Below are 60,948 nucleotides of genomic sequence, written 5' to 3'. Positions count from 1 at the left end.
ACATAACTCTCTTTTTACCTCTGGTCACAGCTGAGATCTCAATGTTCCTGTGATATTGTGATGCTGAAGGGCAAGATTACATCAGCTGAAGACATCCTGGGTCTTTGAGAACTGAGTAGGAAGGTTTTACCTGGGGAAGGACAAATTCCTTATCAGCTTAACTCATCCCACCTGTTTTTAAGAATGTCTTTGCTTAACTTACCTTCCTAATCAACATAAATTCCTCATCAGCATAAGATCCTCATGATCCTAGGATTATCTCCATACTCTTGAGACATCTGATACTTCCTCTGACTATAAGATCCTTGTCAATTTAGGATCATCACTGCCTTCTGAGTCATCTGTTACTCCCTATGAATCCAATAAATAGTGGCAAGCTCAGGATGCCTTTGACTTTGTGGCCCAGAGCAGCATTGATCAGGTCCAGAACCCAGCTTCTTCTCTAAATCCTGTCTCCTGTCTTTATTCAATTCACCTAGTGCTGGCATGGCTCACAGGAGACCAGAACCTACTGCAGGGGTTCTGGTAACATCCTTTCCCTGTTCCCTACAGATAAGCTCTTAAGTTAAAAAGCAACTAATACTTGTGCATTTTAATATAATAGACGTTACATCTAAACATTAAACACAAAAAATGATCACATTTCTTTTTTAAATTTGTTCCCACCTTTGAAAACAAAATATTTCAATTGGCTTTAATTCAATAAGTATTTTGTTATTATATGAGATACATTTGTATATTGGGTTATTCTATTTGGGGTAATTTACACTGCTTCTTCAACTTCTAAGATGTTCTATGATTATTATTAGTGAGGTTATACTATGTACACCTTTTTAAGAAATATTAATTTCACTGCAAGAGTAAAATCTAAGTTAACCTATATAAAACATTTCTTATGTTTTATATGCTTGTAATGCTAATTTTTATCTAACTTCATGGAATGTTAAATAAATACATTTATGTTACCCAAATGTAAAAGTTCTCTAAAATACAATACTTAGAACACTCCAAATTAAGTGGGCTAACAGGATAGGAAATATTTTGGCTCTTGCACTCCAAGGTCAGCCAGGACCCATGACATGATAGGTGCCCCAAAGGATCCTACTACTCTGATGAGTCACCCAACCTCCTGAACAGGGAGATTGTTGGATCCCAGAGAACAAGATTTAAAAAGATTACATTGCACTAAAAGGAGGATCACTAAAGAGAGCAATATCTTCCATGATATTCCCATCCAAGGAAATCTATATAGTTTGGCAAGGCACAGTGGTCATAAAAACACAGATAACTTTATTAAATATTTTCATTTCCCACAGTGATAACTAAACTATGAAGACTTTAAATTTCTTACAAACCAAACATGAAAAAACCTACATCCATAGAAACTCCAGTTGTTATGTTTGGATAATTATCTTCAAATAGAGGTCAATATTAAAGTTAAATGGCTTAGGCCAAATGCTAACTTGTCATGTTTTCAGAGCCAGTATTCAACAATATCCTACTTACAACTTCTGACTCCTGGGTATTAAACATATAAAATAAAGCGTAATTGTCAATAACTTGCTAATGTTCTTGGGCCATTGCCAGATGAACAAAGGAGTATTGTTCATAAAAAACAAAACAAAACGAAACAAACAAACAAACAAAAAACTCATGTTGTCTCATTATATCACTCAGTTTGAGACTTCTGACCGCTGGCTAGACAGGATAAATGCTCTTCCTTAGGCTAAAGCAGTTACAGAAGACAGATCAGCTGGCCTTCTACAAATTTAGAAATAAAGAACAAGTCTTTAGGGATACATTAGAAGAAATACAGATATGCTAAAAGGAGACAAGTAAAAAAATCATAATTTAAAAAATGACAAATGCATCTTCAGGACACAAGTCCAGTTTAAATGTTTTCTCTTCTTGAGGAACACAAGAATCTCAGACAATTCCTTTCACTTGTGAATAAACCACATTTTTAACCTATAAATTGGGCACTCCTCTTTGAAAACACCATCATCACAGTGTGGCTGAGCCTTTGTCTGCTACCTACCAAAAGGAAAGTATAAATTGGCAAATTTCAGATTTTTTTTTTTCAGTACTGGGGATCAAACTCGGGACCTTGTGCTCCGGAGGCAGGCATGGTGCCATTGAGCTGAATCTCCGACCCCCACACAGATTTTCATTGCTAAAAATACATAAAGATTCCCAGTTCCAAACTGTAGTGCACTTCTCTCTTACGAGGGCCTACACTCCCCTCTTGAGAATATACTAAACACTTTAGAGCTAACCTTTCTGGGCCTCTTATTGATACATCCTGAAAATCCTTTTTGTGTAAAGGAAGTCGGGAGAACACCAAACATTTCATGTTTAGGGATAGGTATCTTCTTCTAAGACCCAGTCTAGTAACAAGACTGTGTGAGAAGAGAAAGACCAGGGTGAGAGGACACTGAAAGGGAGAAATAATGTATACAATCAAAGTACATTCTTTGTGTTAAAACTTGCCTAATTGACACCTATTTTTTGTGAAACATATGTGAATGAATAAAAATATTTTGCAATGTTATGTATATAAAAATATCTGTTAATTAGTTTAATATTGTCATTCAACAATCTCTACAGAAAACATTATAGAACCCCACTCCCAATCATTTTTTGCTATGGAAAAACAGCCCAGTGCAAACAAATTTTTCTCAGTAGACTTAGATGAACACACACACACACACACACACACACACACATACACACTCAAAGTATCTACAAAGAGAAGACCAGGCACTTACTCCCCAAATTTCCACAATTTGGCTTCAGCACAGTCAGCTAAAGTGAGTCCAGCACAAAACAGTTATTAACAAAGTACTCATAAGTTTCTCTTCTTCCTCCATGACTGTGGTCTTTGACCCATTCTCTCCCTGAGTCAGCTCACTGACAAGAAGACCTTTTCTGGTCTAGGAGCCAAATTTGCCACCCTTACTCATTCCGTGTATCTTAACTTCTCCTATGGTTTATTTTTGGTACACACGGTGGAAAAATTAATACCAAATTAAAAGTCAATGCAATATAAACATGAAAAGTAAAATGCTGATGGAAAGAAAACATAAAAATTTATGTAAATGATAATATTGGCTGCTTTAAAAAAACTTGCAACATTAGGTACATGATATATGATTTTAGGATAAAAGTAGGTGTCACAATATGAATAATACATTTGCTAACATACAAGTTGTTTGACAACTCAACTTCCTTATAAACACGTTCACAAATCTCTGAAAATATGTATTTTAATATAAAATATAGTATCAAATTGAAAAACATCTTTTGTTACACAGAATATGGAGTATGCACTACAAAGTTAAAACAAATGTTGTGCAAAATCCCAACAATTAACAAAGACCCATTTTAAAAATTAAGGTTTTTAGTGGTCTATACCTCCCAATTCAAAGACAAAATAACTACACAGTAATTGTAGTGGAAAGTAAAAAGCACATTTCAGGGCTTGAGATTTAGCTTAGTGGTTCCACTGCCTGCCTCGAAAGTGCAAGGTCCTGAGTTCAATCCCAGTTACCAAAAAAAAAAATTTAAAAAAATGCACATTTCAGTTCACCATGTGTAATTAAAAAACACCATGGACTAACCACAAAGATATGCAAAAACACAAAATTATGTCAACTCAATATTTTTGTTAAACCCTATGATACGTAATCTAGATATTTGTGATTTACTGAAAACCACATAATGTATGTACCTTAGGATATCTCTATATAGGATTTCTATTTTCTGAGTAATTTCCAAAGAAGTTTTCTGTTTTTTTGAGGCAGGATCTCCCTTCGTAGTTCAGGCTGGCCCTTAACTTACCATGTAGCCCATGTTTGCGGTGATGATCTTGTGCAAAGAAATACTGACATCAAATGTGTTTGTATTTTTCTACAGGTCGCCACTACATGAGAATTTTCCACAGGATTTTAAAAATGAGATCACATATATAAAGCTTCTCCCAGTGAGACTTCTCTCATGAGTTTAACAATTTATGTGGACTAACACCTATCCCACTTTATATACTCATGGTTTCTCCCCAGTGACTTTTTCATATATTTCACAATTGTGTGTGCTGAAAGTTTTCAGTTTACATATGTATGATCAAAACCCAGTAAGAAGTCTTTCATGTCTTGACAATCACCATGTGTGATGAAAGCTTACCCACATTACTTATATACACAGGGCTTCTCACTAGTGTGAACTCTTTCATGTTTTTGGCAACTGCTTCTGCTGAAAGATTTCCCACACTGTGAGTCCTTTCATGTCTTGACAAGCACATGAGCTGAAAGCTTTCCCGCACTGCATTCATACATAGGAGTTCCTCCCCAGTGTGAGTACTTTCACGTAGTTGACAAAAATCTATGTGTGGTAAAAGCTTTCCCACATTGCTTACACACATAGGCTTTCTGCCCAGTATAAACACTTTCACGTGTTTGATAAATACTTTTTCTGGTGAAAGACTTCCCACATTGCTTACAGACCCAGGGTTTCTACCCAGTGTGAACTTTCATGTCGTAGACAGGAACGAAGTGTGCTGCAAGCTTCTGCACAATGCTTACATGCATAAGTTTTCTCCCCAAGGTGAACTCTTTCATGTATTTGCCAACCACTTTTTGTACTGAAAGCTTTCCTACATTGCTTACATTGATAGGGTTTATTCCATGTGAACTCTTTCATGTCTTTGACAATCACTTTTTGTCCTGAAAGCTTTCCCACATTGCTTACACATATAGGGTATGTCCCCAGTGTGAGCTCTTTTATGTATTTGAACATATTGATATGTGCTGATTTTCCACAGTGCTTGCTTTCATAGGCTTTCTTCCCAGTGTGAGTCCTTCCATGTCTTTGACAAGCACTATGTGTGCTGAAAGCTTTCCCACATTGCTTACACTTATAGGGTTTCTTCCCAGTACAGGCTCTTTCATGTGTTTTGCATTCACTGTCCAGTGAAAGCTTTCTCACATCGCTTAAACACACAGCGCTTTTCCCCACTGTGAAGCTTTTCATGTCTTTGACAAGCACCACGTGTGCTGAAAGCTTTTGTGCATTGCTTACACACATAGGGTTTCTCCCCACTATGAAGCTTTTCATGTCTTTGACAAGCACCACGTGTGCTGAAAGCTTTTGTGCATTGCTTACACACATAGGGTTTCTCCCCACTATGAAGCTTTTCATGTGTTCGACAATTACTGCTTGTGCTGAAAGCTTTCCCACATTGCTTACAGACATAGGGTTTGTCTCCAGTGTGAGATCTTTCATGTACTAAACAACATCTACGTGTGGTGAAAGCTTTCCCACACTGCTTACACACATAGGGCTTCTCCCCAGTGTGAACTTTTTCATGTAATCGACAATAACTGCTTGTGCTGAAAGCTTTCCCACATTGCTTACAGACATAGGGTTTGTCCCCAGTGTGAGCTCTTTCATGTATTTGAACATATCTACGTGTGCTGAAAGATTTCCCACATTGCTTACACATATAGGGTTTCTCCCCAGTGTGAATTTTTTCATGTGTTTGACAATAATTGCTTGTGCTGAAAGCTTTCCCACATTGCTTACAGACATAGGGTTTCTCCCCACTGTGAGCTTGTTCATGTATCTGAAGGTATGTATATGTGCTGAAAGCTTTCCCACATTGCTTACAGACATAGGGTTTGTCTCCAGTGTGAGCTCTTTCATGTACTAAACAACATCTACGTGTGGTGAAAGCTTTCCCACATTGCTTACACACATAGGGCTTCTCCCCAGTGTGAACTTTTTCATGTATTTGACAACGACTCTTGGTGCTGAAAGCTTTCCCACATTGCTTACAGACATAGGGTTTGTCCCCAGTGTGAGCTCTTTCATGTATTTGAACATATCTATGCGTGCTGAAAGATTTCCCACATTGCTTACACATATGTTTCTCCCCAGTGTGAATTTTTTCATGTGTTTGACAATAACTGCTTGTGCTGAAAGCTTTCCCACATTGCTTACAGACATAGGGTTTCTCCCCACTGTGAGCTCGTTCATGTATCTGAAGGTATGTATATGTGCTGAAAGCTTTCCCACATTGCTTACAGACAAAGGGTTTGTCTCCAGTGTGAGCTCTTTCATGTATGTGACAAGATCTACGTTTAGAGAAACCTTTCCCACATTGCTTACACACATAGGGTTTCTCCCCAGTGTGAATTCTTTCATGTGTTCGACAATAACTACTTGTGCTGAAGGCTTTCCCACAATGCTTACAAACATAGGGTTTCTCCCCGCTGTGAAACCTTTCATGGATTTGAACATATGCATATGTGCTGAAAGCTTTCCCACATTGCTTACATACATAGGGTTTCTCCCCAGTATGAACTTTTTCATGTGTTTGACAATTACCTCTTGTGCTGAAAGCTTTCCCACATTGCTTACAGACAAAGGGTTTGTCTCCAGTGTGAGCTCTTTCATGTATTTGACAAGATCTACGTTTAGAGAAACCTTTCCCACATTGCTTACACACGTAGGGTTTCTCCCCAGTGTGAATTCTTTCATGTGTTCGACAATAACTACTTGTGCTGAAGGCTTTCCCACAATGCTTACAAACATAGGGTTTCTCCCCACTGTGAAACCTTTCATGGATTTGAACATATGCATATGTGCTGAAAGCTTTCCCACATTGCTTACATACATAGGGTTTCTCCCCAGTATGAACTTTTTCATGTGTTTGACAATTACCACTTGTGCTGAAAGCTTTTCCACATTGCTTACATACAAAGGATTTCCCCCCACTGTCATTTTTCTCATGGATCTGAATATCACTGTCTGTGCTGGAAGCTTTCAAATTTTTCTTACATACAAAGGCCTTCTCTCTAAGATGAGTTCTTTCATTAAGATCACAGGAGATTTTCCCACATTGATCACATTCACAGGATTTCTCTCCACCTTTTGTCCTTGTATGCCTTTGAAAGGACTGGAAATCACTGAAGTTCCTTCTATGTTGATCACATTTATGCAAATTGTCTTTGGGTCCCAAGTATTTACATGGCTTCAGTGCAGCTGGAGCTATGACGGGCATACTTTGTGACAAATGACCAATCAGAGGCTCCCTACAAGCAAGGCTGTCAGCTGGTGTTGAACCAGCTTCTTTCCTGTGCACATTAGCAACTGGAGTCCAAATTAATGTTTTTTCATATTGATTCCAAGCTTTACATTGATAGCATTTCTCTGCTTCTTCGTTGCTGTAAAGAAAAAGTCACAATACAATGGGTCTCCATATTAATAATTTACCAGAAGAAATTCTGTTTGAGGTCTGCTAAGAAATTTAGACAATGAATTAACAGGATGTCTGGAAGGCAGTCTTCAAAACACAAGAGTGGTATTCACGTAGGAACTTTTAACTGGGTATATTTTCCAATACAGAAAGTTTAGCTTCATTTTGGGCAATTTGCACATAGGTGTATCACATACTGATCATTTTGATACCTTTTCTCCCATCGCTCTACCCCTTCTCTTCTTACCCTGTTTGTTTTTCCCCTCTCCAAAATACCAGCTTTTCCTTTTTCTATCACCTCTCCTTTAATTTACTCACTAATATTTTTTGGTTTGTCATACAAGAGAAACCATGTGATATTTCACATTTTATGCCTGAGTTATTTCACTTAACATGATGAAGATCCACCTATTTCTTTTAGCAAACATGATATTATTCATATTTTTGGCTAACTATATACCCATTGTCTGTTTTCAGTGCTAGGAATTAAACAGAGGTCTTAGAAAAAGACTGATTTTTTTTTTTTTTTGGTACCGGGTATTGAACTCAGCTCCTTGCACTTGCAAAGCAGGTGGCGGAACCACTGAGGTAAATCCCCAGCCCTTAGAGGTCTTAGAAAATAACTTCCAGCTTTTTAATTTCTTTTGAGACATATTCATTGATGATTAAGTGCTTTAATTAATCTGCTTTCCAGATACCGGAGTGACAAGAATGAACCATCACAATGAACATATCTACAATGTTCTTTATGTGTGCATCCATCCAGACATCAAACTGATTCCAGAGCTTAGCCAGTATAAATTGGCCTGCTTTGACTATGGGTATGCATATAGGTATGCATATATAAGTACAATATGATGATTTTCACTCTTTTGAGAATATACCCACGAGAGGTATGCTTGGATCAAACTGAAGTTCTGCTTTCAGCTTCTGAGACATCTGTGTACTGATTATCATAGTGGCTGTACTTAACATTCCACCAGCAACTTTGGAGAATGCCTTCTAAGAATTTTAAATCATTAATGGACCCAATTCTCTGCAGAATGTCTGGAAAAGACCTACCTCAACACTAGCATTCATCTGTACTTTCAATACTGCTTCAAAGTTAGCAATTTTTAGTCACTGAATGTCTTAAATGTATACATGAATAGGTATCTTGAAGATAGGTTCCTGTCAAAATTCCAAGTTTATTCTTTACATATACATCTATTTATAGGAGCCAGGGATTTAGCTTAGTGGTTTAGCCGCCTGCTGTGCAAGTGCAAGGACCCAAGTTCGATCCCCGGTACCAAAAAAACACCAAAAAAACAAAAAAAAAATCTATTTATAATACCTAAATGCAACTTCATACATTTTTACAGTTAGGCTGGGGATTTCGCTTAGTGGTTCCACTGCCTGCCTCCAAGCACAAGGTCCCTAATTCGATCCCTGGTACCAAAAAAAGTGAAGTTAATCTGGTGCTAAATGTCTCCAGTCCTAATGTTAAAAAAAAAATTTTTATGATTAAATTGTCAGATTATACATACTCAAGCTGTATACAACTTTGGAGAATATTTGTGACACTAAATTGCACTTGTGCTCATTTCCTTGATTGTCATGTTTCTACTCACACACAGAGTATTGAGGAACATTCTTTTTCCTTGTGAATGGAAATTACCTTAGATTTTTCCAGTAATTTCTGTATTCTTCAACTTCCTGATTACTCCACGTTCTTCCTGAGTTGTAGACATAGAAATAGAATGACTCGTTATAGTATTACATAAAAATTAAGATTCCAATTAGATTCATGATATAATGTAGTATATTCTTCAAAATATTTTCTCTGTCTAAAGAGACAGCACAGATGAGTAACAAGCAATATTCTGTGATTGTATAGATGAGAAAGAGATGTCATCCTTACCTATAGCAGCTATGTTCCTAAAAGTTTCTCCCATCACATCTCTGTAGAGCTTCTTTTGGGATGGATTCAGCAAAGCCCACTCCTCCATGGTGAAATTCACAGCCACATCCTCAAAGTTAATTGCATCCTAAACATCATAGAGAGATTTCTCAAAGGAAGGTTGAGACTCACAGCATAGGATCCCTCAACTCCTCTCATAAAAAATTGAATTCAGAGCTAGGTGTGGTGTGCATATGTGTATCCCCTGCACTCAGGAGGCTGAGGTAGGATTGCCATGAGTTCAACTCCAGTGTGGGCTCCACAGTGAGTTCAAGTCCAACCTGAACTACATAGTGAATCTCTGTCTCAATAAAACAAAACAAAAAATAAGCTGAATGGACATTGAATCATTCAAATATTAATATCAACTATTAATTCCATGTCTTCTCATCAATTTGAAACATATGCACATTTTTTTCAGATAATAATTGTAATGGAAGAGCAGAATAGGAACATCCAGAGAATACACTGTGCTATTATTCCTGGAGATAGATGTGAATCTTTTCAAATAAACTTGAAAAATTCTGAATCACATGACCAATGGAATGGATAAGATAATAGTTGGTTCGTGATTCACCTATCAGCACTTGTGAACAATAGTGAGAGAAAATAAAAAACCTCTAAAAATAGTTCTCTTGCAATTTCTATAAGTCAGGTATTAAAAATCCCAAGGGAGGAAACTAAAAGAACATTGTTCATAGAAACTCACATATGGGACACTTAGGAAAAGTCCCCACCGTGGGATAGTGTTCATCCGTAGGGCAAGAGAGATTGAGTCAGATCGTGTGTCAATCATTTGGATGTTCTCATCCATTGCTCAAGGCCCAGTGAAAAACCTTTCTGAATATTTCTAGGATATTCACATTGTTATTAGTGTTAAATCCCACCAACAATTTTGAAAATAAAATTTATTGTAAAATATTCAAACACTAAGTTACCGTTAAGAAACCACATAATAATTTATATCTGCGTTCATGTATAAAACATAAGACATCATTTGCACACTGGTCAACAATAAGCAAAGCAGCACAGGGCCAGAGATTTAGCTCAGAGGTTCCGCCACCTGCCTCGCAAGTGCAAGGACCTGAGTTCAATCCCTGGTACCAAAAAAAAAAAAAAAAAAAAAATAGCCATAGGCAAAGCAGCACAGTGGCAAACAGGAGGCCCCTAGAACCCGAACAAGCCATGCTCAAACTATATTGCCCATCAGGAGACATCAGGTTAGACAGAGAAAGAGAGAACAGGTATCAGAGCTGATCAATGACTACACATCTGGGTTATGGTCCCAATGCTGTGCCCATCTGGACAGGAGTGGTTTTTATGTTGACATATGGGAGGGCAATGAATCATCAAATTACCTAGGAAGGGGAAGGGCAAGGGATAAAGAGAAAAAAGACAATAGAGATTTGTGTAATTTCAAAGTATATGGGGCGCAGGGAGGTCAGTGCCTCAGAGTGGACAAAGAAGAGTCTAACCAAGTTATCCACTATTTATTGGGTACACACAATAATTGGAGGGAGTATAGGTTGACTTGGGGGGGTGGAGGTGATCTGAGGTCTGATCCTGTGCAGATGCAAATCTCATGCTGGTGAGAGCAAAAAGGAGAGCATTCCCAGCTCAGTAGGTGGGATGAGCTGAGCTGATGAGCAACTCCTCCCTCCCCAGGTAAAACCTTTCTCTTTTGTATTCTACTTGGTTCTCAAGAAACCAGGACGTCTCCTGGTGGTGTCATCTTGCCATTGAGACCCATAGCTTCACAGACCATTGAGGCATTAGCTGTGACCAGAGGCAAAACAGAGTTATGTTTCCACATGCCATATCCAGGTCAACATTGGGCCTTAAACAACTACAGTCATAATTTAATTTTGAAATGATTTTTCCCCAAAATTTATGTAGAAATGCTCCCAACAATAACATTGATGAGGGTAGATTTTATAGAAAGATATGCAAAATGATTCACAATTCTATCAATAATTCAACAAAATCTTCAGAATCTATATTAATCTGACATTATTCAATTTGTACCTTAAACAATGATTACAGTGATCAGATGAACCATTTCTCTATAAAGAACAGTCTTTGATACATATTCTACTAAACAGACCATCAAATTATATGAACCAAAACATGAACATGAAGAGAAATTCATTGATTCGCAACTATGTCTGAAGATGTCAAAACAACTCCATCAGTAATTGAGAGCTGAAGAAGAAAGAAAAATCTGCAATGGAACAGTTAAAATAAACAATATTGTGCTTCATGGGGATTGGTTGGATACTGGATAATACTTCATCTAATACATAGTGCAAAGTCTTCTCAAAATCACAAGAAATGTTCACGCAAATAGGTCATGTGTAGAGCAACAATAGAGAATTTAATTTCTAGGGGGAAAATAATTGAAATATGTTATGGACATGTACCAACTCCCTACAATGAATGCAGTCATTATGTACTTTAAACACATAGCAATAAAAGTAAAAAAAAAAAAAAGTTGCCCATCAACTGGAGACTGGATAAAGAAAATGTGGGTTTTTTTATAAAATGGAGTACAACTCAGCCATAAAAAATGAGAAATTAGAGACATTTATAGCTGAGTGGATGCACATTGAGGCAATACTCTTAAGTGAAATAAATAGGACACAGATGTGTAAATACTGAATAGTTTTGCTGGTGTGAGAAACTGAAAGTGTAAATAAGGACTAAATGTATTATAGGTCATGTGAAATAGGAAGGGGCAAAGAGGAAGGAAGTGGGAGGGCTAAGGGAAAGGATAGAAGGGAATGGGATTAATATGAGAAAATGGAAAAATAGGAACAAAATCTTTGTAAATAGGGAGGGCTGTAGGGGTTGAAGGGAGGGTTGGGCAAGGGTGAAAAACAAGAACCAAGAGAGACTATGTAAAGGTGCAAATTTCCAATGATGAATGTCATTATATTGTACACCTAAAATGTACCAATGATTACAATGAATAATCGATAATGTAAAATAGGAATAAAAGGTCCAAAGCGGTAGGGGTAGTGGGAGGCACAGGGGAAAGGAAAGAAGGGAAAGGAAAAAATGATGAGAAATGGAAAAAATGGAAATAAAGTCTTTGTAAATAGAGAAGGGTGGAGGGCATGAAGGGAGGGCTAGGAATGGGGAAAAAATAAGAACCAAGATGCATTATATAAAGGTACAATTCCCAATGAGAAATGTAATTGTGCTGTATACCTACAATGTACCAATAAAAGAATTTAATACAAAAAAAAAAAAAAGTGTTCAAAATGAAAATTTTATATGCAGGCTCTCACACCTATTCAAATGAAAGCTGACACCAAGAGCAGAAACACATTTAAAATCCTAAGAGGGCTAGGGATTTAGCTCATTGGTTCCACTGCCTGCCTTGCAATTGCAAGGTCCTGAGTTCAATCCCCAGTACCAAAAGAAAGAAAGAAAGAAAGAAAGAAAGAAAGAAAGAAAGAAAGAAAGAAAGAAAGAAAGAAAGAAAAAAGCCAATTAAGATCTTAAATTACAATGCTGTAAATTCAATGGGCCAGGGATTTAGCTCAGTGGTTCTGCAGTCTGCCTCCCAAGGGCAAGGACCTGAGTTTGATCCTTGTACCAAAACAACAACAACTAAAATCCTAAGAATTAGAGATTAAGGGCTAGGGATGTAGCTCTGTGACACAGCACCTGCCTGGCAAGCAGGAGGATCTGAGTTCAATTCCTGGTACAAAAACATGAAAAAGAAATAAGAGATTAACTCCTAAACTTTTAAGACACATGCTTCAAATACAAGGCTTGATTAAATATTAAGGATGTAAAAGCATGTGAATGTACAACATATTAATTATTTCAGGGAACAAGAAATGGGTGCTTCAAAAAAAATTAAAACAGACATGCCGAATCAGCCCGCTGCAGCAGAAAGGCAGGTCTGTGCACGCCCTACCGAGGTTCTGAGTCAGGCGGAAGACACCGAATCACCCACTGCAGACAGGCAGCCACCTGATTCCACATTACCAAGGTGCAGAGGACACCAGACCACCAGACCACCAGACCAAGGGACTGAGTCCCACTGTTCCCGGTCCAGAGGTAGGGGCTTCTGAGCCATTGTCCCATTGGTCCTGGTCCAGAGGAAGGGGCTTCCCAGCCACCATCACTCCTGCTGCTCCCAGCCCAGAGGAAAGGGCTTCTGGGCCACCTTTTGTCCCGCTGCTCCTGGCCCAGAGGAAGGGGCTTCCGGGCCATCATCCCTCCCACCACTCCCGGCCCAGAGGGAGGGGCTTCTGAGCCACCATCCCACTGCTCCTGGTCTAGAGGAAGGGGTTTCCCGGCCACCATCCCTCCCACTGCTCCCAGCCCACAGGAAAGGGCTTTTGGGTCACCATCCCTACCGCTGCTCCCCGCCCCTGTCTCACCTCACCCAGCTCAGAGGAGGTAATCCATGCAGGTGCTAACAGCTCCCCGCCCCAGTTGAAATGAGAAAACACATAAATAAGGCTCAAAACCAGACTTCCAGATCACCTACAGCAACCCCAAAGGGAAATGAGATGGAACACTCTGATACTCAACCACCTGGACCCACTGAACTGGCAACAAAAGGGGATCTGGAAAAAATGAAATCAGACAAAATTTCTCAGATAACAGGAGAAATTGGGCCCTTAGTGCAAGACATGATTAATAAATCTAGAGAGGAGCTCAGGAACATGATGGAAACCCAACATAAGAAACAAATGGAATCCATAAAACAGATGCAAATAGATTTCCAGGACATGAAAAACTCCATTGAAAGTCTACACAGCAGAATGAGCCAGTGTGAGGACAGAATTTCAGATATAGAAGATAAGATTGCAATTAGTGACCAGGAAAAGAAAAATTGCTTCAAAATTATAAGGGAACATGAGAAATCAATCCAGCAGCTGCTAGATGATGCAAAAAAGAATAACATAAGACTGATTGGGCTCAATGAAGAAACAGGAGAGAGTGCACATGACATAAAAAATCTCTTCACAGAAATAATGGCAGAAAACTTCCCAAGCAGGAGAAAAGAGCTTGACATACAGATAAGTGAGGCATATAGGACTCCAAATAGCCTTGCTCAAAAAAAATCTACACATAGGCATATAATTCTTAAGATTCCAGAAACACAACAGAAGAACAAAGTTCTCCAAGCAGTCAGAGAAAAGAAACAAATCACATGCAAAGGAAAGCCCATTAGAATCACAGAAGACTTCTCGACACAAACCATCAAGGGAAGAAGAGCTTGGAGTGACATATTCCAAGCCCTAAAAGAAAACAGCCTCCAACCCAGATTGATGTACCCTGAAAAACTATCTTTCAAAATGGATGGAGAAATAAGATACTTTCATGACAAAGAGCACCTTAGGAACTTCATGAATACCAAACCAGCACTCCAAAGAATTTTACACAATAGCCTAGGAACAGACATTGAGGATCACAACCCCAGGAAGCAAAGCAGAATGAACCCATCTGGCATGACAAGAAATTAAATGGAAAGGGGGGAGAACCCAACAAAAAGAAAAAGTCATGGCAATGACAAGTCAATATAAGTTTCAGTTATAACCATCAATGTTAATGGTCTCAATTCACCAATCAAAAGAAATACACTGGAAGAATGGGTCAAGAAGCAAAATCCAACAATATGCTGCATACAAGAAACACACTTAATTCAAAAGGAAACTCATAGACTGAAAGTTAAAGGGTGGAAAACAATACTCCATGCGATGGGAACCTGAAAAAAAAGCAGCAAGAGCTATCCTCTTGGCAGATCAAGTAGATTTCAAACCAACACTGATTAAGAGAGACGAAGAAGGACACTACATCCTTGTAAAGGGAAGAATCCAAGAGGAAGAGATGACAATCATAAATATCTATGCACCAAACACTAGTGCACCCAACTATATAAAACAAATACTAACAAACATGAAAAGCCATATATGCACTAATACAATTGTGGTGGGGGACCTCAAAACCCCACTGTCACAAATAGATAGATCAACTAGACTAAAAATAAGTAATGAAATACTAGAACTCAATCAAACTCTTGAACAAATGAACTTAACAGATGTTTACAGAGTCTTCCACCCCACAAAATCAGAATACACATTCTTCTCAGCTGCACATGGGTCATTCTCCAAAATAGACCACATACTCACACATAGAACATGTTTAAGTAAGTGCAAAGGAATTGAAGTTATCCCCTGTATATTATCAGACCATAGTGCAAGGAAATTGGAGATCCACGGCAAAAGAAACTCAAAAAATTTCATAAACATGTGAAAATTGAACAACACACTTCTGAATAACCAATGGGTCACAGAGGAAATTAAAGAAGAAATCAGACAGTTCCTTCAATTAAATGACAATGACAATACAACATATCAGAATCTATGGGACACAATGAAAGCAGTCTTACATGGGAAATTCATAGCAGTGAATACACATATTAGGAAAACAAAACAAGCCCAATTAAACAACCTGATGCTGAACCTCAAGCTTCTAGGAAAAGAAGAGCAGGACACTCCTAAAGCTCATACAAGGGAGGAAATTATAAAGATCAGAGGAGAAATCAATGCAATGGAGACTAAAGAGAATGATACAAAAAATCAATGAAGCCAAGAGTTGGTTCTTTGAAAGAATCAACAAAATTGACAAACCTTCAGCCAACCTTGTCAGAAAAAGGAAAGAAAAGGCCCAAATGCATGCAATTAGGAATGAAAAGGGTGAAACTACAACAGACCCAGCAGAAATCCAGAGGATCATCAATACCTACTTCCAGAACCTATACGCCAATAAGATGGACAACACAGAATGGACAGATTCCTAGATACATATGAATTACCAAAGTTGAATGAAGAAGACCTAAAAATTCTGAACAACCCAATATCAACCAATGAAACTGAAAATGTAATTAAAAACTTATCACCTAAGAAAAGCCGGGGCCCTGATGGCTTCACTGCTGAATTCTACAAGACATTTAGAGAGGAACTGCTGCCACTACTGTTTAAACTCTTCAATAAAATTCAAAGGGAAGCAATACTTCCAAATTCATTCCTGGAAGCAAGCATCACCTTGATCCCCAAAGCAGAGAAAGACCCAACGGAAAAAGAGAACTATAGGCCAATCTCACTAATGAACATAGATGCAAAAATCCTTAATAAGATACTGGCAAATAGAATGCAGAAGATCATCAAGAAGATCATGCACCCTGATCAAGTGGGATTCATCCCAGGGATGCAGGGATGGTTCAATATATGAAAATCAATTAATGTAATACACTATATCAATAGAGCCAAGGACAAAAATCATATGATTATCTCCATAGATGCAGAAAAAGCATTTGACAAAATCCAACATGCATTTAGGATAAAAACCCTATGAAAAATTGGAATAGATGGTCTCTATCTCAAACTGATAGAAGCCATCTATGAAAAACCAACAGCCAATATCATACTAAATGGTCAAAAACTGAAATCTTTCACACTAAAATCAGGAACAAGACAAGGATGTCCACTATCACCACTCTTGTTCAATATAGTTCTGGAAAATTAGCCATGGTAATTAGACAAGAGAAAGAAATAAAAGGAATAAAGATAGGAAATGAAGAAGTCAAACTGTCATTATTTTCAGATGACATGATACTCTATATAGAAGACCCCAAGAACTCCATTAAACGTCTTCTAGACTTAATAACCAAATTCAGTCAAGTAGCTGGTTACATGGTCAACTCACAAAAATCAATAGCTTTCCTCTACACCAATGACAGACTCACTGAGAGAGAAACAGGGCAAATAATTCCTTTCACAATAGCATCCAAATAACTGAAATACCTAGGTATCATCCTAATGAAAGAAATCAAAGACTTCTTCTCTGAAAACTATGGCACTCTGAAAAGAGAGATTGAACATGATATCAGAAAATGGACAGATATCCCCTGCTCCTGGGTAGGAAGGATTAATATAGTGAAAATGGCCATACTTCCAAAACTGCTATATAGATTTAATGCAATTCCAATTGAGATCCCAGCGCAGACTTCATAGACCTCGAGAAAACAATCCAAAAATTCATTTGGAGCAAGAAGAGACCCAGAATAGCAAAAGCAATTCTAGGTAACAGAGACATGGCAGGGGGTATCACAATCCTCAACCTGCAACTATACTACAAAGCTACTATGATAAAAACAGCATGGTACTGGCAAAGAAATAGGCTTGAGGACCAGTGGAACAGATTAGAAGATGCAGAAACAACACCAGACACACTCAGACATCTCATCTTCGACAAAGGAGCCAAACACCCTCACTGGAGGAAAGATAGCCTCCTCTTTAATAAATGGTGCTGGAAAAATTGGGTTTCAACTTGCCAAAGATTAAAACTAGACCTGTATCTCTCACCATGCACTAAACTAAAATCAAAATGGATTAAAGATCTAAATATTAAAATAGAAACTCTGAACCAGTTGGAACAGAGTTTAGGTAGAACCCTTGAAGACATCAGTGTAGGAAAAGATTTTATGAACAAAGCCTCAGTTGCCTGTGAACTAGCACAAACAATCAACAAATGGGATCACTTCTTATTAAAAAGCTTCTGCATAGCAAGAGAAACCACCAGCAGTGTGAAGAGACAAACCACAATGTGGGAAAAAATCTTCACCTGCTCTTCCTCAGACAAAGGTCTACTATCTCAAATCTATAAAGAACTTAAAAAGATCAGACCTCCCAAATTTAAAGACCCAATCCAAAAATGGGCATCTGAAATGAACAGACATTTCTCAGACAAAGAAGTAGAAATAGCAAATAAATACATGAAAAAATGTTCAACGTCACTGGTCATTAGAGAGATGCAAATGAAAACAATGCTGAGATTCCACTTCACTCCAGAAAGAATGGCTGCTATCATGAAATCAACCAATAACAAATGCTGGCAGGGCTGTGGGGAAAGAGGAACCCTGCTCCACTGCTGGTGGGAGTGTAGACTGGTGCAAGCACTGTGGAAATCAGTATGGAGATACCTCAAAGAACTAGGACTGGAAATCCCACTTGACCCTGCTATTCCACTGCTGGGGATCTTCCCCAAAGAATTAAAAGAATCATCCCACAGTGATATATGTGTGCCCATGTTCATAGCAGCACAGTTTGTAATAGCTAAAACTTGGAAACAGCCCAAATGCCCATCAACTGGAGACTGGATAAAGAAAATGTGGTTTTTTAATAAAATGGAGTACTACTCAGCCATAAAAAATGAGAAATTAGAGACATTTATAGCTAAGGGGATGCACATTGAGGCGATACTCTTAAGTGAAATAAATAGGACACACATGTGTAAATACCGAATAGTTTCTCTGGTGTGAGAAACTGAAAGTGTAAATAAGGACTCAATGTATAATAGGTCATGTGAAATAGGAAGAAAAGGGGCAAAGGGGAAGGAAGTGGAAGGGCTAGGGGAAAGGGTAGAAGGGAATGGGATTAATATGAGAAAATGGAGAAATAGGAACAAAATCTTTGTAAATAGGGAGGACTGGAGGGGTTGAAGGGAGGGCTGGGCAAGGGTGAAAAACAAGAACCAAGAGAGACTATGTAAAGGTGCAAATTTCCAATGATGAATGTCATTATATTGTACACCTAAAATGTACCAATGATTACAATGAATAATCGATAATGTAAAATAGGAATAAAAGGTCCAAAGCGGTAGGGGTAGTGGGAGGCACAGGGGAAAGGAAAGAAGGGAAAGGAAAAAATGATGAGAAATGGAAAAAATGGAAATAAAGTCTTTGTAAATAGGGAAGGGTAGAGGGCGTGAAGGGAGGGCTAGGAATGGGGAAAAAATAAGAACCAAGATGCATTATATAAAGGTACAATTCCCAATGAGAAATGTAATTGTGTTGTATACCTACAATGTACCAATAAAAGAATTTAATAAAAAAAAAGTAAAACAATGCATATACATATTGGAAAAGAACAAAGATCACAACATTAGAAATTTACAGAAATATTAGCAATATGAAAATTAAAATTGCTCAAACAGAACATTTCATTGCCCATTTTTATGTAAATTATAGACAATAGAGAATAAATTAATACAAGTATCATATTAAAGACATCATTGAATAATTAATGTAATCCATTACAATAAAATCTAGAGAATTAAAATCAGAAAATGGTGGCAGTGGATATAAACAAAACAGAAGATTAAAAAGTAATAAGCAGAGATTAAGATGAAACACATAAAAATGTCTTTACTTGCATATAACATCAAGATATATGCTGGAAATATTAAAGTACCAAGAAGAACCTAATGGGATTACTAAGGTGTTGTACCACACATTAGCTTAATATATAGTAATATGCCATGTAAATAGTTACTACTGTAAATAGTATCAGGTGTAAACATATGGATTGGTAATTATACACAAACTTAAATAAATTAAGCTCTTGTACATGTTGGCAAAACAATAAACCACATATTTATTTAATATTAGCTGAAAATTTCATATAAAATTTGTTATTTTGTATTTTTGTCATCTGCACACCAGCGTTTTCCTGATTTTATCAAAAACTCTAATTATCACTTGAAGATAATTAAAAATAACAGATTTAATCACATCAAAAATTTTTTTAAAACCATCTTGCAATATGCTAAGCTGAGAGGCAGTGGAATAAGGCAGTGAAGTGGCTGAAACATGAATTTTTCTACAATCCTATGGACAGTTAATTTGAGGCAAAGAAACCAGAAATAATCTATTTAGGATAATACCAACCTCAACTATTAACACACAACTGAAATCAGATAACTTTTTTTTTTTTTTTTGTACCGGGGATCGAACTTGGGTCCTTGTGCTTACAAGGCAAGTGGTGGACCCACTGAGCTAAATCCCTGGCCTGATAAAACATTTTGCATCAAGAAACTGTTAAGGTCTGAAGAACTTCCAGAAAACCCAACCTGTGATCACCTTGCGGGTAGCTACATGAAGTCAGAGAGATGTACTGGAAGGAACCACAGGTGGTTTCTTCACCTGCATCCTCAGTCTATAGATCTTTAGGCATATGTATGGCAAATGCAAACCAAGTAATTTGCTTCTAAATTTTTTTGCTTCTTCAGAGGTTATCAAGTCACCATTCCATTTTTAACTAAGAAAAGCATCCATTTCCTGTAAGTCCCTTCCTCCTAACAGCATATTCAGATACTGAACTCACCAATGAATGAATTCACTGATGAGGAGGCCTATACAAACCAATCAGCTTTCAAATGCAAGTGACATTTAGGAGACACTGGAGATATAAACCATAATACCTGGTCTGCTGCTGAGACAAAAACAGAGCATACAACACGGCAGTTTTGCACACAGAGAAAAATCACACAGTTGTCATGAATCTCCCATCAACCCTCCTGCTCACTGACCAGCACGGTGAGGAGTGAGGCTGCAGGCACTGAGCTGGCAAAGGCAGGGCTCTGCCCATTGTAAAGTCAACTCACTGGGACAGGACAGGATGCTTAGGTCCTGGCAGATGTCTCAGCCCAGCCCAGAGGGTTAGAAAGGACCAAATGTGTACCAGTGAGAGCTGACATACAGGAACAAAGATTCCTCAACTGATGATGAGAGGCCCAGATCCTGCCAAACCTGGTTCTCTCCACTTCTAACCAGAAGGTGCGCATGCAGCACAAATCTCAAACCTATTTTGGGCTATTTTGCCCTGCATAATCACCGTTTTCAGGATTGAGGAAGTCCAAGGACCTTCCCAAGCAGTCATAGTAGAATTCATAAAGGAAGTGAAGCAAACCCAAGCCAGGTTGGGAGCCTCTCAGCAACACACTGGTAGGTTCTGACCTGAGTGTCTGACAGAGAATTCTAGTCTCCGGCCAGTGTGTGTGACTGGACAGTTCATACAACAGCAGCTCTTCTTCACTGATGCAAGGCTGCTCCATTTTCTGCCCACTGAGCCAAGAGGGAGAAGAATAATACAATAGCTGCTTGAGATGAGCCCAGTGACAGACTGTAGACAAACCCTCTTGGCCCAGAATTTCTCCAAGGACTCTGACTTGACCCAACTGTTGGATCACTGCATTGAAGCAGGATTTGCTCCTAGCTTGACAGGGCTCCCAGTGTCTCCTTACTGGACTCATGGGCTCTTTTCTTTTCTGTTCTGTGAAAACAGGATCACTACTGTGCCAGTGCAGTTCCAGAGTCAATGTCACATGGAGAGAATCACTAAACCCAAAGAACAATCTGGGTCCAGTAAAGGCCTGAACACAGTGTAATAGAAGGAAAAGCCTAAAGTTGTCAGTGGGAGTAAAATTAACTGAGCCCCTTAGCTTCATGGCTCAGAGTTTCTCAATCATTTTCTAGACATTTTCAGTAAACTAAGTAGAGCCATGCCAAAAAGGAAATATAAATATTGACTAAATGAAGAAGCTGGTATAATAGGATGACAGTATTATTAAAGGAATCAAGATGAAAGAAAAGAAAATATTTCCTATGCCTCATTCGGGAAGTTACTTATTCCAAGATCACAGAGAAATCCAGACTCTGAAGGCTAATAGTACCAGAAGGGACAGAATAATATTTGCAATGTAGCCTCATCCTCAATTACTTCTCTGTGATGAAGCAGGAATAGCTAAGACCTTAAAAGACTGAATTCTTCAGAATATGCTCTTTCTCCACACAGACTGAAAGCTTTTCTCTTTCAACATATTAATTTTCACATAGTAAAGGTTTCACCTCGAGTCATGTGATGGTTAGACTTACTGTAGTATTTATTGGTGTGAAAGATTCCTACGATATTAGTATGTCACATGTCTGGGTGCATCTGAGTAAAGAAAAGGGACATGATCTCAGAGATTACCTCAGATCCAAAAATCCATCATTCAGGCTCTTTCCCCACTCAAGAATTTCCACTGGAATGTGGAAGAGCTGGTGCTGGAAGACTCAAGGAACTACAGACCAACAATCAAGGGCAATGGCAGATACCAGAGCTCCTCTCCAGAAAAGAAGAGACTTCTTTTCTGCCCTTTTTATTCCATCTTGGGTACAAGCTCACCCTTGCAGGGTGGCTTTTCCCTGTGTAGTTAGTATCCTACAAGCCAATCATCCACAGACAAACCCAAAACTTTATTAACTTATGGTGCTTCCTACCCATCAAGGAACATATCACAATTAATGATGACAAAAACCTAATTGAAGTCTCTCTTTATCTAAGCATTCCCTGCACAAACATTTTTATAAGTACAAATTCTAGCCCAATGAGCACTTGCAGGAGTTGAAACAGGAAAGCTAAGAAGCCAAAAAAGAAAAATTGAAATCAGGTGCAATAGTTGTAAACAAGAATGGTTGTTTTGCCTATTGGGATCCAAAACAGAATGAAGACACAATGGTGAAAATTTTGACCATAGCACAGCTCAAATGGAAACTTAACTGTACTTAACAATTCTTAATTGTACTGAACAACTTGCTAGATCTTACAGTGCTTTTCTAACATCTACTCAGAGATAAAGGTTTTCACATTCACCATGGTGATAGAGTATATTAAGAACTTAAGTTAGAGTTTGGCAACCTTTTGAGCTTTATTAATTCTGAGTACAGGAAAGTGCATGCATTTGCAGTCACTGCAGAAAGGAATGGATGAAGAGGTATGAGAAATCTCATAGTGCACAGGTCCTAGAAAACACATATTTGAATATGGTCCCATTTGATCCAGCTATTCCCCTGCTGGGTATCTTCCCAAAAGAATTAAAAGAATCATAACACAGTGATATATGCTCACCCAGCAGCACAGTTTGTAATAGCTAAAACTTGGAGACAGCCCAATTGCCCATCAACTGGGGACTGGATAAAGAAGATGTGGGTTTTTTAATAAAATGGAGTACTACTCAGCCATAAAGAATGAGAAACCAGAGACATTTATAGCTAAATGGATGCACATTGAGGCCGTACTCTTAAGTTAAATAAATAGGACACACATGAATAAATACTGAATAGTTTCTCTGGTATGAAAAGCTAAAAGTATAAATAAGGATCAAAATGTATAATTGATAATGTGAAACAGGAAGAAAAGGTCTAAAGGAGTAGGAGAAGTGGGAGGGGTAGGGGAAAGGAAAGAAGGGAAAAGAAAAAAAATATGAGAAAAGGAAAAAATGGAAACAAAGTCTTTGTAAATAGGGAAGGATGGAGGGGGTAAAAGGAGTGCAGGGAATGGGGAAAAAATAAGAACCAAGATATATCATGTAAAGGTACAAGATCCCAATGATGAATGTAAATGTATTGCATACCTAGAATGTACCAATAAACTTAATTTTAAAAAATATATATTTGAATGTATTTATAAAATTTAGCTTTAGCTCAGTGGCAACATGCCTGCCATGCAAGTGAAAGGTCCTGAGTTCCATTCCTGGTACTCCCCCAAAAATGTATTTGCTCAGAGTCCATCTTTACTTGATAATTTAGAATGTAGCAATTTGCATTTACTTAATATCTGTATTATTGTTATTCACTCCAGACATGAAACTTCCTATTGTATAGGAAATGTAAGGAGCTAAGAATGATGCTACACATTTGCAAACAGAGTTTCTAAAATATCTAAAGCAAGATCATCACAACAAAAATGACAAAAAGGGCAACTTAACATGAGTTTATACTGCCAGACAACCAGTATAAAAAAATTTTTTTTTGGTACTGGGGATCGAACTCAGGACCTTGCGCTTCCGGGGTAGATATGGTGGCACTAAGCTAAATCCCCAGCCAAACCTGTATAAAACTGTAAATATAGTTAAAATTTCAAAGAAATGCAAGTACTAGAAAGCATAATATCAGGGATGAATAAGATGAAATACTTAAATCACTAATAAATAAGATGTCCAAAGTTGCAAATTTTAACAACCTTCGAAAATGCATTGTACACATTATTTCAACTAATGTACTTAATCTTCAGACAATATATGAGATATATTGAGAATATTTATAAAATAGAGAACAAGTAGCTAACTCTTAAATTCACCTAGGATATATAAAATCTTTATATATCTTATGACAAAATATAAATTTTGTATTTGACAAATATAAATATTATACAGATTATAATAAGGAAAGGTCAGTATCACTCTCTTCCTTTCCCCCTGGAGAAAGGTTTGAATTACTTGAATATCCTTCCAGTCTACACATACGAAATCAATGTTTCCATCCAAGTTCAGTAGACACTCACTTTAACTGCAATGACTCTAGAGTTCATCAGCTCATCCTTTTTTTCATTTTCCATAACTTAAGGTGCTTCAATTTTTATGTGCAATTATTTAGAAGTGTGACTATTTGACATCCCAGCAAAAGATGTTTACTGACTGGTTTTTAAATGAATACAAATTTGACGATTAAAAAGACAGAGTATCCTAGTAAGCCTTCTGGCCAGAAATTCTTATGAAATTGAAGAATGCCAGAGTCATATTTCAGCAACAGTAGCGGTCATGACACTTAACTTGCTTTAGTTATGGATCCTTTGCTGTAAAATGATTGTCATATTCCTAATTATTAATACATACTTACATATGATGGAAGAAGGATACTGCCTGCTTTTTTCTTGGTCATGAACATGTGACAAAATACACAACATATTTAAAATGGAAAGCTCATGTATTTATACACTACTGTTATTAGGTGTTCCCAGCTTTGTAACACAAACATTCAGGATTCTTCATCTTTTTCTTTTTTTTTTAATGTAGCTCAGGTTGGCCTAGAACTCACTAGATATCCCAAGTAGCCCAGCTTGTACTTATCCTGCTGCATCTTCATCCCAAGTGCTGGCATTTCAGGCATGAGTCACCATGCCTAACCCTAACCCTAATGCAAAGGTGTTGTTAGCTGATTAACAGTAAAAATAGAAAAAAAATTCCTTCTATCAAAAGTGAAAGAATGTCCCTGTATTATGTAAATATAATAACACTGTAGGGAGGAATCTACATTTTCAAATGTACATTTAATTAGAAGTTTGAATTTCTTTAAATTTTTTGCAAACTGGAGCCAGGGATTTAGCTCAGTGGTGCTGCGCTTGCCTCTCAAGTGCAGGTCCTGAGTTCCATCCCCAATACAAAAAAAAAATGTTTTTACAAAAATGTAATACAAAAAACAATTTTTTTGCAAATATTTATAACCTCTGCCTTGAAAGCAGTCAACTAGATGTCCCAATCTATTTCCTCATTCACTCTATGCCCATATGTAGATTTGTTGAAGAAAATGTCTCCTCCCATGTCACTGTAATGCAAGGACATTATTTTTTTTTTTGGTACCAGGGATCGAACTCAGGACGTTGTGCTTGCTAGGCAGGTGGCAGAACCACTGAGCTAAATCCCTGGCCCTGCAAGGACATTATTGACATGCAGACATGATCTCACATAACATTATTGCAAATAATATTTTAAAAATCTTTAAAAGTCTGAAAAACTTCCAAAAAGATAATACATATAAATAAAGTTGAAGATGATAAGAATATTGGGAAGAAAATGTACAGACTTAGATGTGATGATGCAATATGCTAAGGATGCATTGAATTATATGCTTAATACAACTTTATCTATAATATCAATAAAACAATATGAACTTGAAAAACATATGAGACTCTCTTCTAAAAATCAAAAGACACACATATTTTTGAAATCCCAAACAAAAAAAGAGAAATGTTCTCTCAAATTATTTGCCAAATGCTATACAGCTACAGTCTCTAAAGCAGACAACACGTATATACACTAAGCTTAAAAAGTAATACCAGCAGATACATCTGCTTTAACCAAACTGAGATTTGATAAGGCTGGCAGTAAAAATCAAGAGTAATATATAATTTGTCAGTACTTTCTGGAAGTAAATTGCTCATTTTATATGTTCAGTAAAACTTCTTTTTGTATCACAAACTTGAAGCATATATTCTTGACAGATTCAAAAAAGCATATAAAATATGACCCTAAAATATGGAAGAAAGTATAAGAAAATGACTTGCTGATCTACAAATGAGAAAATCCTTTGAAATAAAATTTCAAAGCCACAGATTTTAAGGTGACTTTCAAAAGATACAAAAGATGATAGTAAGAATTTCTGTTAAGCAAAGAAAATTCTCAATGAAATCAAAAGGTAGGGAAAAAAATCACAAGAAGGTATATTGGTCTCTACAAGTGATAATGAAATACCTGGAAAAACAAGGACAAAAAAAAGCTCATCAGAAATATGAGAACATGACATAAACACATAATTTATAGGAGGTCTTACAGAGGAAAAGGAAAAAGAATGCCTAAAAACGAGAATAAAGGACAGAAAAAATGAAAAGAAGCAACCAAATTTCACTATGAATCTATGAAACTTGTCAAATTAGAAAAAGTCCAGGGCCTGGGATTTAGTGCAGTGGTGCCGCCACCTGTTTCACAAGCACAAGGTCCTGAATTTGATCCCCAGTACCAAAAAAAAAAAAAAGTCCAGTGCTGATGGTTATGAAAACAGAAACTAGAGAGCTGTAGTGTGGACAGTGGGTATGAGTCTAAATGATACACACTCTGTGCACCAACAAAGAGGCTCCTGAGCACCCACGGGATTTTCTCAAATCTGGTTCTGGGACAGCAAGTAAGAGCATGATCCTTGTTGCATGTATATCAGTGACAGAATTAGACAAGCCTGCCCTCCCATAACTGTGGAAATGTTATGCAGACAAACAAGGGAGACCCTGTGAGGAATTACATCTACATACAGCAGTGCAAATGAATCTGGAAAATAATACTGAGTGAATTAATTAAAACACAGTATGAACTGTGTAACACAGCACTTCAGCACTAAAAATGTATGTACAGGAGGTTGGGGTGTAGCTCATTGAGAGAGCACATGTACAGTGCTCATCAGTATCTAGGGTCTATACACAGGACAAAAAATGTACATGAAGCCATGGGATATACTCTAGCAGTGATGAGTAGGGACACAATGTGGAACAAAAACACACTTGCAACAGGTCTGTCAAGCACAGCACTAGTGATGCTTGGGGCCAAGATTTCCTTCTATTAAGAGCAATCCCATTTGTTATGTGACATTGTTCAACTACCTTGACCTCCTTCCCCAAGGTGCTACTAAATCTTTCCTATGCTCTAGGTCATAGTAACAAGGAAAAACCTGAGACACATTTTCTGAAGTGCTCAATCACTACTGCCTGAAAACCACTTACTTAGCCAGTGCAGCAGACACTTAAGCCTTTGAATAATAAGGGATGAGATGGCCAAAGACCCCACGACCTGCCAAATCTCTAACTCTGCACTCCACATCCAAGCTCAGTGACTCTCCACAAAGTATACTCTCTATCCTTGTACACTCTCTCCTTGTCCTCACCACTGGTACCCACATTTCAGATGTCACCAGTGTGAAAAGCCAAAACAGGCTCCACTACTTTATGCTGTATGATGACAGCTACAGGGAGATCCAGATAGACTAAAAGGCGCTCTGAACCGAAGCTGTGTCATAGGCCATTCCCAGTGACGTCTCCAGGATACACACATGGAAGGTCTGTCCTCAGGGTGTGGGGAAGCTAAGAGAATTCTGAAGGATTCATCCATTGTAGGCAATTGTAACTTATGAACCAAATCACAAAGGCTCATGGTTATCTCTTTTTCCAGAGAGAGATATAAATCATTGCAAAGGGGACAGCCTGGGAAATAGCACTTCTGGACAGACATGGCTTCAGCTCAGAAGTGGGATTACATGAGTGGGCAAACTGGCATAGAAAGGCAGATGTTTACCCAAGGTTAAAACAGTTACAAGGGTTTCCAAAATCAGCATAAATTAAAACTAGGAATAGAAGTATTTTCTCTTCAGCCTTGCACATGCTTGGTGTCTTGTGTTCAAATTATTCAGGCCTCTGTCTGAAAGTCTCTATCCTATCCTTTTGTTACTGTGATACAAGCTAGACAGTATAATCAGAGTGAGGCACCTCTTAATAATAATAATAATAACAACAACAACAACAACAAAACAACAACCATATTTTTTTTTTTTTTGGTACCAGGGATTGAACTTGGGACCTTGTGCTTGCGAGGCAGGCGACAGAACCACTGAGCTAAATCCCTGGCCCAAAACAACCATACTAAATCAAAGCAAAGAAACAAAAAAAACCCCTGCAAAATTCAGAGTACTGTTCCCTTTTTCAAATACTACTCATATTGTTTTCCTGATTTAGTTGCTCTGGGGAACCTAATTAACACAGTTCTCAAAAAGGGAAACAATCTGATCAGTATCATGTTCTACCAGGATTTTTTGAAGAGTTGAAATCGACACACTTATATTAGAAAGGAAATATATAATGATCAAACCAAAGGAAGTTGAAAACAAAATGTGTTGAAAATGTATAGAATATGGCTGATCAAGCAAACATTACTGCTAAGCCTTGGATCCTTTAAACCTGCTCAGCACACTGGCTTGAATGGTGTTTGGGGAAATATATGTAACATAATATAAAATGCATAATAATACTAAATATCTCTTGCACTTTACTGAATGCAGTGCACTGTACATCACTGCTTGTTCACCATTGGTTTCCTGTTGCTGACAGAGCAGTGATTCATTACTGCTGTCTACCATCCTGTGCTATACTGGACCATGTATCACTAGGGTGCAAAAAGAATAAAATAAAAAACTCAAAAGAAGATTTCCACTGGATAATTTTTCTTTTATTCTTCAGTACTGGTCATTTATCATGGAACTTAGCACATGTTAAAGAAGTTACCATTCAGTGGAGATAAATCTCAGAATTTTTTTTTTTTTGAGAGGTTCTCCCTTGGTAATTCAGCCTGGCCCTGAACTCATTATGTAGCCCAGGCTAGCCTTGAACTGGCTGAGGTCCTCCTGCTTCTGCTTCCTGAATGCTGGGATTACAGGCATGTGTCATCAAGTCCAGCCTCATCCCTGAATTTATATTTCATATTGAAAGAGGGTCTTGCTCCATTGTCCAGGCTGAGCTTGGTGTTGTAATACTCCTGTCTCAGACTCCCAAGTAAGTGAGTAAAGATGCAAACCACCATGCTTTGCTGATTTTTACTATACCCAAGCAGTGAAATCTTGCTAAAACATGATAAAGAACCTCAAACTGGCATAATGGAACATGCATGTATCCCAACAGTCACTGAGGTACAAACACCATCAAAAGATCATACCACCCTGGACAACATATTAAGACCCGATCTCAAAAATGTTTTTAAAAATTAAAAATTTTGGGCCAGGGATTTAGCCCAGTGGTACCGTGCCTGCCTCGAAAGTGCAAGGTCCTGAGTTTGATCTCGATACAAAAAAAAAAAATTTAAATTTTGGGGTACATAGCTCTGAGCAAAACTATAGAGTTCAGTTCCTGTACAATGAAGACAAGCACACCTTGAAATCTTCTGTATCCTGGGGAAATCACCTTTCCTTCTACTTCAGTAAGAGAGCCCATGCTATTTTTAAAGATACACCAAGGCCAGACAGTGTTCTAATTTCTGATTTTGCCTCATAAATGTTTAGATGAAATGATCAGTGATAACAAGACAAACGTATCTATTTTTAAATTCTCATTTCTTCAAGCCTGTGACTTTTTGCCAACGCACAGACCAAGCAAGCACACATTTCTTCCTTTGTGATTAACATAAGAACAATCTGACTTTCAGAGATCTATATTGTAGGTGGTACTATTGGTATGCTTCATCATTCCATTCTCTTCCACCTCCTTTCCACTCTCCTTTGATCTACTCTAAGCAGAAAACCCTTCTTTGTCTAGCCATTCATGTGCTTGCATAATTTCTTTTTGGGGCTTCTCCTCTACTCTAGTGCTCCTTTTAAAGTCAGCATCAGGCAGCATTTCTGAGTTTAAACAATGACTACCATCAGGCCAAGCTCTAGGGCCATTAATTCAGAGATTACACCCCTGTGCCTTTCCACTCATACACATATCACATATAAATGTCCATGCAAATGCCCCAATTCAAGGCTTTTCTGTGTGGGTTTAACAGGCAGCCCCTTCTGGAAGTTGTCCTTAGTAGGTATACTTTCCTGTCCTTGATAATACTTTAACATCCCCCCATTCTTCTCAGAATTGTAAAATGTAGGGCAGTCCTTACTTAAACAGTCTAATTGTGAGTAGGGGGTTCACCTAAATAATTAAGATTATAAATTTCTTTTGCCTTGCTCTATATGGAACCCAGGACTTTATTCACTAGGTGTTTGGCGAGTGCTCCCCCAGTGAAGCACATCGACACATTACTATAAATTCTCCGGACCTCTGTCAACACCTATTATGAGTATGGAAATGTGAGGACATATTGAAAATTTATGAGATAGCTATAAATATTAAAAAGCCCAAAATTAAATAAATAAATAAATAAATAAGCATAAGTCTGAGGAGTTATGGCTTTGAGACCCTGCATCACAGATATTTATAAACTTCTGATCCTCCAGATCTGCTACTGGCAGGAATGAGACAAGGGACCCAGCTCACAACAGCCGAACCCTGCTCCAATCCACATCTGAGTCAGGGTCTCCCCAAGCCCCTTCCTCTCCCCAGATTGCTGGCGGTCTAAGGGCAGCAGGGAGTTTCCAAGACGGCATTGTGGGCTGGCGGTGTCACAGTGAGAACAGAGCTCTGGGGATCTAGAAGTAGTCTTGCCCCAGCAATGGCCAAAAGGGACAGAGAATGAGTCATTGCCAGTCCAGGAGGACCTCAGAGTCTGAAGCGAAGAGCAGAGACTCTAGCCACCATAGCGGGTTCTGACCACTTCTAACAGGATCGCACCCCAATTGCCCCCCATTTCAGGGCTCCCATCCCACAGCGTTACCATTGCGTGGCTTTTGGGACTCCCAGGGTCTTTCCTAGGTAGACTGCAGCTAGCAGAAGCAACAGAAGGCGGAAATGCAAGCATTGTGTTCAGTACAGGCAGTTTGGTACCACGAAACCGGAAGAACCCGCCTACCTTGGCCCACCTGATTGGACAGTTCACACAGCCCGCCCCTTCATCACTGATTGGCCTTCGGACCCCAATAAGGAGAGAAACAAACCCCTACCTGCAGGAGCAGATCCCAAATCAAAGAATGTAGTGCAGAGACTTCCCGAACAGGCAGTTTTCTACAATGTTGGCCTCACCACCCTGAGGGATACTTGGCATTTAAGGGCTTTACTTCTGGCTTTTCAGTGCTGTTCCTCTTGTGAGACCTAAAGTTTGGCTCCATTTTACAGTGAGGTGGCCTAAGACATAAATTCTAGTTCCTAGAAAAACCACAAGATGTACTTTGTCCACCTGCTTGTGATAGTGTTCAGCCGTCCCTTGGCAACAGATACCCCAATGTCCCAGGTGTAACCGTTTGCAGCTTGGGTGCGCAAGGCACAACCAATCAGGTTTAATTGCCAATCTAGAACCTTGCTGTAACTACTATAAAAACCCCTGCTGATTTGGAGTCAGGGCTCTCAATCTTGACCCGCTGCGTCAGTGACGGTTGGGAGTCCCTGCTCGGGCTTGAATAAACGACCCTCATGTGTTTACATCGGAATCGGCTCCTTGGTGGTCTTTGGGGACCTCGAAATCTGGGCACAACACTCTTTTTTAAAGGATTCAGCGGACACTTCCTGAAAATGGGTTGCACATGTCTTGAGAACGCCCAAGGGCCAGGGATTTAGCTTAGTGGCGTCCCCCCTGCCTGGCAAGTGCAAGGTCCTGAGTTCAATTACCAATATATATATATATATATATATATAAAGGTCCAGGGTCAATGTTCGACGGAAGAATCAATCCCATGATGTCAGAAAACCTCCTGAGTCCAGCCCAGGCCTCCTGGACACAATGGAATAGTGAGGGCAAGCTATTTGGGAAGTATGTTTGGGAGTGAGGCAGCAGGCTTTATTGTCAAGATTTTCTCACTGTCTATGTCCATCTAGTCATTTTCAGCCAAGAAAATGAATACATGCCCCCAAAAGGAGCACAGTTATTGTGCAAATGAAGAAATTTGAGTTGAATGATAGCAATAATCTGCGAAAGAGTAAAGATGAAAGAAAAGCAAACATTTCGACTCTTCCAGATAAGTTTATTATCCAGGCTTATAGAAAAACCTGAATTCTGAAAGTAAGCATATTGCCAAGCATGAGGGTCAGAATGATTGGTGAAATGAAACCCCACTGCACATCCTCTCAAACATTTCCTTGTGATGAGGCAATGAAACCTAAGGACTTCAGATTCTAAGCTCACCATGCCCTGTGGGTCCCTTCTCACAAACTGAAACTCTGCCTCTTCAGGACTTTACTATTCCTCGAAGGAGTATATTACCTGGACCTATGTGGTATTTTTTTTTTTTTTTTTCGGTACTGGGGATTGAACTCTGGTCCTTGCACTCGCGCAACCTGGACCTATGTGATACACTTGTTAACAACTTACTTGGCTTGAGGATATTAGCAAACCACTTCTAGGTGTGTCTGGCGGAATCACGTGAGTTTGACCTGAGGGACCTAATCTGAGGGAACTAATCTGATCCCTGGATCCTTCCTCTCGAGGCTCCTTCTACACTGTCTGATTATTTCTTCTTCTTCTTCTTCTTCTTCTTCTTCTTCTTCTTCTTCTTCTTCTTCTTCTTCTTCTTCTTCTTCTTCTTCCTCCTCCTCCTCCTCCTCCTCCTCCTCCTCCTCCTCCTCCTCCTCCTCCTCCTCTTCCTCTCCTTCTCCTTCTCCTTCTCCTTCTTCTCCTCCTCCTCCTCCTCCTCTTCTTCTTCTGGGATCCAACTCAGGCTCTTGAACTTGCAAGGCAGGCGTGGTAGTCTGACTTCTTATGTCATTAAAAATTTATCTTTTTCTCTTCATTTCTATTTGCCAACATATTTTCACATTGTAATCAGTGAAATCCAGACTACCATCTTTGAAACAATGAGACAAATAAGCCTATTTTAAGTTCTGTATGCCAGGTATATTGTACCTGTCACTAAGTAAACAAGTAAGTAAACAAATAAATACCTAATACAGTTCAGTTAGATGCATGTCCTAAATAATCTTGCAAATGCATCAATTCATTCTTCAAATAATTATATAAATGAGTCTTTTCAATGATTGCTCTTCACAATTTTATGTGTGTATGTATTTCAGTCTAACTCCAGCAACTCTTTGCCTATAAAAACCACTTATTTCCTCTTAAATCCACTCTCCTCCATGCAGGCAGAACTAACTCAATGCTAACAGGCATTTGGTCACGAACTCATGCTAAAACAAACCCATGGCTACAGTCAACTGGACTCATGTTACACAATATTTTGCAAGCTGATGGAAGACTCCTTTGTTACCTACCAATTTCACTTGTAAATGTTGACTTAGAAGAACCCATGTTATGAATATGTTATGAGTATGAGTTCTTTTTTTTTCTTGGTCCGGGAGACTGAACTCAGGACCTGCACTTGCAAGGCAGGTGGGGCACCACTAAGCTAAATCCCAGGCACAAAATTTCACATTTGGGGGAGGGGGAGGTTACCAGGAGTTCAACTTAGGACCTTGCACTTTCAAGGCAGGCACGGTGCCACTAAGCTAAATCTCCTGCCCCACATCCCTGAGTATATTGAATCAAGGTAACATAACACTTCTATCTACATATACCCAAAAAATTACATGCTGCCTTTTCCTTCTGGAAATTAACTCTCCATATCATTACATGAATCACAAGTACACATGCTTCAGGTCTCATTCAAATGGTGCAAATCCCTGACATAGTCTTTCAAATTTCTGAAGATCAGTGGACTCTTGGCCTACCTCATCACACTTTATTCTAAGCTGCCATGCTCAGTAGAAGAGAATTTCTCATCTGAGCCCTGAGAAGCTGAGGATAGAGAAGAGATTTGTTCATTATCATTGTTGCTTCTTAGCATGTATATATTTTCATACTAAATTCAGTGTTGATGAAAAAAGAAAAATAAAAGTACAAGATGCTGTGAGAACATGAAAGAAGACAGTGAAACTCACTAGCTCAATGAGAGAAGTGGAATTTTACCTGGAGTCCTTTGAGTGACACAAAGGATTTTCCCAGGCAATGTTAAAATAGCATTGATGGCAGACAAAGTAGTTGGAAGCAAAGGCATGTGGGTGTGCTGAGTATGGGGAGAGGCTTGTACTAAGCACTGAGTGTAGACCAGGAAGCGGGGGGGGGGGCTCTGAGAAATTTGTCCCTCTTGTGCCTGTAGAAGTCTAGTAACGAGTTCCATCACTATTCAAGTTAAAGGCAGATCCTAGGTAGAATAAGTGGAATTTTACTTAAATTTCCTAAGTTTCAGATAGTTCTATACTGCTGTGCTAATGGATATTTGAAGAAACAGAATGTACCTAATATATATTTCCTCAAATTTACAAGCTGTAAAAGACCTGAGAGTTGCAAATTATTTGTCAACAAAACATGACTGCCTCTATGAGTGCATCCTTTATTGTCATCATAAACTCCAAAGGCTCAGGTTAAGGTAACAGGCAGCATCATGAAAGCTCCTATCACACCTACTTCTTCTTCCTGCAACACAGAAAATAATGACTAGATAATGGTGGAGAAGCTATACACAATCTTCAAAACCAAGGTATTGGTTTACCTGGGCTTCTCTCTCTCTGAAAAGAGACATGTAATTTTAGTGAAGAAAGAACTTCCCCAGGTCTCAGTGGTGATACAACTTATCATTTCCCACCAATACAGGAGATTGGTTCCTTGGTAAAATCCAAAAAACACCTAATGTCTTCTAATATCATGGAGTAGTCATTTGGTCAACCTCACATAACCATGAGTAAGAAAAACTTACCCTCATTAGGAGCAAATGATCAGGAAGAGGTCCCTTCAGAAAGCAGTTTTCACCTCCCCCTTGACAGACTTCTGCCTGGGCAGAATGTTGTGGTCTGTCTAAGTGCCACAGTCTCAACTGTGGGCATCTGCATGAGTCTAGAGACAGCTTTGTGCAGGTGGGCAGTTATGTTTTTTCTGTGCCTCAGTTTTCACACTGTGAAATATTCAGGATATGAACATATCAAGGCCGATATATGCAGAGCATGTATCTTGACTTTGCTTGGTCAAGTGAGGCCATTTTCTTCCCCTTATTGTATTACCCATTCTTACTACCTTTGATATAGCACTCAAGCACTCATTCCACAATCCTCACTGTGCAGGGACCTTACTGAGCTTTCATTGGTGAGATAGATGAGCCAGATCCTTTCCTTCCTTCTTAATATTTCAATGTAAAGCAGATGGCATAAACCAAGGCACTTCATAATGATGGGCCACATTAAGGGTGGGAGTAGACTGTGTTCATGAGAAAGTCAAATGGAAAATGATTTCCTTTGGGAAATAAGTGGAGCCAGAGAGAAAGACCTGACCCTAGAGGAAACATTCAAGAATGATAAGACCAACCAGGGCATAGGGGAGTAGAATTACAGAAAAATACTTTAGCAAAAAGAGGACTGGGCTGGGGATTTAGCTCAGTGGCTCTGCACCTGCCTCGCAGGTGCAAGGTTCCAAGTTTGAGCCCCTGTACCAAAAAAAAGAGGACTGAGAAACATGTTAAGGGTCATAGAGTTGAGTCCAGTCCTTGTCTTCCCAAGTATGCTCTACATGATCTTACACTTCCTGAAATACTATTCTATAAAATGCTTTATGTCTTTCAAAGTCTTAATAAAAGGCCACAATAAACAAAGCTTAGATCACATTCTATTCATTTTCTGTGACCATGCACTTCAGAGTGTTTCAAGTGCTGCACAGTCACTCACCAGACAAGACCTTTTGGAAATGAGTGAAACACTGTTACCCGTCTACATAGGGACTTTCACTCAGTCAATTCATCACTGCTATGAATCATGATTTTGTGTTGTATCATGGGAACCTTTATTTTAAATAAGTAAAAGTGTCACATAGGAAAAGATTGGATCTTCTCCAGACCATCAACAACAAAGCAATAAATGGAGGCTGACTGGTACAGAGGTTTCTGTATCCAGGGGTACAGAGATTCAAAGCCAAGTGCAGATATCCCTGTACTGTGGACTTTCTCCTTGCTCAAGTCAAGTAACACAACATGATTTGTTGAGAGCATTTCTACATAAATGTTGGGGAAAAATCATTTCATAATTTAAGTGTGACTATAGCTGTCTAAGACCCAAAGTTTCCTTGTCCATGAGCAGGCTATGGCATGTGCAAACAAAACTCTGTTTTGCATCCTGTCACAGCTGACAATCAGTGAATGTGTCTTGATTGTCTTTTGTATTGACTTCTTCTGGGCTGGCCCTGTCTAACTTCCTAGAAGATATCTAATGAACTCACCTGCCTACAATTACAAGCTGGGCATGGAGGCATACACCTATAATCCCACCACTCAGAAGACTGAGGCAGGGGGATCACCAAGAGTTAAAAGCCAGTTTAGGCTACATCTTGAGTTCAAGGCCAGCTTGAAATACCTAATGAGACCCTGTCTCAAAATCCAAATTATGGGGCCAAGGATTTAGCTCAGTGTCACTGTGGCTGCCTCACAAGCACAAGGTCCTGAGTTCAATCCCAGTACCAAAACCAAACCAAACCAAACCAAAACAAAAACTCCCCTGTTAAAAATCTGCAGTTTGGAGCAGGGATTTAGCTCAATGTTTTTGCTGTCTGCTGGGCAAGCACAAGGACCCGAGTTCAATCCCTGGTACCGAATAAAATAAAATAAAATAAAAATCTTCAGTTTGGTCATTTTTACTATATTCATAGGCACACCCCTCCCCACTACCCAATAGCAGAACATTTCCACACCCCAGGAGAAACCCTATACCTGTTAACAGTTTTTCCCCACTCCACCTCCTTTTCTGTGGATTTGCATTTTCTGGACACATCCTCTGGACAGAGTCACACCATGTACAATGCCACATTTTTGCCATCTGGCTTCTGTCACTTAGTGTGATGTTTTCAGAGTTAACCGTGTTGTAGAGTACATCCACATTTGTTCTTTTTCGTGGCCAAATAATACTCCACCACATGGATTTACCATATTTGTTTGCCCATTCATCGGTTGATGGACTTTTGGGTTGGAGAGTGGCAGAGAGTAGCTTCCAGGCTCCTGTAAGATTCCTGTGATGCAAAGGAAGCCTCCTGTCCCTTTTCTTCCCCCCTTGCTCGCTCTCTGGTGCCTTGAAATAAAAGTGTACAGATACTTTATCAAGATGTAAAAATGTCTATCTGTAGGGGGTTGGTGTGATCGAGCTCTTTGCTTTTACCAGGAACCAGAGCTGCCTTTCCTCTTTACTTGCCAGCTTATGCAGGTGGCGGCTTCATGAGCCCTCAGTTGGGGCGGCCTGATGGCCGGCGCAGGCCGCTGTCTCATGGTGCCCCAAGTGCGCTGACGGCCGTTCTCGCCTCTTTGCCCTACTTCTGCACGGCTCCATGAAGAAGTGGACTATTCTGAGAAGCTCGAGTTCAGTGACAATGAGGAGGAGGAGGAGGAGGTCGCGAAGGAAGGCTGGTCCAAGTGGTACGGCGCCCCCTCCCGGCTCCCGCCCAGCACAGCCCCATGCCCCGTGTCGCCTGGCATCGGGGGCATCCATGCTGGCACTGTAGCAAGGGCACCGCTGCACAGGGGTAGGTCGGTGTCTGGTTTGCAGATGGGTCGTCAGTCCCTGAGGATGGCCATGGAGGACCTGCCGGCCAGGCTGGGCTTGGCCCTGGGCATACCGCCTGGTCCCGAGTCCCGACCTCTTCCCCTCTCGCTGGCGTCTTCCCTGTGCCGAGCCAGGCCACTGCCCTTGCTCCTTGCATCATCCGTGCAGGCCCCGCCAAGGCTTGAGCGTGGCAGGGAGGGCTGGGAAGCAGCTCCACACCTGCGCAGCCCCTGTGATCTTCTCCCTCTTGTGGTGGGGGATCATTGCGTCTGACTAATTCTGCTCAGTGCCCTTGCACTATGATCGCTTTAGTGGGGTTTTTTTTGTTTTCTTTTGGTTTGGTTTTTGTATTATTGAGTAGGCGCTCCATATGTAGTTCCGGCTGGGCTTCAACTCATGGCGATCTTCCTGCTTTAGCCTCCTGAATGCTCTGCACTCGTCTTCTTGATTGGAATAGGAAAGCAGTCATTCCCATTCAAGATGTCCAAGAAAGCAATGGTCTTCTCAGTGGGAATGCGACAGCAGGCTGAGTTTGAGTGCACAGAAACCCTTTAGGGAGGAACTATATTAAAGAATTCAATCTCCCACGTGGAGTACATAGCCCACTGCAGAGTGGCAATACCCTCTCTAGAGACACACATACATGTCAGTCTATCCCCAGCTATGAGAACCTGGGACAGTATTAAATTTCTTTAGCTCCAGGTGCATCTCCAGGAAAAGCAAGGCCAATCAGATTGCACCTTGAAAGGTCCTCCTGATGATTCAGGAATTTAGTGTGCAGACAGGAACCTGCATGTTGTGAGCACTCACTTTCTCTTCACTACAAACCACACACTTCAGGCTTAGAACTTTAACAGTTGCTACAGGGAGAATTCTGGGAGAATGTGATGGCACACACGTCTGAAAGCAGGTCATAAACACGTGGAAGGGCCACAGAAGTGAAAATGTCCTATAAAGTCTCATGGGTTATTTTAATTTTTGACAGAGGAGGAGATTGATGAGGACAGAACTACACTAAAGGGTGCAATGTTAGGTATAGGTGGAAAATGATAGGACCAAGGTCTATTATTTCAGGAATGTAAAAGTCACTAGTGGAGTGGGTTTGATAGCAATCAGGTATATGATGTAAATGAAGAGTCCTGGCATGGTAGTCTATGCATCATCAGTAGTTTTCCATTGGTCAACATGTCTGTCTGTCTTTGTGCCAGAACCATCTTGTTTTTATTATTGGAACCTTGAGGTATGACTTGAAATCTGGGATTGTAATGTCACTTGCTTTTGTCTTTGTGCTCAAGAGTGCTTTGGGTGTTTTGTAACCCTTCTGGTTCCATGTGAATTTTAGAATTCCTTTTCTAGTTTTGTGGAGAATGCAGCTTTGGTATTTTGATAGAAATTATATTAACTAGCCGGGGATTTAGCTCAGTGGCGCCACCTCCTGCCTCAAAAGCACAAGGTCCCGAGTTCAATCCCTGGTACCAAATTAAAAAAAAAAAAAAGAAAAAATATATTAACTCCATACATCATTTTTGGTAATATGGCCATTTTGATGACTTTTTTCTTCCTAAGAAAGAACAAAGAATGTCTTTTGACATTCCACTGTCCTCTTCAATCTTTTTTCAAAAAGAAAATTGTTAAAGATTTTTTCAGGTATTTGTTAAAGATTTCTATTATTTGCTAACTTGTGTTAACATATATACAGTTAATATTTTTAACCTAGCCTAGTGAAATTGATTTAATGATTTCTTTCCTAGTGGATTCATGGTTTGTATATGGGAGCACTGTTGAATTATTTGTGTTAATTTTCCCATTTTTTCCTGCTCTGTATTGGTTTATTAGCTGTAAAAGTACACTCATGTAGTTTTTATAGCCTTCTGTGTAAGAGACCATTCATCTGAGGATAAGGATAGATTGAATTCTTCCTTTCCTCATCATATCCCTTTTATTTCTTCCCTTGCCTAATTGATTTGGCAAGTGTTTTGATTCTATGTTAATCTCTAAGGTAAGGAAAAAAGGTAATTCAGCCTAGTGAATACATCTAAGAGTCCACTTTGATTTAATGTACTTGTTTTATGTTTTGTATATGTTTTGTCCATCTGCCTGTTCTTTCTTTCTTTTTGGTACAGGGCATCAAACTCAAGACCTTGCACTTGCCAGGCAGGAACTGTGCCACTGAGCTATATCCCCAGCCCTGTCAATATTTTTTTTTAATAACTGGTTAAAGTACCTGCAGCTTCTTCAAGGGAAACTTTGCGTTAATTATTTTCTTTTTATTTTCATCTGTTGCTCTTGCAGTTTTCTGACTCTCTTTGGGACTTTCCTAAGAAGAACTAGTTATGCAAATATTCAAGAGTAACCAAACTCACTTTAAAATATTGGATGAAAACTTGCAAATAAGTTTAACATAAGAGTTTGGCATCTTAAAGTTATATATCTAAGGTTAATATGTATGTTTCTGTGTGTTTACTTTCAAGTATATGTTATCCTCAAAATTTTCTATTGGGCCAGGGATTTAGTTCAGTGATTCTGCTGCCTGGCTCACAAGCACAAGGACTTGAATTCAATCCCCAATACCAAAAAAATTTTTTTAATTAAATTTAGTTTCTTCAGATATTCTTCACTCATTACAGTAACCTAAATATTTTTTTCACATCATTTAAGAGTGAGCCAATTTAAATTGATTGGTATGATCCAGGATGTTAGTGTAAGGTTAGACTGAGGCATGATTGAGACCACTGAGGCAGGCAAAGTCTAAGCAGCATATGATGAGTTTATTGCCATCTGGGTGCAGATGGGCCAAGGGCAAGAAGGCTGTTGGCACTGAGAGGAGGGTGCTTGGGGTTATATGGGGCATTTTAGGTAGAGGAGGGGCACTGATCAAGAGGGTGAGAGATTTTAGAATCCCATGGCTGATGGGCCTGGGGCTGGCTGATAAACAGGGTGGTGGTCAGAGCAGCGGGGTGGGGGGGGCTGGCCTCTTGTTATCTCTGTGCTCCTGTGGATGTGGGTAGCAGGTCTACTTGGGTGGGGGTCCCACTTGGTGGACATGTCAGTCCATCGAGAGAATATTTATCTTAAAAGTTATTTATGTTAAAAAAGTTGTTTATGTCAATGTAACACCCAATGCTTTCTGTAGACAATAAGGTTAGATATTTTCCTTGGTTAAAGATTTCATATACATATATGTGCTGTACTTTCCTTCTCAGGAGTCATCTCAAATAATTGTTAAAATGTTTAAATAAGAAAATACAGGGCCGGGGATTTAGCTCAGTGGTTTCACCGCTTGCCTCACAAGCGCAAGGACCCAAATTTGATCCCCGGTACCAAAAAGAAAATAGATAAATGTCTAATGCTTATATATTGTTCAAAACAACATTTAAATAATCAGTTACTAAATATAAATTCAAGTGTTCTTGGCTTCTTAAGGCTTATAAACAGGTAATATATTTGGTTCAATAAATAGTTTTAAATTATTAATATATTTTAAAATTGTCTTAGCTTGGCTAAGAGTTAAATTTCTAAGCTTAAATTTTACATTAAAGTAATAGTTTACAAACAAATTTTAGTGGCACCACACTTGCCTTGAAAGCACAAGGTCCTGAGTTCGATCCCTGGTACTGGGGGAAAAAATTTTTTTTTCCTCAGGGAAAGTAATTGCATCTGAAGAATTACTGCAAAAATATTCCCCCGACCCATGGCTGAAAAAGCAGCTGTCTGAACTAATTTGCTTCAATTTTTTCACTAATGAATGTCTTCTCATGTTTTACCCCAGAGTCTAATTGAGTCTCATCAAAGATATTAAAAATTACATATATATTAAATTACAAATCTTTATATATGCATGCATTGGCAAAATTAAAAAGTATTCCATGTCTAATAAGGTTTTCTTAATATATTAAAATAGTCTTGGTTAAACTTACAAAAATTAGATAAAACAATGTTTTATATTTTACCAGGATAATTTCCTCTGATTTGTAGCTTTTTGGTTACTTAAAAAATGTCCCGGCCTGCGGGTAAGTCAACGGAGACCCTAGAGGGGGGGTGAGAATGACAAAGGACAGGGGACACGAGAGATGGAGACAAGACAGGTTTCTGATCAAGTCTTGTTTATTGCGGAAGCTGCTACAACATATATACCGTAGGGCTAGAGGGGAGGAGCAAGAGGAGGGTACTGGGGCTACTTCCTTGTTGCCGGGTAGATTTGCAGCAGGCCCGGATATGTCCGTAAAAGGCACTCAAGAGTTCTAGCGGGGGGGCAAGGCCCCCCACAGGTCCTCCCTTTAAAATTATAATTATAAGAAAGGCATCAGGAGAGCCAAGCCTGCGGGGGCTGAGCCTGTCTTGGGTCAGAGCAACATACGTGTCTGCACCGTGCACCTTACCTGTCATCGGTTAACCAGAGAATCAAGGCTCTGGCACCTGTCTTAGGCAGCACACAAGGGCTCTCTCATTGCATGGCACGTTTGCTCAGTTGCCCGTCATTGGCTTGCCAGCCCACTCACCAGGTGGGGCGAGAACACTTCGCCACGGCAAGGACCTAATCAATGGTCTGACATTCGTCCTGGTCAGCCATTGCCAATCTATTATAGTAGACCTGTATGGGCGCTGTTTTTATTGCCTCTATCTGGGCTCTAAGAAAGGCCATGATTTTGTTATAAAGTATGGGCCCTAAAGAAATGAGCAAGAGTAGACCCAATAAGGGTCCCAGCAAAGGGAGGAGATAAGGGAGGAAACCATTGAGGCCAGTCCAGAGGGGATTTTGAATGAATTCTTGTCGTCGTCTGTTTAAATCTTCCTGAAGTTCGCAAATTTTTCCCCTGACGATCCCAGATTTATTGGCATAGAAACAACAATATTCATTTAGGGCTATGCAAATCCCTCCTTGTTCCGCCGTGAGGAGGTCCAGACCCCTTCTATTTTGAAGGACCACCTCAGCCAGAGAATCAATCTGATCTTGTATATCTGTAAGAGTGTTGGAGAGAGCTTGAACATCATTAATCAATTGGTTGGATAATTTGGCATAGGAATGTAACGCCACTCCGACGCCAGCAGAGCCAGTGGCAAGGGCGCCAGACACCCCTAGCCCCACGAGCAAGGGGACCAGTGAGACGGCCCTTTTATGTCACCCAGCGATATAGTCAAAGCTGGGCAAGGGCACTGGCTCATCTCCAGGAATAAGGGAGATGTCCGGGAGGACAGTCGCCACCACGCACAGCCCAGTCCAATTAGTAGGGAGGGAGGTGAATGCCAGGCTCCCTCCACAGATGAGCACATGACCCGGGGCAGGGCAAATGGCGGCAGGGCCATTAAGCACTACCGAGCAGAGAGAGAAATTTTGGACTCCAACACATATATCGAAACTATTGTTGTGGCCCGTATTTAGATAGCAAACTGAGGCATTGAACTGTACTGGCTGGACCCTGAAGGGCAGAGAAAAACTGCAATTATAACTAGAACTGTTGGCATAGTTAGTTTGGTCGACAACTGGCAAGGCGAGGGGCAGGGGTGTGCCAAGAGTCAAGCATAGCCAACAATCCACAGCAAAGGCTGGGTTGGATGTATTGATCAAATGATAAGTGGCCTCTAGGACACTCAGGGTTTGGGGGTCAGGGTCTGGGCCTTGAGGTTTGGGAAGGACCAGTGGATGATAATTTAGGGAGGGATACATCTCTTGGATGATAGTCTCAAGTTGTTTTTGCACTCGCTCTTCCCTGAGCTGATCTGAAGGCCCACCACCATCAGATATATGGATTGGGGCCCGTGGCGGCCAGCAGACATCTTTGCCAAGACCGCCATTGCAAGAGGCTTGGCCAAATTTAGAATATCCAGTGGGGCTGGGAAAATCCCAGTCACCTCCGACGGAGCCCCTGTAAGTTCTTTGTAGAACAGCAGTTAAATATATTTTTCCATCGGAATATGTACATTGTTGGGCTTCAGTGTAACAGGTAGAATGCATCTCTGAGGCCATGACACAACTGGCAGGGCATGGCCCTGGTTTGCCATTGACAGTGGGTATGATTTTGGGCTTAGTGACACATTTCCATTTTTGGTTATATCCTCCCACTAATGCGGCCTCATAAACTAAGTAGGCAATCTTGTCACCACAATCAGTACTACGAGTGTAACTTGTGGGTGCAGCCCTGCCAGAACCCCCAGCACAGTCACAGGGGTTACCATACAGGGCAATGAGCAATTGTTGTTTGTTAACTGGTTGAAATCCACTTTTTGTTGTCGGTGCCAGGAACAGCAACAGACCATGCAACAGATTCAGGGATGTCACCTTCTTAACCTGTAAGCAAAATTTCGTCCTGCGATGTAAACAAGGCTGGGCTGTAGATAAGAGAGTTAGGCTAACCTGATTAAGCTTTTGAAGATAACCAATGTGGACATATTACAATAACATATTCAGAACTTAACCAATATAAACATTTTGTAACAACATATTCAGTGCTTAAATATCAAGGACAACCAACACAATCAATTTATAACATATTTAGATAATATTCATTGTGATATGTCTCCCATAAGATTATATAATATAAAATTTACTAGGGGGTCCCTTTAATGAATTAAGACCAGAATAATCATTTTCTGGGTGGCCACTTCTATATTCATCAAAGGGAGTTCCCATCTATAATCGTTTTGACAAACAATTAAGAATATATATCTTTTTATTTTATAACTGTTAATTGCAATTTGATTGTTGCATGTGGGTGACAATGCACGTCACTTTCATAAAATAAATTTCAGTGGTACTTTGATCAATTAACAACCTGGGAAGAAAAGCATGTCTTTAGTTTAATAATATTATCTATAAGTCAATTTAACAATAGGCGAATATCCTTTGAAGAGGAAGGGAAACATTGAGCTCAACTGTACAAACACAAACAACAGACAATAGACAAACATATGATACAGTGTATAAATTAGAGTGCACCCAAATATAACTAGCCAAATTGAATTATACTATTCTCTTTATGATTATTAGATTGTAATTGTAGATGCCATTGTTAACTGGTTGAAATTGGACAATGTTGGATCATCGGCATCATCAACACGCTTATCAACTTGTTTTACTAAGCGTTCTGGAAGCCACCTGGCTGACTTCATTTCCTTGGAGTAAACACACACTGACCCTTGGCCCCAGACGAGTACGGGATCAGGCCCATGCCATGAGTGGTCCAGGGGGTCTCTCCACATCACAGAGGCAAATTGTTTTTGCGTCTCTGGTTGCCAGAAATGGTTGGCTGCAGATAAACCTTTGGCATCCAAATTTAAGAAGTTAAGAATAAATAGTGCATGTGATATCAGGTTTCTAGGTGACCCCTTGATAGGGTACCATTCCCCTCTTTTTATTTTATCTAATGTAATTTTGAGTGTGAGGTTGGCTCTTTTTATAATGCCTTGTCCCTGTGGAGTATATGGGATTCCCGTTATGTGTGTTATTTCTAATTGTTTGCAAAACTTTGAGAAGCCAGAAAGGGTATAGCCTGGACCATTGTCTGTCTTAATTTGCTGTGGACATCCAAGTACTGAGAAGGCAACTAGAAGGTGGGCAATTACATGTTTAGTAGCCTCCCCGGATTGTAGGGTGGCAAATACAAATCCACTATATGTATCAATGTTGACATGTATATATTTAAGATTTCCAAATTTAGGGTAATGTGTGACATCCATATAGTGTATAACATACATTTGGGCCCAAGATTTACATACAGCCTGAATAGCTGAAGCTACAAAGGACTGGCTCAATGGGCTGCACAATACCTGTAGAGTGTTTACCTAGCCCTTTGCCTGGAATGTACCCATTTTTAAACATCTGCATAGTGACAATTTCATTAGGGCTAGAAATAATCATCCCCATTTGTGATAATAGGTCTCTCCCCCATAGATTAATGGGTAACCCTGAGATGATATAAGGTTGAATGGTGCCCTGATTACCATCTTGGTCTCTCCAGGTCAGATCTTTGGCACTTTGTTTAGGATTTTGACTCTGACCTATACCCCTGAGATGGGTGAGGGTGTCTTTTAATGGCCATGCCTGAGGCCAATATTTTCCCTTGATGATAGTTACATCAGCACCAGTGTCTACCAATCCAGAAAATTGTCTCCCATCCAACCACAAGGTCATGAGAGGCTTCTGGGCTGAAAGCATCTCCGACCAGTAGACATCGGATGAGCCGAATCCCTGGCTGCCTCGGGCGTTGTTAAGAGCCTTATTAGAGGTAGAGAGAAGGGGAAGGAGTAACAATTGAGCAAATCTTCGGCCTGATTGAATGGTGTTAATGACTTTGGGGGAAGAAACCATAACTCTAATCTCTCCGGAATAATCACTATCAATCACCCCCGGGTGTGTGGGGCCTTGCCCCCCCCGCTAGAACTCTTGAGTGCCTTTTACGGACATATCCGGGCCTGCTGCAAATCTACCCGGCAACAAGGAAGTAGCCCCAGTACCCTCCTCTTGCTCCTCCCCTCTAGCCCTACGGTATATATGTTGTAGCAGCTTCCGCAATAAACGAGACTTGATCAGAAACCTGTCTTGTCTCCATCTCTCCTGTCCCCTGTCCTTTGTCATTCTCACCCCCCCCAGGGTCTCCGTTGACTTACCCGCGGGCTGGGACAAGTGGCGCCCGATGTGGGGCCAGAGAACGGGGGGATCCAGTGAAGAACGCTGCTCGGGGGCCCAATAAAATAAAATAGAAAAAAGAGGATTGCGTCTGACGTGAACCTGCCATCTTTCCTGCACCTCGGTGAGTTGAGCAGCGATTATGGGACAGGGCATTAGCCAGCATGAGTTATTTGTACAAGGTCTTAAAGAAACTTTACAGGCACGAGGGGTAAAGGTTACAGTCAAACAGTTGTTAAAATTTTTTGATTATATTAGAGATTTCTGCCCTTGGTTTCCCGCCCAGGGTACTATTGATGAGAGGAGATGGAAAAGAGTAGGGAAGGCCTTTAAGGATTACTATGCTACTTGCGGACCAGGAAAGGTCCCGATCACTGCATTTTCTTATTGGAATCTTATTAATGACATTATCTCTCAAAAAACCAAAGATCCGGTGGTGGCTCAAGCCATCCAGGTCGGGGAGATAGCTCTCCGATCGGAGGAAGGGTCGATCACTCTCCCTCGGAGTGAGGAGTTTGTAAATACCCTGCAGGATGCCAAGATGGCGCCGAGGCCCGAGCCCCTGCGGGACACCAAGATGGCGCCGAGGCCCGAGCCCCTGCGGGACGGGACTCCCTCAAAGGATGAAGGAGAAGACTTGATGTCTTTTGATAGCGACAATGACTCAGACAAGAAAAAACAAAATGTTCTTGATGAGGGCTTACAGGCGGGCTCTGCCTCTTCCAAGCCTTTTAAAGAAAAGCTTCAGCGCTCCTCAGCTTCTGCCTCCACTCTTTCAGCCCCTGCCTCTGACACCGCCCCGCCTGTTAAGGAGGTACCAGCCTTGTATCCTTCCCTCCGACATTTCAGAAACCCCCCCTTTTGACAGAACGGTCCGGGGGAGGCTGACTGGGCCAACCTCGAGGAGGAGGCAACCAGATATCGCAATCCTGATTGGCCACCCGTAGTTCAATGTCCGCCTCCTTATCTTCCAGAACCCAACACTCCCATTGCGCCCGCTCTAGCATGCCCTGTTGTTGATCCCCAAAAGGAACTCCGGGACAAAATAGAATTTCTAAAAGAACAGATAAGGTTAGAAAAGGAACATCAAGAACTTATTACCCAGCTTGAAGGCTTAAGAACAGGCAAAGCCCATGAAAATGTCCGTAGAGAAGACAAACTTAAGCCACGACCCCCCCGTTAGAGGGGCGGACCCTAGGGTGCCATCCGGGTCGGGAGTATCCCTGAAACTTAAAAATGCGGAAGCCTTTCCCGTAACTAAAACTACTGACGCACAGGGACAGGCGTGGAGACACCACAGTGGTTTCGATTTTAAGGTCATTAAAAAATTTAAATCGGCCGCAGCTCAATAAGGGGCCACTGCACATTACACAATGGCCATTTTAGAATCGGTGGCAGAAAATTGGCTCACCCCAATTGATTGGCAGACTCTGGCCCGCGCCACCCTTACAGGAGGTGATTATTTATTATGGAAATCTGAATATGTTGAAAATTGCCGAGATACTGCTAGACGCAATGCTCAGGTGGGTAATGGTTGGATACTTGATATGCTTCTAGGGGATGGGGCCTATGCTACCAGCGATCAGCAGATGCAATTTGATGCGGGGTTATATGCCCAGATTCAGACCGCAGCCACTAGAGCCTGGAGAAAGCTCCCTTCTAAAGGGGATGTGAGTGCTTCTCTCACCAATATCCAACAGGGGCCTGATGAGCCCTTCGTGGATTTTGTTCACCGCCTGCTCACAGCAGCGGGTCGGATTTTTGGGAGCGCAGAAACCGGGACAGATTTTGTTAAACAGCTTGCTTTTGAAAATGCAAATGCTGCTTGCCAGGCCGCCATCCGCCCTTATAAAAAGAAAACTGATCTCTCAGGTTACATTCGCCTTTGCTCAGAAATTGGGACCGCCTACCAACAGGGACTTGCTATGGCTGTTGCCATGCAGGGTTACACGGTCAAACAGTTTTTGTCGCGCCACCCAGGCAACAAGTGTTTCCGGTGCGGGACAACGGGTAATTTTGCCAAGGAATGTCAGGCCCCTAGGGCGTTGGCCCCTGGGGCCTCACTTCCGGGGCCTTGCCCTCCATGCAATAGAGGAAGACATTGGGTGAGAGAATGTAGGTCCAAGACGGACGCTCAGGGCCGGCCCCTCCCGCTTGTCCATAACCCGGATCAGGGAAACGGGAGAGGGGGCCAGCCCCAGGCCCCCGCACCCAAACAAATTTACGGGGTGCTCAATTTTGCTCCAGCAAGCAACAATCCATTTCAGACCTCTTCAGAGCAACAACGGGAAGTGCCGGACTGGACCTCAGTTCCACCGCCCACACAGTATTGACTCCAGAAATGGGGGTACAGGCCCTTTCAACAGGGGTCTTTGGGCCCCTGCCTAAGGAGACCTTTGGGCTTGTAATAGGCAGAAGCAGCAGCACTATGGATGGGCTGCTGATCTACCCGGGGGTGATTGATAGTGATTATTCCGGAGAGATTAAAGTTATGGTTTCTTCCCCCAAAGTCATTAACACCATTCAATCAGGCCAGAGATTTGCTCAATTGTTATTCCTTCCCCTTCTCCCTACCTCTAATAAGGCTCTTAACAACGCCCGAGGCAGCCAGGGATTCGGCTCATCCGATGTCTACTGGTCGGAGATGCTTTCAGCACAGAAGCCTCTCATGACCTTATGGTTAGATGGGAGACAGTTTTCTGGATTGGTAGACACTGGTGCTGATGTAACTATCATCAAAGGAGAAGATTGGCCTCGGGCGTGGCCATTAAAAGACACCCTCACCCATCTCAGAGGTATAGGTCAGAGTCAAAATCCTAAACAAAGTGCCAAAGATCTGACCTGGAGAGGCCAAGATGGTAATCAGGGCACCATTCAACCTTATATCATCTCAGGGTTACCCATTAATCTATGGGGGAGAGACCTATTATCACAAATGGGGATGATTATTTCTAGCCCTAATGAAATTGTCACTATGCAGATGTTTAAAAATGGGTACGTTCCAGGAAAAGGGCTAGGTAAAAACTCTACAGGCATTATACACCCCATTGAGCCAGTCCTTCGGCCTCCCCGAGCAGGGTTAGGCCATTTTCCATAGGGGTCATTGACACTCCTGCGGTCCATACTGAAAAGATCACCTGGCTCTCAGATGATCCGGTATGGGTCGATCAATGGCCCCTTTCCAAAAGTAAGTTATTAGCGGCTTAGCAGCTGGTGCAGGAACAGCTTCATGTTGGCCATATCATCCCCAGTAATTCCCCATGGAATACTCCCATCTTTGTCATTAAAAAAAGGTCAGGAAAATGGAGACTCTTACAAGATCTTAGAGCAGTCAATAAGACCATGGTACTTATGGGAGCTTTACAACCCGGTCTTCCCTCACCGGTAGCCATCCCCCTTGGATACTATAAGGTTATTATTGATTTAAAAGACTGTTTTTTCACCATTCCCTTACACCCTGCTGATCAAAAACGCTTTGCATTTAGCCTTCCGGCGACCAATTTCTGTGCCCCAATGCAGCGCTTTCAATGGCTAGTGCTGCCCCAAGGCATGGCCAATAGTCCCACCCTATGCCAGTCATTTGTGGCCACAGCTCTCCAATCCACCCGAGACAATTGGCCTCAAATGTACATTGTCCATTATATGGATGATGTCCTAGTGGCGGGACAGCTAGGAAGTGAGGTTTTAGCCTGTTATGCTGATCTCCAACAGGCCCTTGAATCTTGTGGCCTCCAGATTGCCCCTGATAAGGTTCAGCTAAAAGACCCCTACACTTACCTCGGATTTCAGATGAAGGGACATAACATTTCCTCTCAAAAGCTTACCTTACGACTGGACAATCTTAAAACCTTAAATGACTTCCAAAAATTGCTCGGAGATATAAATTGGTTCATGCCATATTTAAAACTTACTAAACATGACCTAAAACCTCTCTATGATACCCTACAAGGTGATAGCCACCCCACTTCACCTCGGGAGCTCACTGCCGAGGGGCGCAAAGCCATTAGCACGGTAGAACAAGCCATCCAAAATCAAACAATTACCTTTATAGATTATAACTCTCCTTTACAGTATGTTATCTGCAAAACCTCTCTCTCTCCCACTGCTGTTTTCTGGCAAACCGCTCCCCTTATGTGGGTTCATCTCCCGGTTTCCCCTAAATGGGTCTTCTATCCCTATTATGTTGCAGTTGCAGACCTGGTTATCTTAGGCAGAGACCATGGAAAAATGTATTTTGGAAAAGAACCTGATATCATTATCCAACCCTACCCTAAAGATCAAATCGATTGGCTTATGCAGACTACTGATTCCTGGCCAATTGCTCTCGCTTCTTATTCAGGGTTAATAGACAATCACTATCCTCCAAACAAACTTATTGACTTTGCCAATAGACATGAATTCATTTTCCCAAAAGTCACTTCCTGTTCTCCTCTACCAGAAGCCCTATTAGTTTTTACAGATGATTCTTCCACCGGGATAGCTGCCTATGTGTGGGACAATAACATTGTCCAATTCCAAACCAGCCGTTCTTCAGCCCAAATAACCGAGCTACATGCAGTTATAGCGGTCTTTTCTGCTTTCCCTGAACAAGCCTTTAATCTCTTTACTGACAGTGCTTACATTGCTCAATCTGTTCCCCTATTAGAGACATGTGGATTGATAAAACACGCTTCTCAAACTGGTGGTCTTTTTATTCAACTACAAGATCTAATCAGAAAAAGATCCCAACATTTTTATTGGGCACCTTCGTGCCCGCTCTAACCTACTTGGCCCACTTACAGAAGGCAACTGGTTAGCAGATCTGGCCACAAGACCTCAGGCTTTTGCCTACTCACTAAGTATTGATGCCTCCATTCAGATTGACCAGGCACAAAAGGCACACCATTTACATCACCTTAATGCTCGCACGCTCTGCCTTATGTATAAACTTACTAGGGAACAAGCTAGACAAATTGTTAAAACCTGCCCTGCGTGCACTCTTCATCTTCCCACACCTCATCTGGGAGTTAATCCTCGTGGCTTGATTCCAAATGCCCTATGGCAAATGGACATCACACATTACCCTGAATTTGGAAATCTTAAATATATACATGTCAACATTGATACATATAGTGGATTTGTATTTGCCACCCTACAGTCCGGGGAAGCTACTAAACATGTAATTGCCCACCTTCTAGTTGCCTTCTCAGTACTTGGATGTCCACAGCAAATTAAGACAGACAATGGTCCAGGCTATACCCTTTCTGGCTTCTCAAAGTTTTGCAAGCAATTAGAAATAACACACATAACGGGAATCCCATATACTCCACAGGGACAAGGCATTATAGAAAGAGCCAACCTCACACTCAAAATTACATTAGATAAAATAAAAAGAGGGGAATGGTACCCTATCAAGGGGTCACCTAGAAACCTGATATCACATGCACTATTTATTCTTAACTTCTTAAATTTGGATGCCAAAGGTTTATCTGCAGCCAACCATTTCTGGCAACCAGAGACCCCAAAACAGTTTGCCTCTGTGATGTGGAGAGACCCCCTGGACCACTCATGGCATGGGCCTGATCCCGTACTCGTCTGGGGCCGAGGGTCAGTGTGTGTTTACTCCAAGGAAATGAAGTCAGCCAGGTGGCTTCCAGAACACTTAGTAAAACAAGTTGATAAGCGTGTTGATGATGCCGATGATCCAACATTGTCCAATTTCAACCAGTTAACAATGGCGTCTACAATTACAATCTAATAATCATCAAGAGTATAGTATAATTCAATTTGGCTAGTTATATTTGGGTGCACCCTAATTTATACACTGTATCATATGTTTGTCTATTGTCTGTTGTTTGTGTTCGTACAGTTGAGCTCAATGTTTCCCTTCCTCTTCAAAGGATATTCACCTATTGTTAAATTGACTTATAGATAAATATTATTAAACTAAAGACATGCTTTTCTTCCCAGGTTGTTAATTGATCAAAGTACCACTGAAATTTATTTTATGAAAGTGACGTGCATTGTCACCCACATGCAACAATCAAATTGCAATTAACAGTTACAAAATAAAAAGATATATATTCTTAATTGTTTGTCAAAACCATTATAGATGGGAACTCCCTTTGATGAATATAGAAGTGGACACCCAGAAAATGATTATTCTGGTCTTAATTCATTAAAGGGACCCCCTAGTAAATTTTATATTATATAATCTTATGGGAGACATATCACAATGAATATTATCTAAATATGTTACAAATTGATTGTATTGATTGTCTTTGATATTTAAGCACTGAATATGTTGTTACAAAATGTTTACATTGGTTAAGTTCTGAATATGTTATTGTAATATGTCCACATTGGTTATCTTCAAAAGCTTAATCAGGTTAACCTAACTCTCTTATCTACAGCTCAGCCTTGTTTACATCGCAGGACGAAATTTTGCTTACAGGTTAAAAAGATGACATCCCTGAATCTGTTGCATGGTCTGTTGCTGTTCCTGGCACCGACAACAAAAAGTGGATTTCAACCAGTTAACAAACAACAATTGCTCATTGCCCTGTATGGTAACCCCTGTGACTGTGCTGGGGGTTCTGGCAGGGCTGCACCCACAAGTTACACTCGTAGTACTGATTGTGGTGACAAGATTGCCTACTTAGTTTATGAGGCCGCATTAGTGGGAGGATATAACCAAAAATGGAAATGTGTCACTAAGCCCAAAATCATACCCACTGTCAATGGCAAACCAGGGCCATGCCCTGCCAGTTGTGTCATGGCCTCAGAGATGCATTCTACCTGTTACACTGAAGCCCAACAATGTACATATTCCGATGGAAAAATATATTTAACTGCTGTTCTACAAAGAACTTACAGGGGCTCCGTCGGAGGTGACTGGGATTTTCCCAGCCCCACTGGATATTCTAAATTTGGCTAAGCCTCTTGCAATGGCGGTCTCGGCAAAGATGTCTGCTGGCCGCCACGGGCCCCAATCCATATATCTGATGGTGGTGGGCCTTCAGATCAGCTCAGGGAAGAGCGAGTGCAAAAACAACTTGAGACTATCATCCAAGAGATGTATCCCACCCTAAATTATCATCCACTGGTCCTTCCCAAACCTCGAGGCCCAGACCCTGACCCCCAAACCCTGAGTGTCCTAGAGGCCACTTATCATTTGATCAATACATCCAACCCAGCCTTTGCTGTGGATTGTTGGCTATGCTTGACTCTTGGCACACCCCTGCCCCTTGCCTTGCCAGTTGTCAACCAAACTAACTATGCCAACAGTTCTAGTTATAATTGCAGTTTTTCTCTGCCCTTCAGGGTCCAGCCAGTACAGTTCAATGCCTCAGTTTGCTATCTAAATACGGGCCACAACAATAGTTTCGATATATGTGTTGGAGTCCAAAATTTCTCTCTCTGCTCGGTAGTGCTTAATGGCCCTGCCGCCATTTGCCCTGCCCCGGGTCACGTGCTCGTCTGTGGAGGGAGCCTGGCATTCACCTCCCTCCCTACTAATTGGACTGGGCTGTGCGTGGTGGCGACTGTCCTCCCGGACATCTCCCTTATTCCTGGAGATGAGCCAGTGCCCTTGCCCAGCTTTGACTATATCGCTGGGTGACATAAAAGGGCCGTCTCACTGGTCCCCTTGCTCGTGGGGCTAGGGGTGTCTGGCGCCCTTGCCACTGGCTCTGCTGGCGTCGGAGTGGCGTTACATTCCTATGCCAAATTATCCAACCAATTGATTAATGATGTTCAAGCTCTCTCCAACACTCTTACAGATATACAAGATCAGATTGATTCTCTGGCTGAGGTGGTCCTTCAAAATAGAAGGGGTCTGGACCTCCTCACGGCGGAACAAGGAGGGATTTGCATAGCCCTAAATGAATATTGTTGTTTCTATGCCAATAAATCTGGGATCGTCAGGGGAAAAATTTGCGAACTTCAGGAAGATTTAAACAGACGACGACAAGAATTCATTCAAAATCCCCTCTGGACTGGCCTCAATGGTTTCCTCCCTTATCTCCTCCCTTTGCTGGGACCCTTATTGGGTTTACTTCTGCTCATTTCCTTGGGGCCCATAATATACAACAAAATCATGGCCTTTCTTAGAGCCCAGATAGAGGCAATAAAAACAGCGCCCATACAGGTCTACTATAATAGATTGGCAATGGCTGACCAGGACGAATGTCAGACCATCGATTAGGTCCTTGCTGTGGTGAAGTGTTCTCGCCCCACCTGGTGAGTGGGCTGGCAAGCCAATGACGGGCAACTGAGCAAACGTGCCATGCAATGAGAGAGCCCTCGTGTGCTGCCTAAGACAGGTGCCAGAGCCTTGATTCTCTGGTTAACCGATGACAGGTAAGGTGCACGGTGCAGACACGTATGTTGCTCTGACCCAAGACAGGCTCAGCCCCCGCAGGCTTGGCTCTCCTGACGCCTTTCTAAAATTATAATTTTAAAGGGAGGACCTGTGGGGGGCCTTGCCCCCCCGCTAGAACTCTTGAGTGCCTTTTACGGACATATCCAGGCCTGCTGCAAATCTACCCGGCAACAAGGAAGTAGCCCCAGTACCCTCCTCTTGCTCCTCCCCTCTAGCCCTACGGTATATATGTTGTAGCAGCTTCCGCAATAAACGAGACTTGATCAGAAACCTGTCTTGTCTCCATCTCTCGTGTCCCCTGTCCTTTGTCATTCTCACCCCCCCTCTAGGGTCTCCATTGACTTACCCGTGGGCCGGGACACCCGGGTAGATCAGCAGCCCATCCTGCTTCTGCCTATTACAAGCCCAAAGGTCTCCTTAGGCAGGGGCCCAAAGACCCCTGTTGAAAGGGCCTGTACCCCCATTTCTGGAGTCAATACTGTGTGGGCGGTGGAACTGAGGTCCAGTCCGGCACTTCCCGTTGTTGCTCTGAAGAGGTCTGAAATGGATTGTTGCTTGCTGGAGCAAAATTGAGCACCCCATAAATTTGTTTGGGTGCGGGGGCCTGGGGCTGGCCCCCTCTCCCGTTTCCCTGATCCGGGTTATGGACAAGCGGGAGGGGCCGGCCCTGAGCGTCCGTCTTGGACCTACATTCTCTCACCCAATGTCTTCCTCTATTGCATGGAGGGCAAGGCCCCGGAAGTGAGGCCCCAGGGGCCAACGCCCTAGGGGCCTGACATTCCTTGGCAAAATTACCCGTTGTCCCGCACCGGAAACACTTGTTGCCTGGGTGGCGCGACAAAAACTGTTTGACCGTGTAACCCTGCATGGCAACAGCCATAGCAAGTCCCTGTTGGTAGGCGGTCCCAATTTCTGAGCAAAGGCGAATGTAACCTGAGAGATCAGTTTTCTTTTTATAAGGGCGGATGGCGGCCTGGCAAGCAGCATTTGCATTTTCAAAAGCAAGCTGTTTAACAAAATCTGTCCCGGTTTCTGCGCTCCCAAAAATCCGACCCGCTGCTGTGAGCAGGCGGTGAACAAAATCCGCGAAGGGCTCATCAGGCCCCTGTTGGATATTGGTGAGAGAAGCACTCACATCCCCTTTAGAAGGGAGCTTTCTCCAGGCTCTAGTGGCTGCGGTCTGAATCTGGGCATATAACCCCGCATCAAATTGCATCTGCTGATCGCTGGTAGCATAGGCCCCATCCCCTAGAAGCATATCAAGTATCCAACCATTACCCGCCTCAGCATTGCGTCTAGCAGTATCTCGGCAATTTTCAACATATTCAGATTTCCATAATAAATAATCACCTCCTGTAAGGGTGGCGCGGGCCAGAGTCTGCCAATCAATTGGGGTGAGCCAATTTTCTGCCACCGATTCTAAAATGGCCATGGTGTAAGGTGCAGTGGCCCCGTATTGAGCTGCGGCCGTTTTAAGTTCTTTAATAACCTTGAAATCAAAACCACTATGGTGTCTCCACACCTGTCCCTGCGTGTCAGCAGTCTCAGTTACAGGAAAGACTTCCACAGTTTCAAGTTCTAGGGGTACCCTTGATCCAGATGGCACCCTGGGGGTTGCCCCTCTAATGGGGGGTCATGGCTTAAGGGTGTCTTCTCTACGGACATTTTCATGGGCTTTGCCTGTTCTTAAGCCTTCAAGCTGGGTAATAAGTTCTTGATGTTCCTTTTCTAACCTTATCTGTTCTTTTAGAAATTCTATTTTGTCCCGGAGTTCCTTTTGGGGATCAACAACAGGGCATGCTAGAGCAGGCGCAATGGGAGTGTTGGGTTCTGGAAGATAAGGAGGCGGACATTGAACTACGGGTGGCCAATCAGGATTGCGATATCTGGTTGCCTCCTCCTCGAGGTTGGCCCAGTCAGCCTCCCCCGGACCGTTCTGTCAAAAGGGGGGGTTTCTGAAATGTCGGAGGGAAGGATACAAGGCTAGTACCTCCTTAACAGGTGGGGCGGGGTCAGAGGCAGGGGCTGAAAGAGTGGAGGCGGAAGCTGAGGAGCGCTGAAGCTTTTCTTTAAAAGGCTTGGAAGAGGCAGAGCCCGCCTGTAAGCCCTCATCAAGAACATTTTGTTTTTTCTTGTCTAAGTCATCATCGTTATCAAAAGACATCAAGTCTTCTCCTTCATCCTTTGAGGGAGTCCCATCCCGCAGGGGCTCGGGCCTTGGCGCCATCTTGGCATCCTGCAGGGTATTTACAAACTCCTCACTCCGAGGGAGAGTGATCGACCCTTCCTCCGATCGGAGAGCTGTCTCCCCGACCTGGATGGCTTGAGCCACCACCGGATCTTTGGTTTTTTGAGGGATAATGTCATTAATAAGATTCCAATAAGAAAATGCAGTGATCGGGACCTTTCCTGGTCCGCAAGTAGCATAATAATCCTTAAGGTCCTCCCCTACTCTTTTTCATCTCCTCTCATCAATAGTACCCTGGGCGGGAAACCAAGGGCAGAGATCTCTAATATAATCAAAAAATTTTAACAACTGTTTGACTGTAACCTTTACCCCTCGTGCCTGTAAAGTTTCTTTAAGACCTTGTACAAATAACTCATGCTGGCTAATGCCCTGTCCCATAATCACTGCTCAACTCACTGAGGTGCAGGAAAGACGGCAGGTTCACGTCAGACGCAATCCTCTTTTTCCTATTTTATTTTATTGGGCCCCCGAGCAGCGTTCTTCACTGGATCCCCCCATTCTCTGGCCCCACGTTGGACACCACTTGTCCCGGCCCGCGGGTAAGTCAACGGAGACCCTAGGGGGGGGTGAGAATGACAAAGGACAGGGGACACGAGAGATGGAGACAAGACAGGTTTCTGATCAAGTCTCGTTTATTGCGGAAGCTGCTACAACATATATACCGTAGGGCTAGAGGGGAGGAGCAAGAGGAGGGTACTGGGGCTACTTCCTTGTTGCCGGGTAGATTTGCAGCAGGCCTGGATATGTCCGTAAAAGGCACTCAAGAGTTCTAGCGGGGGGGGCAAGGCCCCCCACAAAAAAATACTGAGTTTTAACAGTTAAATTTTTAATTGTGAACATGTTAATAGTACATAATGATGACATTAAAAATCATGTGATATTTAGTATGAGTGTCTGATTAATTTCATTTAACATAGTTGTTAACTGTTAGCTGTAAGATCGCTGTCTTTACCAAAAGCTCTGAGGAGCTGACTATAGTGAAGCACACCCAGGAATCCCAGCGGTGCCTCCAGAATGTAAGACCAAAGGCCTTACCAAATGCTCCAAGGAGCTGGAGTGGAGCACACCCGGGGATCCCAGTGGTGCCTCCAGAATGTAAGACCAAAGGCCTTACCAAATGCTCCAAGGAGCTGGAGTGGAGCACACCCAGGGATCCCAGTGGTGCCTCCAGAATGTAAGACCAAAAGCCTTACCAAATGCTCCAAGGAGCTGGAGTGGAGCACACCCGGGGATTCCAGCGGTGCCTCCAGAATGTAAGACCAAAGGCCTTACCAAATGCTCCAAGGAGCTGACTGCAGCGAAGAACACCTGGGAAGGAACACACCAGACAAGTTGGAAAGTGAAACAGACCTTAGTCTGGCCAGACGGCACTCCCAAAGCAGAGTAGCTTAGAGAGGCATAGTCCAGAGTCCGAGGCTCTTTTTATAGGGGCTTGCAGGGGAGTTAACAGGCGAAATTTACAGAAGAAGGAACAAAGGTTTAGTGGTCTTACATTTGTATGTTAATTAGCCTGACATGTACTGTTAGTCAGCAGATGCTTTGTAGATTGGTCTATAGATAGTGGTGTCCGGAACAAAGGGTTGGATAATTATGACTGATAGGGATCTTATCTAGTGTTGGAACTAAGAAGCATCTTTATCCATTTACTCACATTCAATTACAGGTGGGGCTAGGGGAGTTTTATGATTACAGAGTTATGCAGTCTTACATTAGCCATAAGTGTTAAAGATTGCTTAATCATGGACAACAAAATATTTTTATTAATTATCTTATGACTGGTTATATGTACAAGTATTATCTAGTTTATAACACACTCTATATCTGGAACTACAAATACATAGTCATCAAAGGACAAAATATGTTGTGGGAGCCATTCTGCATAATTTAGGGGAAAAAATCATTTCACAAATACATTGTGATTAAGCCTAGTCTTCTTGCCTCTAGGCTGGCAATGACATGCCAAAACATAACTCTGTTTTTGCCTCTGGTCACAGCTGAGATCTCAGTAGTCCACTGTGATGCTCAAAAGCAATGAAGACATTCTGGGTCTTTGAGAACAGAGCAGAAAGTTTTCACATGGAGAAGGACAAATGCCTTATCAGCTTAATTTATCCCACCTACTGTTCTAAGAATGTCTTTCCTCATTTTATCCTAATCAACATAAGATCCTCATGATCCTAGGATTACTGCTACACTCTGAGATATCTTATACTTCCTCTGACTACAAGATCCTTGTCAATTTAAGATCATCACTGCCTTCTGAGACATCTGTCACTTCTTATGAACCCAATAAATAGTGGCAAGCTCAAGGTGCCTTTGACTTTGTGGCCCAGAGCAGCATTGATCAGGTCCAGAACCCAGCTTCTCTAAGTCCTGTTTCCTGTCTTTATTCTTTAATTCACCTTGTGTTGTCATGGCTCACAGGAGACCAGAACCTACTTCAGGGGTTCTGGTAATGTCCCCTTTCCCTGTTCCCTACATATAAGCTTTAAAGTTAACTTTATATGCAAAGTAACTAATAAGTGTGCACTTTTATATAATAGACATTACCTCTAGACATTAGACATAAAAATGATCACAATTCTTGACATTTCTTCAAATTTGGTCCTACCATTGAAAGCAAAGTACTTCTATTGGCTTTAAATTCAAAAAATATTTTCTTATTATATGAGATACATTTGTATTTTGGGTAATAATTAGGTTTTAAAAAAATTTTTTTGGTACCAGGGATCGAACTCAGGACCTTGCATTTGTGAGGCAGGCAGCAGCCCCACTGAACTAAATCCCTAGCCCTTGGGTAATAACTCTATTTGGGGTAATTTACACTGCTTCTTCACCTTCTAAGATATCCTATGATTATTGTCAGTGAGGTTACACTATGTACACTTTTTAAAGAGAGATTAATTTCACTGTAAGAGTAAAATCTAAGTTAACCTACATAAAAGATTTGTGTATACTTGCAATGCCAATGTTATCTAACTTCCTGGCATGTTAAATAAATACATTAATGTTACCCAAATGGAAGAGTTCTCTAAAATACAATACTGAGAACACCCCAAAGTAACTGGGCTAACAGGACAGGTAGTATTTTGGCACTTGCACTCCAAGGTCAGCCAGGGCCCATGACATGATAGGCCCCCCAAACCAGAAACATTCCATCTTGAGGGTGGGATAAGTTCTTCTCAGATCCAGTGTAGTATTGACAGTTTGAGAAGAAAAAGACCAGGAGAAGAGCACAGTGAAAGGGACAGATAATGTATGTAATCAAAGTATATTATTTGTATGTTAAAATATGCCAAATTGAAACCTATTTTTTGTAAAACATATGTGAACTAATAAAAATATTTTGAAATATCTGTTAATTAGTTTAATATTGTCATTGAACAATCTATACAGAAAGGATTCTAGAACCCCATACCCAATCATGTTTTGGTCTGGATAAACAGTCCAGGGCACACAAACATTTTTCTCATTAGATGTAGATGATCACACACACACACACACACAGAGACACACACACATGCACACACAAACACTCACTCAAATATTCTACAAAAAGAAGACCAGGCACTCACTCCCAAAATTTCCACAATTTGGCTTCAGCACAGTTACCTAAAGTGATTACCAGAATAAAACAGTTATTTAGAAAGTGCCCATTAAGTTTCTGATCGTCCTCCAGGACTGTGGTCTTTGACCCATTCTCACTCAGAGTCAGCTCATGACCCCTGCCTTATTGCCACTCCAAGACCAGGCAGACATGATGGGAAGACCTTCTCTGGTCCAGGAGCCAAATTTGCCACCCTTTTTCACCCCCTGTATCTCAGCTTCTTTTTCTCTTCTCTCTTTTTTTCAAATGATTGAGATATTTTCAGAACTTACACTTTGGGATTTCCCCTACTTCAATATTCCTTTCAAATAAGTTCATATGTAGCTCAATCAACATT

At 41.1% G+C, this 60,948-nt stretch overlaps 1 protein-coding gene across 1 annotated transcript; it reads right to left on the bottom strand.

Moving 5' to 3' along the window:
- Positions 1-4,768: 4,768 nt before the first annotated feature.
- LOC101704920 (uncharacterized) lies at positions 4,769-31,108 on the bottom strand. Its single transcript, XM_021248571.2, has 4 exons — positions 30,993-31,108; positions 9,156-9,282; positions 8,913-8,970; positions 4,769-7,223 (listed from the first exon to the last, which is right to left on the bottom strand). Exons 1-4 carry the CDS (start codon positions 31,074-31,076, stop codon positions 4,958-4,960), a joined length of 2,535 nt encoding a protein of 844 aa, XP_021104230.2. The 5' UTR covers positions 31,077-31,108; the 3' UTR covers positions 4,769-4,957.
- Between the last annotated feature and the right edge of the window lie 29,840 nt (positions 31,109-60,948).

Source organism: Heterocephalus glaber, unplaced genomic scaffold (assembly GCF_053883595.1).
Source record: "Heterocephalus glaber isolate CG9 unplaced genomic scaffold, H.glaber_assembly_v1.0 deba00001757, whole genome shotgun sequence".
NCBI classification, from domain to species: domain Eukaryota; kingdom Metazoa; phylum Chordata; class Mammalia; order Rodentia; family Bathyergidae; genus Heterocephalus; species Heterocephalus glaber.
The sequence above is the reverse complement of the archived record's forward strand: the minus strand, read 5'-3'. Positions and strand labels throughout refer to the sequence as shown.

Bases quoted from the DNA above. Each gene is read 5' to 3' on its own strand.
- LOC101704920 (XM_021248571.2), bottom strand. From the start codon at position 31,076: ATGCTTGCATTTCCGCCTTCTGTTGCTTCTGCTAGCTGCAGTCTACCT. The intron at 9,283-30,992 runs GTAACGCTGTGG...TATGATGTTTAG, and splicing joins GTCCCAAAAGCCACGCAATG to GATGCAATTAACTTTGAGGA. The intron at 7,224-8,912 runs GTAATTTCCATT...TTTTCTTTACAG, and splicing joins AATTACTGGAAAAATCTAAG to CAACGAAGAAGCAGAGAAAT.